Here is a 71,793-nt window from a genome sequence, read left to right on the forward strand (position 1 = left end):
CCAGGACGCTGGGATCATGACCTGAGCCGAAGGCAGACGCTTAACGACTGAGCCACCCAGGCGCCCCTACTGTGAATGTTGTAATGGGAATGCAGACATCTCTTGCAGGTACTGAACTCCTATCTTGTGGATATATAACCGTAAGATGGTTGTTGGACCATATGGTTGGTTCTATTTTCAGTTTTTGGAGGAAACTCCATACTGTTTGCCCCAATGGCTATACCAATATATACTCCCTTTGGCAGAGTACAAGTGTTGTCTTCATGTCCTTACCAACCAAAACTTGTTTCCTTAGGTACTATTGCTGAAAGGCAACTTAGAATTCTCTCACCTTAGTAGAAATTCACATTGCAACAATGTGCTTTAAGAAAGAGGCTCAGTATGGGGCACCTGGGTGGTACAGTCAGTTAAGCATCTGCCTTCTGCTCAGGTCATGATTCCAGGGTCCTGGGATGGAGCCCAACACTGGGCTCCCTGTTCAGTGGGGAGTCTGCTTCTCCCTCTGCCTACTCCCCAACCCCCCACAGCTTGTACTCCCTCCCTCCCTCTCTCCCCCAAATAAAGAGACTCAGTAACACAATATATATGCAACTATTTTTTTTTTAAGATTTTATTTGAGGGACGCCTGGGTGGCTCAGTCGTTAAGCAATTGCCTTCGGCTCAGGTCATGATCCCAGGGTCCTGGGATTGAGCCCCACATGGGGCTCCCTGCTCAGCGGGAAGCCTGCTTCTCTCTCTCCCACGCTTGTGTTCCCTCTCTCGCTCTCTGTCAAATAAAATCTTAAAAAAAAAAAAAAAAGATTTGACAGAGAGCACAAACGGGGGGAGGGGGAGAGGAAATCCTGAAGCCTCTATACTGAAGGAGACCCCGAGGACAGCAACACCAGCGCCTGCTGTACAGCAATGCAAACACATTCTAGAGCCTCTATGATAGGGGTGACCTCAAGAAGGGCCAATTTGCAATTAACAGCCTAAATGGGCCCAAGCAAAATTTGTTAGCACAGAGTATGTTGCCTCCCAAACACCAAAGAACCTAGCAGATGTTGTGTTTGCTGAAAGGGATTACACCTATTTCCTCATAGGGTCAGAGAAGGAGCAGCTGTCTTTCAGAAATTTAACCAAGGGATTAGGGCCTCACAGCCTATGTGGGTCAATGGCCCATCCACTTTATGAGAGCTCCTTTTTCACTGATATGAAGCAAATGTCCTCAGAGAACGATGCCATTAGTAAGGCCCCATCTGTGCTCCTTGGAGCAAGGTGGATGCAGTTCAGATCTTGCCCACAGAGACTGTGGATGGCAAGGCTGCTGAGGCTCCCCGAGGGCAACCAGGTAAAGGTGTCTCGCGTCACTTCAGAGAGGAAGGCCTGATACATTCAAGAATATGGGAAAATAGGCACTAAACTGCCACGGCCCGCGTGCAAGGTCGAACAGGGGTGAGGGTAAGAGAATGAAACATAAAAGTATGGGAACAGGAGGGTTGCCCACGGGGATGCCGCGAGCAACAACTTTATTCTTACTTACACACTTTATATAGGTTCAGGTTACATAACAGTAGGACATAAACAAGTTCCACAGTTTTCTCCCTGCCCTCTCCTGGCTCCGTCCCAAGTTTTTGGTCCAAGGCCAGGTTCCTCAAGGACATAGTTTCTTCCCATGCCTTCAAAGGGCCTGGTGCGCTATTTTTCAGGGCTTATCAATAACACTGTGGTTTCTAAGCCTAAATACAACTCGGGCTAGCCAGTACCACATGTTCTTGTATGGGGGCAGCCAGGTGGCCATGGTTCAAAGGGATCAGGGAGCCTTTGCTCTACCCGATTAACCCCTTTGTTGCTCATGGCTCCCGACATTTCCCCCTTTTATCTTTAAACGCAACATGTGTACATTTGCTTGGGTACTGGCCATGAAAGCAAACAGACAGCGACTCCAAGCACACCATAAGCAGAGTAATAAGGTTACCCCTACAACCAGAGCACACATAATCCAGAAGGAATGTTGGAGGATATTAAAGGGGTTAAACCCCTGTAGCTTTTGTAGAAAGGATTGTGCCATGTCTCTGGGGGTGACTACATGCAGATGGGAGGAGGCTATATTGTTTATTTGTTTTTGCAATTGAAACAGATCTAGGCTTACATTTGTCTCATGTCAGATACCTTGCAAGTGCCTCTGCACCGTTTCCCAGGAGACGTTGTCAGCTTTCAGGGGGGTCACACAAATGGAACCATACCCTCCGTGGCACACAAAGGACAAACGAGTATGTAACAATGAATATTGGGTGCCCAGGTACTCGACGGCCTGTTTTAGACTATCTAGGCGAGCCAAAATTTTTCTATCTATACTTTCTTGTGTAGTGAGGGTCTGGGAGACATTATGAGCCAAGCTATTTACATGAGCGGCAGTATGTATGCCCTGGGACAGTGCCACCGTGGAGACAGTAGCTGATGCTATCAAAGACACCAAGGCAGTGATGCCAGCTATTAGGAGGCCTAGGAAACGTCGCCCCCGGCTAAGTAGGCCCTCCAATTCTTGTGCAAATTGGTAGCCATAATCTCTATACCAGGGCCCCCCCACCTCTACAGGCATCATTAGATAAGGGGGCTGCATGGCTAGGAAAACCTTCTTTGTTGGATTTGGGGCGCTGGGTAAAGGCAAACAGTTGGTGAGATAACACTCCTCACAAGTTATTTTGTAAAGGGTTCTATTGGCCTTAGCCTCGGGTACTACAGATCCGTCCCCCACTACAAACAGGAACGGTAGGGAAAGACATGCCTGAATTTGAAATGTCAATGGGCCCGTGGGGAAGCCAGGGAAAAGGGGTGAATTAGTTTTAACATCTCTCATGGCCGCAACAATTTTCCATAAGTCCGGGTGGCTCATCCTCCCCAGTGATAGCAGTCCCCCGGGAGCAGAATTATTGTGGTCGTATGGCCCATATCCTGAAGGCGGGGGGGAGCGGCGCAAAGGGAGATCCCCATCTTTTGACCAGTCAATTATATAAGTGTCAGGTATGCCATGGGGAGTCACAATCTCTGGGTTGTGATGAACGCAGGTTTTCCAAGAGGGTCCGTAGGTTTTCCACGTTAGGTCAGATTTACAGAGGGGATAGTCAAGGTATGGGGTCTCAAGGGATCTGGAAGCGGGTCCGAAACGGCCAACAGGCAGGGGCCTCCGATGTTGAAGGACAACCTCGTTGATGTCCCAATTCTCCACCATTACATGAGGTGTCAAAGTGTCTCTTCTAGGTGGCTCAGTTCTATACCAAGAGCGGATTCTTCGGGAGACTGATGAAGTGACCACGCATCCATAATGGGGCGCCTCAGGGCCATCGATGGCCTGGAAACAAATGGGGGGGGCAGAAGCCAGGCTGGTCCAGTTAAAAGGCGCCACAGCATGAGTGAGGCCGGAAATCTCAGGCCCATCAAAAATGTCTGTGAAGTTAGTAAACACCTTGGGTGAGGGATCCTTCCAGGTGACTGCCCTCGCGGTAGGAGGGTCCGGGACAAAAGCCCAGTAAGGAGAGGCCTGGGCAGAGTCAAGGGTTAAAAGTGATAGCATGGCAAGGAAAAGGGCAACAGCCGTGACTGGCTGGCCCGACTCACGCACGGTGGCCTCAGCTCGAGCGGTCAGGGCTTTGATGTCTCCGCATGTTATTTTCCTCTGATCCGAGGCGGGGCGTCTCCTCGTCCTCCCGGAGCGGATCTGGAGCCACCTCATTCTGCAAACCATCACGGACAATGCGGACGCATCGAAGCGGGAGCCAGCGTGGCGTCTCCTCATCCTGGGGAAAGATACAAGCGCATCCTCGGCCCTGGCGTAGGACCGGGTCGGGTCCCCTCCACTCCGCGGTGGTGGGGTCACGCCACTTTGCATAGAGGAGGGGAGCCTGCTCAGGCTGCCAAAAACGTTCGGCGGCAGTGCGGCCAACCGAGTCAACATTCAAAAAATTTAAAACAAAGAGTACTAATGAAAGGTGTAAATGAGGTGAATATTTTATTTTCCCCTGTAGTATTTCCCCCTCCTTTAATTTTTTGAGGTACATTTTGAGGGTGGAATGGGCTCTTTTGACAATGGCTTGACCTTGAGAATTATAAGGAATACCTGTTGTATGAGTGATGTGAAAATTTGCACAAAAGGTCTGGAATGCTGAAGAGGTATAGGCTGAACCATTGTCGGTCTTAAGAGCCTTCGGCATGCCCAGAACTGCGAATGCTGCAAAAAGATGATTTTGGACATCTACAAAAGCTTCACCGGAGTGTGCAGTAGCAAAAATATAGTTAGAGAAGGTGTCGATGGAGACATGGATGTATTTAAGGCGGCCAAACGGTAAGTAAGTGGTTACATCCATCTGCCAAAGGTGGTTAGGAAGGAGCCCTCTGGGGTTAATGGCATATGAGAGGGGGTTAAAAAATTGGGGACAGGACTGGCATTCTCGTACAATTTGTCGGGATTCCTCCCGGGAGATGCCTTATTGACGCCGTAAGGCCTGTGCATTCTGATCGAATTTTGCATGGCTGCTTTTTGCTGCCTGAATGGTGTTTGTAGAAAATATATGTGTATTTTCATCAGCTATGCGATTGCCCTCCGCTAGGGGGCCAGGAAGGTTAGAGTGAGCTCTGATGTGTGTTATAAACAGAGGGTGCTGCCTCTGTAATAAGAGGAGCTGGATTGACTTGAATAGATGGAATAATTTTTCATCATTGGACAGTATGTAGGCCTCAGGTAGCTGCGGGACTGTTCTGGCAGCGTATTGACTATCAGTAAATAAGTTGAGGGGTTGAGTGTAGCGCTCTAGAGCGAGTGCAATCGCTTTGAGTTCTGCTCTCTGCACAGAGGAAGTGTCATAATGCAGGTGCTGGGTATTCTTATGTTGTGGTGAGACAGCATGTATGGCAATATTTCCTCTTTTGTCTGCATCTACGAAAACAGTGAGGGCAGAAGGAAGTGGCTGGGGAACAATGATTTTTTGAGCACAAATGGCAGTTTTGGACAGAAATTGCAGGAGTTTATCTGAGGGTAAATGGAAGTTTATTTGGCCTGGATAGGATGCAAAGGCAGTTTGCCATGCTAAATGATGTTGCAGAAGATGTTCATATTGGTTTTTGGTTAGCATTGGCAATATGATATAATTAGGTTCTCTTCCGAACAGTTGGATTGTTCGGGTCCTGCCTTTACATACTAACATGGCAATTAAGTCAGATGTCAAATTTATCACATGAAGCTGATGAAGGGCAAGATGCAGCCATTCTAAAGGGCCATGAGGCTGTCAAATAACGGCCATTGGCAATTGTCCGGGGAGTAAAAGTATTAAGTACAATGGTAAATTGATGTCCACTCTAGTTATCTGAGCATTGGAGATCTGAGAATTGACTAGCTCTAAGGCTTGTTGGGCTGCAGGTGTTAAGGTACGAGGTGAAGATGGATCAGCATCACCTTTTAAGATATCAAACAAGGGGGTCAATTGCTCTGTAGTTAGATTTAAAGCGGGTCTAATCCATGTCTCCCATCAGTTTTTGAAAATCATTCAAGGTCACTAGGGACTGGGTTCGTATTTGAACCTTCTGAGGCTTAATAGTTTGCTTTTCTATTATATGCCCCAGATATTCAAAAGGGGCCGTACGTTGTATTTTGTCAGGGGAGAGGACCAGATTATATTGTTCCAAACATTGTAGGAGATGACGGAAGGCGGCAGTCAACATACGCTCGGTTTCTGCAGCCAAAAGAATATCATCCATGTAGTGGATGCAGTAAACTTGAGGGAAATTTTTCCGTAAGGGTGCAAGAGCCCTGCTCACATACTCTTGGCAAAGAGTTGGGCTGTTCGCCATGCCTTGAGGCAGGACTTTCCATTGATATCTTTCATAGGGGGCTTGTAAATTTGTGGAGGGTACCGAGAAGGCAAACTTCTCACAGTCATCAGCAGCTAGAGGAATGGTAAAGAAGCAATCTTTCAAATCCGCCACCAACAAATGGTAATTTAAAGGGATAGCGGAAGGGGCAGGAAGACCGGGCTGTAATGCCCCCATGGGTTTCATTACAAGATTTACAGCTCTTAGATCCTGTAGCAGGCGCCATTCACCTGATTTTTTCTTTATTACAAAAATGGGTGTGTTCCATGGGCTACAAGATGGTTCCAAATGACCAAGAGAAAGTTGCTCAGTTATGAGTTTTCGGGCGGCCTTTTGTTTCTCCTCAGGTAAGGGCCATTGATCTACCCAAACTGGCCGGGTGGTGGTCCATTCTATCGGTAGGGCATGAGGTCGGATCAATGACCCTGGGAAAAACCCAGGCCCGTTCTATCATATTTGGGGACATAGCAGAGGCTCAACGTTACCTTGAAGCCCCTTGCCAAGCCCTTTTCCTGGTTTGTAGCCCATGTTACACATAATATTTTTCACAACCTGATTTTGGAACACCTGTGGGATATTGGTGGTCTCCAAGGTTAGCCCCATTTCTGAGAGTATATCTCGCCCCCATAAATTGAGATCTATGTCAAGAACAAAAGGTTGGAAAGTTCCCGACAGACCATCATCAGATTTCCAAATAAGATGATTGGAGCTTATCTTGGGTGCTGAGGCCAATCCTACTCCCCTTATAGGGGTGATGGCGTCCTGCAAGGGCCAGGAGGAAGGCCATTGTTTCTGAGTCAATACAGAGACATCGGCCCCCGTGTCTATGAGTCCCTGGAAATTTTTACCATTGACAGACAGAGTTAATAGGGGTTTATCTTTTGTAATCTTTTGTAACCAATAGGCATCAGTTGACCCAAAGCCTTTAGATCCTCGCTTAGCTTTCAATGATGGATTATCTGTGTCCAAACGGGGAAGTAATATCAATTGGGCAATGGGCACACTAGGTTGCAAAGTTATAGTGCCTTGCTGTAAGCTAACCATTATTTTAATTTCCCCAGTGTAATCTTCATCAATGACTCCTGGATATACTATTAAGCCTTTAAGGGTCCAACTAGACCTACTCAATAGTAAGCCCCATGTGTTTGGGGGGAGAGGTCCCCATATTCCTGTACTTATTGGTTGAGGGGGCATGCCAGCTTCTAAATAAACAGAACTATTTGGGGCCAGATCTAATCCTGCACTGGCTGGGGTGCCTCGGTGAAGGGATTCAATCCCAGGGAGGTCGGCCGTGTTGGCTCTGACCTCAGAGATGGGGGGGAGAGCATTGCCGCTATTGTTTGGTGGGGCTGCGGGAAGCCCCGTTGGGAGTTTCCCTGCTGCAGGGGGCGGCCAAAGCGGTCAGTTTTTGATCGACACTCATTGGCCCAGTGCCGTCCCCGCATACACCTGGGACATACAGAAGGTGGCTGTGGCTTATTAGGGGGGTTCCCCGAGGGAAAGTTGAAAAATGGGGCTTGCCTTGAGCCCTTAGGGCATTCATTACGAAAGTGTCCAAGTTCCCCGCATAGAAAGCAGGGCATGCGAGCTTTAGAATTCATTGGGGACTTTCCCTTTTGTTTTTTAAGAAGTTGTGTATGCAGCTGCTGCGGAGGAATTCCTCGAAGGGCTGCTGCTAAGGTCACTCCTTGTACATAACTGGGACCAATGTCTGCACACAGCCGCAAAAAATCCTCAAGGGTGCCCGTGGACTTCCAAGGCCTTATGGCCGCTTGGCATGCTGAATTAGCATTTTCAAAGGCTAGCTGCTTCACTATAATAGTTCCTGCCTCTCCGTCCACAACAATCCTACTCACGGCTTGTAAAAGCCGTGAAACAAAATCTTGATAGCGTTCATCGGGTCCCTGTCTTATTTTAGATAATTCCTCTGTCCTTGAGCCAGTGGTCGGTAACTTTTTCCATGCAGTCAAAACAGCCTCATTGATTTGAACATAAGCAATCTCAGGGAAATGTATTTGGTTACCCACTTCATAATAAGCTCCAGTACCAGCCAACATCTCATATGTGACAGGGATTTGGGTCCTTTTGTTATAGATAGCCAGATTGTTACACTTTTCCTCGAATTCGGCCTTCCACAATAATCTCCCCCATTAAGGCAAGCCCGGGCAACAACCTTCCAATCTCCCGGGCAAAGAGCTTCTCTGGTAAGGTTCTCCATCATAGATAGGGTAAAGGGAGCAGTGGCCCCGTACTGACTACAGGCAGCCTTTAAGTCTTTTAACATTTTAAAATTCAAGGCAGTATATGTCCGTTGGCCTCCCTGTAAGGTTACTGGGTAGGCATTAAACTCTCCCACGTCTTCTCCTGCCTGCTGCGCTGTTAGTAAAGTTCTCTGTAAAGGGCTAATGCCGGACACAGGGGACTTGGCAGCGCTCTGCTGATTGGTCATAATGGGAAAAGCCTGCAGCGTGCTAGTTTGAGTACACTTAGTCACAGAATTGATCCCCTGCCCAGAGGCTGTGACTGCAGGCAGGACCGATTTCAACGATGTGGGCATAGTCAGAATGGGGTCATCATCAAGATAAACATCATCGTCGCCAAATTCATCCCCACCACTCTGAGCCTTAGGGGCTTTCCCCGCCAAGGGCATAGGCGGTGGTGGAGGAGGGAAAGGGTCCTGGGCGGGTAAGTTGACATCATCGCCCAGGATCTCAAAAGAGGACACCCCAGTGGGAGTCAGGGGTACTTTAATAGGATCTTTTTCCTCATCTTCAACCCATGATTTTAAAGATATCAGCTCAATTTTTTGTTGTGGCTCCAGGATTTCACAAATATGAGACCAAAGGCCCATTGTATTGGGCGGCAAGGCACCGGAGCCCCGCAACTTTATTTGATTTTTCATCTCTTGGCCCACCCGTCTCCAATCCTCTGGGTTTGCTGTTCCTTCTAGTGGGAACCAAGGGCACAAATCTTTTATGTTCCTGAAAAATTCCTGCAGTGTGGAGGAAGACACCTTATGCCCTCTCTCTGCCAATAAAATCTGCAGGGTCCGCAGAAAATATGCATGACTAGCGGACTGACTTTGTCCCATAATTTCTTACTCCTGTCGTGCCGGTTAAACGACCGGTTCTCTTACCTGAATGCTTGCGACGTCAGTGTCCAGGATCCTCTTTCATGTGCTCAGGTCCCTGTTCGGGCGCCACTTGCCACGGCCCGCGTGCAAGGTCAAACAGGGGTGAGGGTAAGAGAATGAAACATAAAAGTATGGGAACAGGAGGGTTGCCCACGGGGATGCCGCGAGCAACAACTTTATTCTTACTTACACACTTTATATAGGTTCAGGTTACATAACAGTAGGACATAAACAAGTTCCACAGTTTTCTCCCTGCCCTCTCCTGGCTCCGTCCCAAGTTTTTGGTCCAAGGCCAGGTTCCTCAAGGACATAGTTTCTTCCCATGCCTTCAAAGGGCCTGGTGCGCTATTTTTCAGGGCTTATCAATAACACTGTGGTTTCTAAGCCTAAATACAACTCGGGCTAGCCAGTACCACATGTTCTTGTATGGGGGCAGCCAGGTGGCCATGGTTCAAAGGGATCAGGGAGCCTTTGCTCTACCCGATTAACCCCTTTGTTGCTCATGGCTCCCGACACTAAACAGAACAGACTTGGCCAAATCTGTTGATGTGTACCAGTTGCTGATTGGATGGAGTAACTGACATCATACCAGGGGCTGGGAAGGTTGCCAGGTAGACTGGGGAGACCTTAGGACCTGAGGCCTAGACCCAGCCCATCCAAAAAATGTTGCCAGAGGCTCTTAGTCTCGTCATAAGAATTTAAGCACAGATCCAACAGAGCTAAGAGCACTACAAGCAGGAAAATTATTTAAAATAAAAGTATACTTAGCAGGTGAGCTCAAGGAGAGCTGTGTCCACTGGGGTTTCGGTTTCTATCTTTTATTGACACTTGTTAACAAGGTGGTGGAACATTCATTACTCTGGCGGGCATTTCCTTGAAAGCTGGGTGGTGTCTTCCAGGAATGTGGGTTACACATTTTCTTCCTTATGGTCCGAGGTTTTCTGTCATGGCACCCTTAGGGAAAAGCGTTTAGCATGGTCATGGAGTACAATGAAGGAATAACGTGGTGAACTCTGGCCTAGCCTGTCAGCCATCTTGGGCCTGTCTTCTTTGATCCGGTTTCTTGTGGTTTTGTTTTGCGAGGACAGACCTCGGACTTTCCATAGTGAGGCATCATTCCTTCTTCCTAGGTTTAAGAACAGAGCAAAATAAAGCCATTTAAAGGAGAAGGCTGGGGCTAATCACTCCCTAAATAGATTTCTCACAATGGTTTCCAATACTTCAATGCCTTGACGACTTTACAGTGGGCCATTAATAACTAATTTAATTGGGGGAAGGGGGTAATTTCAGTGGGATACCATTTTGTCAAGCCAATGTGAAAGTAGTGAAGACATTTTACTTGTAATTTAGGAATCATGGATTCAGAACGTCTCTACTCATTATGGGTTATTTTAGGACAATGTGTGATATGATATGAGAAATGTAGGCAACCGATGATTCAAACGAGCAACACTTAAGTAACACTTATTTCTCCCCTATATTTTACTCAACAATTCCTCTTCCATCATGAGTTAAATTGCTTAAATTTAGTGGGATTCCCAGGCTGCCTTGTCATTTGAAGCCTAGTCTATAAAGACTGGAGCATTAGTGCGTTACAGATGTTAATACTAATTCACAACCCATGTTGAAGATGAAAGCCCAGCAGATTTCTTTTGTTATGTAAATTCTTTTAGTCTCTTTGAGTTTCCAATTGGGTCAAATTGTGGACCTTTGTTTCAGTACCACTTTTCTCATGTTCCCTCCCTACTGTCCTTCCCCTGTCTTTTAAGTCACTGGATATACTTTTGGGGGTGGGAGGCTATCCCCTCTACTCTGGTATTCATAAATTCTTTCTTCCTGAGAGCCTCAAATCAGTGCCATTAGGATTAGTGGCCTCCCCCACTCCCCCATGACAAGTGGTTGCTTTATAGAATTTAAGTACCGTGGGCTTAAATCAGTTTCAACTACTCCCATTGGTGGATACTGTCCCCCAGTAACCCGGAGACTCAGGATCTGTGTTACAGTAGAGGCAAGGGTGATAGGCAGTACCAGAGGGACTATAATCCCAGTGAGCCCTCTGGTATTAAGACTGTGGAACTCAGGGGCTCCTGGGTGGCTCAGTCATTAAGCGTCTGCCTTCGGCTCAGGTCATGATCCCGGGGTTCTGGGATGGAGCCCCGCATCGGGCTACCTGCTTGGTGGGAAGCCTGCTGCTCCCTCTCCCACTCCCCCTGCTTGTGTTCCCTCTCTCAATGTGTCTCTGTCAAATAAATGAATAAAATCTTTAAAAAAAAAAAAAGACCATGGACTCAGCCTACGAGCTACTGACTGCCTTTCCCTATCTCTGCTCTCTCTTTCTTTGAAATACCTGCTCTTTAGGGGCACCTAGGTGGTTCAGTGGGTTAAGCATCCAGTTCTTGGTTTTGGCTCAGTTCATGATCTCGGGGTCCTGGGATCGAGCCCTGCGTCAGGTTCTGTGCTCAGCGTGGAGTTGGCTTGAGATTCTCTCTCCCTCCAGCTATGCTCTCATGCACTCTCTCTCTCAAATAAATAAATAAATCCTAAAAAAAAAAAAAAACCCAAACCCTGCTCTTTAGAAGTGACCATGCAATGGATTCACCTCATTCACAAAGTATAATCATCCTTGTGCACCCCAATACCCCACCTAATGCTGGGGCAACCCCAGCCTCATTCACAACTTCACTCTAAATACAGGTAGATTCCAGGACACCTGAGTAACTCAGTCGGTTAAGCGTCTGCCTTCAGCTCAGGTCATGATCCCAGGATTCTGGGATGGAGCCCCGCATCCCCCACATCCCAGCTCCCTGCTCAGCAGGGAGTGAGCTTCTCCATCTCCCTCTCCCTCTCCAGCACCACCCTCCCCCTCATGCTCTCTCTCTCTCTCTCTCTCAAATGGAGGGGAGGAAGGAAGAATTGGGACTGTTTGAAATGCCCTGAGGCTGCCGCAGCACCTCTGGCAACCTAATAGTCTTTAATCTTTAGCAAATGCCCTTCCCTGGGTGATTGATTTGGCCAGCATGATTAATCTTTCTTTGTATATCCATAGATCCTGCGTTAGTTCCTAGAAGGAACAGAGCACTCCAGCAGGGTAGGAAAGAGAAACCAGACCCCCTTGCACAACCCCTCCCTCCCCCGCGCTAAGGAACCAGACCCCCTCCAACCACTGAGACAACATCTGTAGATGGCACTAACGCTTCTGCACCTAATTAAGAAATATTAAGGACTACTGCATTCCCTTTACTGCTTAACTGCCCTAAACGCCTTTAAAAATCCCTGGGCCAGACAGAAACCTCCAAGCCTCCTGAATAAAGCTCAAATTCCTTTCCAATCTCCTCTCTTGGGTACTGGCAGCAGAACGTGGGGTTTCCATAACAGCCCCACTTGTAGGACAAATAGCTGACGATGCTGTGAATCTGAGAAGGGGAAATTGGAGTCTGAGAAACTGGGGCGACATCTGGGAATTTGGGGATTTACTGCCAGCCCTGGGAAGAACCAGACTGGGAGACAGGATCGTGGTTTCAGACCCTGCTCACCAAACATGTGGAAAACGCAGAAGACGGATCCCCCTGAGGAGAAAGGAGGGAACCCCACAGACCACAGAACCTCCCAGTCATGAACCCCGGAGACCAAGTCAGGATTGTCCCGACGACCCTCCCCGTGGTCACGCCGCACGCAGTGGCAGACAGGGCGCCAGGGTCCTGGCTCGCAACCCCAGTCCCCAGGCTGCGCACCGGGGGGGTGGGGAGGGGGTAGAACTGGGGTCCGTAGTCTCCGGAAATGACCGCGGGGGTCCCGCCACAGCCGGGACGGTGGGTTCCAACCTACCCCTCCGCCCTGTCTCTGTATCCTGAGGAAGCACACTCACCATTTCTCCATTTTCTGTGTGCCCCACGTCCTTCCCAGGACTCCCACGACCAGTGCAGAGCCCAGAGCGACAGAGGAAGCTGCTAGCAGAGACACCAAGGAGCGTTAAGGGGCTGGGGACAAGAAGTGACCCCACACGCCCGCCCTAAGCTAGTAGCAACCACTTCAAGAGTTGCACCGCGTGGTCCCACCCCGCTGATGCAGTTCTCCTGCATCCTGATTGGACAGTTCACGAGGCCACACCTCCTCACATCTGAGTGACAGCAGGGCAAGAAAACTGCGGGGTTCCTTCCAATCAGCTTGGGTGGGGGGAGGCTGTGGCCACCTGGCACGTTTGCATTTAAACAGAACTTTTTCTGAATTGGCAGTAATTCCAACAACACCACATTCCAGTACTGTAAGTCTAACCACAATCGTGGGGTGTGTTCACTAAATGATCAGGTTTACTTTATTTAAGGAGGCTCCACGTGGGCCCAACGTGGGGCTTAAACTCACAACTGCGTGAGTCGCACGCTCTACCCACTGAGCCAGCTTGATGCCTCAATGAGCAGGTTTCATTAAATGCACATTTTGCAGTGGGAGGAAATTTACTTTAGATCAGCTTTTACCTGTCCCTAGAGAATTTTGAAATGTAAACGACTGTAATATCCCTAAAGCAATTGAATTCCTTAGGGATATTCCCATTTTCACTGATACAAGAAAAATAATAGATCCTCATGTATATGTGGGAAGCACCTGGAAATTCCCCCCCCTTAATTGAGATTTAAGTGACTAATAAGATTGTCTATATTTAAAGACCACAACATCATGATTTGAGATACTCTGAGAGTGGATCTTGATGTAGGAAAGATGTTAGGGTCCAGAGCCCACAGCCAAGAAAGAATTCCTGAGACGTCTTTGGTGCAAAAAAAGGGAACAGGACCGGTGGACAGAAAGAGCCGCACTGGGGTGTTGAGGAGTCGCACATTACGGACTTTCAAGTTGGGAGGGGGTTAGGGATAGTGTAAGCCTCCAAGGAATTTTGGAAGCAAGGTTTCCAGGACCCTGAGTTGAAGGTGATGAAGGAGCAGAAGGCTAGCCGAACACAAAGCACAGGCTGACACCCCGCCCCTGCTCCACCCTCCTCCTCCCCCCACCTCCTGGCTCGGGTATGTGTGACATTCCTCCAGGAAACTCCCAACTGTCTTAATGTTAATGCCTTACTAGAGGGAAAAACAACCTTCACCTGACAATGGCAAGGCCTCCAGTGTCTTGTAGGTCCTCTTTAGCATGTGAAAGTTCTTTGGAAAACTTCCCCTTTCCCCTACCCCCAACTCCCAAGTCTATAATCAGCCACCCCTCACAACCCCGGGGGCAGCAGCTCTGCCCAAGGGTCCTGTCCCCAAGCTTTAAATAAGACCACCATTTTGCACCAAAGACTTCTCAAGAATTCTTTCTTGGCCTTAGGACCTCACCCCACCAAACCTCACCTACATTCCCAAACTACATCAAGGGGGCTAGCTATTGTTAGGAAAAGGTCACTTATTACTGTCTAATAAACCCTTAGTCACGAGACCCTTCAGATATAATATATTATGGGTCATATGCTTGGGGGTTGAGTGCCAACACGTATCTTGGGGGGTAGAGATGAAGTTTCCAAAGGAATTTCTTTTTTAAGATTTTATTTATTTATTTGAGAGAGAGAATGAGGGAGAGAGAGCACAAGCCAGGAAAGGGGCAGAGGGAGAGGGAGGAGCAGACTATCTGCTGAGCAGGGAGCCCAATGTGGAACTTGATTCCAGGACCCTGGGATCACGACCTGAGCTGAAGGCAGACACTTATCCAACTGGGCCACCCAGGCACCTTCCAAAGGAAATTTTTTTTTTAATTGTATTTATTTATTTGACAGAGACACAGCAAGAGAGGGAACACAAGCAGGGGGAGTGGGAGAGGGAGAAGCAGGCTTCCCGCCGAGCAGGGGAGCCCAATGCGGGGCTGGATCCCAGGACCCTGGGATCGTGACCTGAGCCGAAGGCAGACGCTTACCGAATGAGCCACCCAGGCGCCCCCCAAAGGAATTTTTTTTTTTTTTAAGATTTTATTTATTTGACAGAGAGAGTGAGAGCAGGAACACAAGCAGGGGGAGTGGGAGAGGGAGAAGCAGGCTTCCCGCCGAGCAGAGAGCCCGACGCGGGACTCGATCCCAGGACTCCGGGATCATGACCCAAGCTGAAGGCAGACGCCCAACGACTGAGCCACCCAGGCGCCCCCCCCCCCCAAAGGAATTTTTATGTGTTAAAGTAGACTTACAGGATCCTGAGGGTTGGGCTAAGATTGCCTTTTGCCCTAAGCAAAGTATTAACATCCAGGCAGTTGAGTTCCTAGAGGAATGTCACTCTGCCTGTTTCAAGGACTTGTCAATGGGCTGTAAGTACTGAGGAAATTTAGTAATTTTTCTTTTGCCTTTGTTTCCCCGATCTGATCTTAAGCCCTATCACAAACACAGCTAAAAAGAAACCACAGGCCTCTGATGTAGTTACACAGGTTAAGGCCCCAAGTCAATAAACTAAAACTTTTAACACCCAACTTACATGCAATTTCAACCCCCACCCACCCCATGAAAAAATGCGCAACATCACTCGGCATCAGGGAAATACAAATCAAAACCACAAAGAAACCACTTCACACCAGTCAAAATGGCTAAAATTAACAAGTCAGGAAACAACAAATGTTGGCGAGGATGCAGAGAAAGAGGAACCCTTCTACACTGTTGGTGGGAATGTAAGCTGGTGCAGACACTCTGGAAAACAGTATGGAGGTTCCGCAAGACATTAAAAATAGAGCCTACCCTATGACCCAGCAATTGCACCACTAGGTATTTACCCCAAAGATACAAATGTAGTGATCTGAAGGGGCACCTGCACCCCAATGTTTATAGCAGCAATGTCCACAATAGCCAAACTATGGAAAGATCCCAGATGTCCATCAACAATGAATGGATAAAGAAGATGTGGTATAGGGTGCCTGGGTGGCTCAGTTGGTTAAGCGACTGCCTTCGGCTCAGGTCATGATCCCGGAGTCCCAGGATGGAGTCCCGCATAGGGCTCCCTGCTCGGCAGGGAGTCGCCTTCTCCTTCTGACCATACCCCCTCTTGTGCTCTCTCTCTCTCTCTCTCAAATAAATAGAATAATAAAATCTAAAAAAAAAGTTGTGGTATAGATATGCAATGGAGCCATCAAAAAATATGAAATCTTGCCATTTGCATGACGTGGATGGAACTAGAGGGTATTATGCTAAGCAAAATAAATCAGTTAGAGAAAGACAATAATCATATGATTTCATGCATGTGGAATTTAAGAAATAAAACAGAAGAGCATAGGAGAAGGGAGGGAAAAATAAAACAAGATGAAATCAGAAAGGGAGACAAACCATAAGAGACTTTTTTTTTCTTTTTTCCAAAGGAGACTCTGAATCATACGAAACAAACTGAGGGCTGCTGGAGGGGAGGGAGTGGGGGGATGGGGTAACTGGGTGATGGGCATTAAGGAGGGCACAGGATGTAATGAGCACTGGGTGTTATATACAACTGATGAATCACTGAACTCTACCTCTGAAACTAATAATACACTATATATTAATTCATTGAGTTTAAATTAAAAAAAAAAAAAAAGGAACCCTAACAGGAGGCTCAAAAAATGATCAAAACTATTATTTGGGATGGCTAACAGTGCTGGAGGGGTCCAGGATTTATGAGCACTAAGTCTTAAGTTAGACTTCTTATCTTACAGATTTATTTAAAATAAAGGCATATTTATATTCTTTAACTTTTATACATAAGAAGCCATTCTAAGGGGCACCTGAGTGGCTCAGTCAGTTAAGTTTCCAACTCTTGATTTCAGCTCTGGTCAAGATCCTGCGATCATATCGAGCCCCAGGGACGGGCTCCACACTCAGTGCTGAGTCGGCTCCGGATTCTCTTTCTCCCTCTGCGCCACCCCCCCAATAAATAAATTAAATCTTTTTTAAAAAGCGAGTCTAAATTTAATTCCTTATAACACTAACAGATACAAAAGTGTAAACCAGGGGCGCCTGCGTGGCTCAGTCGGTTAAGTGTCTGCCTTCGGCTCAGGTCATGATCCCAGGGTCCTGGGATTGCCCTGCTCAGCAGAGAGCCTGCTTCTCTCCTTCCCTCTGCCTACCCCTCTGCCTACCCCTCTGCCTACTTGTGCTCTCTCTCTCTCTGTCAAATAAATAAATAAAAAATATCTTTAAAAAAAAGTGTCAACCATACAAAAGGAAAATTCTCAAGTCTCTTCCCCGTCCCCGCCCTCCCCCCCCCCCCCCCCCCGGCCCAGTCCTCAGGTCTCTCTCTCTTTTTTTTTAAGATTTTATTTACTTATTTGACAGAGAGAGACACAGAGAGGGAACACAAGCAGGGGGAGCGGGAGAGGGAGAAGCAGGCTTCCTGCAGAACAGGGAGCCCAATGCGGGGCTTGATCCCAGGACCCTGGGACCATGACCTGAGCCAAAGGCAGACGCTTAACGACTGAGCCACCCAGGCGCCCCCTCAAATCTCTTTCTAACACCACACAGGGCATTGTATTTTGTCCTTCCCCTAAACCACTACTCGAGATATTTTTCTATTTTCAGGAATAAGTAGCATATTCTAATCCTTTAGGGATTTGAGTTTAGCTCCTAAGTAAGCATTGGATTTCCAAAGATTTACATAAGCTTTTGGTAGTTTTCCTCACATCGATTAAAATAGGAATTCAGGGTGCCTGGGTGGCTCAGTTGGTTAAGCAACTGCCTTCAGCTCAGGTCATGATCCTGGAGTCCCGAGATCGAGTCCCGCATCGGGCTCCCTGCTCAGCGGGGAGTCTGCTTCTCCCTCTGACTCTCTTCCCTCTCGTGCTCTCTATCTCTCATTCTCTCTCTCTCAAATAAATAAATAAATAAAATCTTTTAAAAAAAAGGAATTCAATTGTTTTAGCCTGTTGAATGTCAGTGTTCTTTAGGGACACATACAAACAAAAGCTGATCCAAAAACAAAAATGACCTGAGAACTTAAATGAATGCATCTCACATCTCACATAAATTCTATTTGGTTCCACAATTTTCTAGCTTTGCCCACACACCATCTCTCTCAGTCATCTTACAGTTTAGCAGCCCAAGTGCTGAGGGAAACCAGAGCCAAAGGGCTTCACTATTCAATCAATAAAGGAATCCAAAGGAAAGAAACAGTGGACTCAGCACAGATGAGCAGCGTGCTTCCCCCAGGACAGAAGAAAAGCCACATTCAGAAGGTTCCACATTCTAGACTCTCCCGGTGGGGACAGAAGCCCTGGAGTGGGTCAGTCCCTGGTGAGGGAGGGTAGAGACAACTGTACAGCCACGGGAATGAACCCTGGGAGCCCTGCACACCCACCCCGGGGCATAAGAGAACCGCTCCTTTCCTCAGGCTTCCTTTCTCCCAGGTGAGGAAACTCTCAGCAGGATTCACTTCAAGGTTCTGCCCCAAATAACCTTCCCAGTCACTGACCCTAATCCAGAACACAGAACTTGACTTTCCCAGACTTTCTCAATGGAAACAGTTTACACCGAGGTGCACCTACATTATGGAGAACTCCAATTTATGTCTAGAAAATGCCCAAGGGAACAACAGTTACAGCCTCATAGAGGTTGCCATTGCCCCTTCGCCTGAACACACCCACCTTCACATGTGCGTCCCCAGATTTGCTGGCCTCTGTAACTTCTCTCAGCATAAAGAGCTCCTTCCATGCTGGGTATGAGCAGGTAGGACTCCAGCAGAGGGAGGCTCCCCAAGACCAAGTAGGCCTTCAACCACTTCCCTTTTCAAGCTCAAGGGGAAGCCTCATCTTAGAAACACTGACCTCAGGCCTCTGCTTCCTCCTGGAGGTGCTTTGGACCACCACTGATATTTTAAGTGACACAAACTCATTGTTTGAACAATCCAGCAAAATTACTCAAACCTCGTGTTTATATATGGAGGGCAGAAAATTGTAAGGCACTCTGATAGCTCAATATGAAACTCCACAAGTAATTATTGTTTTCAAAAAAAGATTAAGGGCACCTGGGTGACTCAGTCGGTTAAGCGTCTGATTTAGGCTCAGGTCAGGATCTCAGGGTCCTGGGACTGGACCCCATACAGGGCTCCCCGTTCAGCAGGGAGTCTGTCCCTCTCCCTCTGCTCCTCTCCCTGCTTGTGCTCTCTCCCTCTCTCTCAAATAAATAAATAAAATTTTTAAAAACAAACAAAAAATTGAATGAAAAATGTTTATTATTTCCAGGCCAAGAAAGAGTTTTATAAATTCTTAATTATACTTGAACACTTCTGGTCTGCACATCTAAGCCCCGGAAATCCCTTGAACAAACCAAACTAAAAGAACAGATTTGAGAATGTCACTACCCATGCTGTGAGGGAAAAAGGGGAACAAGAATTTTTAATACAAGCAGAGGCACCTGGCTGGTTCAGGCTGGACAGCATGCATCTCTTCATCTTGGGGTTCTGAGTTCAAGCCCCACACTGGGTGTAGAACTTACATGAAATAAACAAATAAGGCCTATTTTTAAAAGACTTTGACAGAGAGGGAGATAGTAACAGAGGGAACACAAGCAGGGGGAGCAGTAAGCAGAGGGAGAGGGAGAAGCAGGCTCCTTGCCCAGCAAGGAGCCCCATGTGAGGCTCGATTCCAGGACCCTGGGATCATGACCTGAGCCAAAGGCAGACACCAAACTACCTGAGCCACCCAGGCGCCCCAAATAAGGCCTATTTTTAAAAAACTAAAAAATAAATGATTAAAATTATATTTTAATCGTTTTTTTAAATTTTTTTTTTTTTAATTTTTGGGGACCCCTGGGTGGATCAGTTGGTTAAGCGTCTGCCTTTGGCTAACGTCATGATCCCAGGGTCCTAGGATGGAGCCCAGCCCTGCACTGGGTTCCTTGCTCGGCAGGGAGTCTGCTTCTCCCTCAGCCTGCCGCCGACCCCGCTCGTGCTCTCTCTCTGACAAATAAATAAATAAAATCTTTTTAAAAAAGAATTTTTAGGGGCGCCTGGGTGGCTTAGTTGGTTAAGCGACTGCCTTAGGCTCGGGTCATGATCCCAGAGTCCCGGGATCAAGTCCCGCATTGGGCTCCCTGCTCAGCGAGGAGCCTGCTTCTCCCTTTGACCCTCCCCTCCTCTCATGTACTCTCTCTCTCTCATTCTCGCTCTCTCAAATAAATAAATAAATCTTTAAAAAAAAAAGAACTTTTATTTTTTTAAAGGTTTATTTGAAAGAGAGAGAGAGAGAGAGAGACAGCACGTGCCGGGGGAGGGGCAGAGGGAGAGATTGCTGAAGCCGCTCCCTACTGAGCCCGGAGCTGGTGGGGGCGCTCCAGCTCACAACCCTGAGATCACGACCTGAGCCAAAACCAAGAGTCGACTCCTTAACCCATTGAACCACCCAGGCGCCTGCACTCAGTAAAGATCCTGGGAGGAAAAGCACAAGAATTTCATAAACATAGTTCCAAGTAGTTATTCTTTGCTTTCTTCGGATGTAAATATCCACAAACAAAAAATAAACCATTTAAAATGAGCTATCCAGGGGCACCTGGGTGGCTCAGTCGCTAAGCGTCTGCCTTCTGCTCGGGTCATGATCCCGGAGTCTCAGGATCGAGCCCCGCATCGGGCTCCCTGCTCAGCCGGGAGCCTGCTTCTCCCTCTCCCACTCCCCCTGCTTGTGTTCCCTCTCTCGCTGTGTCTCTCTCTGTCAAATAAATAAATAAAATCTTTAAAATAAAATAAAATAAAATGAGCCATCCATTCACTGTGGGGAAATGATGAACAATTAAAATACTGGGACTGTTAGAACCACGGAGAACCAACAGTTGGTAATGATGCTGAGAATGAAAGATGGTAATCTGGCAATTCGGCAGGCAGGAGGTAATTGAAGTCCAGGCATTTACTACCAGCCGTAAGGAGGGCTCGGCTAGCAAAACAGGGTTGTGGATTTCAGACCTTGCTTCCCAAACATCTGGAACGTTCAGGAGGAAACAGGCCCCCAGTGGGGACAAAGGAGGGCTTGGGGACCCCACAGACCACAGCGCCTCCCATGCACAAACGAGAACGAGCCATGACGGTCCCCTGACGACCCTCCCCGCGGTCACCGCTCAATCGGAGGAGACGCGGCTGCGGGCGCAGAGCTGCCCTGAGGATCCGGGGCCGAAGTGGGGGTGCGCAGGAACGAGGTCCCCGCAGTCACGCCACGCGACGTAAGGGATTCAGGTCGGAGCGGCGCCACCGGGCCCCGGTCCGCACACTCCAGAGAAGACACCGGGGAGATCAGTCCGACCACCGCGGGATCGCTCCTGCGGCCAGCGACACGTCCTACCCCGTCACCAGACACCACGGGCGCACTCACCATTTGTACATTTCCTGCGCTACCCAGTGGCCTCCCTCCAAGTCCCGCGAACATACACACCAAAGCGGAACAGAAACACCAGGGCAATGTGGCCCCTAAAAGCAGGTGACCCGGGATACACAGAGAAGCTGAAAAGAGCAGGGACCAGCGCCGCAGTTGCACAGCAACGCCCCACCCACCGGCCAGCCGACGCCCCTGATTGGACAGTTCACAAGGCCTCGCCCCCTCATGCCTGAGTGACAGCAGGGCCGGGGGTTCTGTACCTGAGCTTAACCCGGCCAGAAGGCGTCCTGTCTAGGAACACGTGCGTTGTAACTTAGGGCTGCCAGGACACTCCTAGAAGTCTGACCCTTCTTTGCAAACACACTTAAAAGTCACTTCTCTAGGCGCAATAATTAGGCTAGCTCTGAAACCCTGCACCATAGCGTTCATGAGGTTCAAACTAGCAGGAAATGTAAAGCTTGTCTTTTGGAGACTTTTAGCCCGTATCAGCTGTTGTCTCTTCAGACCTCACTAAAATCCACCAGCTATCTCTGCAAAAGCCAGGGCTCAAGGTAAACTAATACAGTTCCGGCCTATGAATAGGAAAGGTCCTACATTCCTTAGCAACTAACCCAGCCTAAGACCCCAACCAGTTTATACCGGCTCTCAGAGCATGGCCAAAACGCCTCCTCCTTGTCCTAAGACAACTTCTTGACCTCAGGAGCGGAATTTTGCCTCTTCCTGGTGTTGTCTCCACCTTAACGTGAAGAGTATTACCTGTATTAGTTCAGTGCGCATGCTCCATCTTTCCTCGTGCATAATCTTAAATTTCCCCACCCTTTTCATCGAAATATATATTATCACACCCCTGATTATTAAACAAACACACACACACACACACACACACACACAAACTTGTTTTCTCCCTCTTCAGGGAGGTGAATTAGTGTTCACGTCTCTTCCTTTGGCTGCAAATCAAGTAATTTTTCCTTGCCGCAAACCTGTTGTCTCAGCAATTAGCTTTCTTGTGCATCCGGGAGACAGCTCCATTTTGATCTTTGATTCTTGACAATTGGACTCTGTCATGATTTTGCCCAAAATGCTCACAAGCACAGTACCAGGGATGCAATAGGTAGGCATCCTTCCAGAACTTCAAAGTCAGAAAAACAAGGCTGGAACCAAAACCAGCACTTAAGAAGAGGTATTTAGAATGGTTAAATTCAGAAGAAAAAAATTTTTTTTCATTTATTTTTGAGAGAGAGTGTACAAGCAGGGGGAGGGGAAGAGGGAGACCCACGTGGGGCTCAATCCCAGGACCCTAGGATCAGGACCCAAGCCAAAGGCAGACACTTAACCGACTGAGCCACCCAGGTGCCCCTAGAAAATGTTTCTGACATGAAAACTCAGATACCATGTGCAAATATAAGCAGGGACTCTTTCTCACCGGCGATCCAATCACTCCCCATGGTCCTGACCCATTCCTTTCTTGTGATTACACCAGTTAATCCCATCTATAATGAGACTTTCCAGAAAACTGGGTTTCATCAAATTAACAATCCCGCTGATGGGTGAGTCTAGGATACTAGGCAGTGGCCTTCATTCTGACAATGATGGAATCACTCTGTGAGAGATCACTACCTCTCAGTTCTCTGAAGTGGTCACCGTTAAGATCATCTGAGTCAAACTGAGCCACCTAAATCCTCCACCAACACTGAGTGTTGGTGCATCCACCTGCACTGAAGCAGTATCTCCACCATGCCCAGGGATTAAAAGCATTCCTGGAGCCATCTATCAGGTGGCAACTGAAGGGCAGAGGTAAAGAACCATAACTGATCTCAATGAAGACAAAAGGAGGGCCAGTTTTCAGCCAGTGCTCTTCCCACAATGGGGACACTGCAGGCAGTAACATCAACAGCCAGTCAGCCAGACAATAGAAGAAGTTTTTATTCTGCCCCAAGAATCAGGAGATGGAGAAGATACTTCCATTTCAGTATGTTTTTCCTTGTCCCTTTCAGATCTATTTGGAAAACAATAGTTTGGGAGCTGGTTCCCAGGAAATCACTGATTTCCTGAAGTTAGGAACACCTCTGGTTTTTGTTCTTTTGTGTTGTTTTTGTTTATCTCCTAACTCATCTCCACCTCATATAAAACATACTAAGAATGTGCATTCACCAGAGAAGATGCAGAAGTCTGGCTCCCCTCTCTCACACCATTGAGCATCAGGAAGATGGTGCTGAAAAAGCTACATTTCATCTCTGCATTTCCCTGCCCTACTTTCATTGGCACCCGTGGGAATTGTACAGTTCCAGTAGTGGCCCCATCTGGACAGAAAATGCTATGTGCTTCCTGCACAAATAGCCATCAATTGTTCTTCTCAGAGTGCCTGGGTGGCTTAGTTGGTTAAGCATCTGACTCTTGAATTGGGCTCATGTCTTAATCTCAGGGTCGTGAGTTCAAGCCAAGTGTTGGGCTTCAGGCTTGGTGTGGAGCCTACTTAAAAACAAAAAATATACGTAATGAATTGTTCTGCTCAGGTAACAACAGGGACAGTCTGGTCCTGTCCTGAGGTCGCAACACAGTGCTCTCAAAGGCCCTTTTTATCACTGTGATTGGCATACTAGACATGTTATCTTGAGGTTGTGTTTGCTAAGAGCAGGTAGTTGTTGACCTCTAATCATGGCAACATGAAGGCCATAATGTACTCAAGAGTGTTGGTGCATCCACCTGCACTGAAGAAAGCCTGTGAAAATTCAAGATCCATTCTACAAAATGGTCTCCTAAGCCAAACAAAAAGCTCCACTTACAGTACTCAGGGAGTTCTTTGTACATATGGAGATATTTTTCCCATGAGGTTGAACTATGCCCCTAATGGAATGAGTTAACCAAGGTTCAAGAAGTTGCTCTCAGCTCTGAATAGAAGACAAGGTAGCAACTGATCCTTCTTGTGGTGGAAAGCATGAACTATCGTTAAATGGAAGAACATCAAGATACAGGTTTGTGTTTTGGGGTGCGTGGCTCAGTTGGTATGTAGCCAACTTCATTTCAGCTCAGGTCATGATCTCAGGGTCCTGGGATCAAGCTCTGGATCAGGCTCTGCGCTCAAGGGGAAGTTGGCTTGAGGATTCTCCCTCCCTCTCTTTTTGCCCCTCCAGGCCCCCCACCTCGCCCCACGCTCTTTCTAGAAAATATTTTATTTGGGGCGCTTGGTTGGCTCAGTCGTTAAGTGTCTGCCTTCGGCTCAGGTCATGATCCCAGGGTTCTGGGATCAAGACCCACATCAGGCTCCCTGCTCACAGGGAAGCCTGCTTCTCCCTCTCCCACTCCCTCTGCTTGTGTTTCCTCTCTCGCTGTCTCTGTCAAAATATAAAATCTTTAAAAAAATAATAATAAATAAAATTAAAAATATCTGAGAGAGAGAGAGAGAACATAAGCAGAGGGAGTAGCAGAGGGAGAAGGAGAAACAGACTCCCCACCAAGCAGGGAGCAGGGACCCTGACACAGGGCTTGATCCAGGACCCTGGGATCATGACCTGAGCCAAAGTTAGACACTTAACCAACTGAGCCACCCAGGCGCCCCTCTCTCTAAAATAAATAAATCTTTAAAAAAAGGGGGGGGCGCGTTTAGTTGTTTTTTTTTTTTTTTTTAATAAGTTGGCTCCTTACCCAACATGGGGCTTGAGCTCATGACTTCGGAATCAAGAGTTGCATACTCTAGTGAACTGAGCCAAGCAGATGCCCCCTAGGTTTACATTTTTTAAAAATTGTTTGTTCATGATCTGATTGAAATGTTAACATGGTGTTTTAGGTGGCAGTAGGAGGAAGAATCAACCAAATTGTTCTGATGGGGAAGGTACAAATTAGTGAAGGTTTCAAAGTATGGGAAAGTACCACCCAAACAAGAAATCAAAATAGTCATCACAGAATATTATTAAAGGCATTACCTCCCAGAGTGTCACAGGCCAGATGCACTCTTACATTTCCAGGGACATCAATTCATCTGTAGTGTAAAATGTCATACACACCACTGAGAGAAGTTTTGCTTCCTAATCCTAAATCTTTAGAGACAATGAGGACAATGACGATGAGAGTAGTAACAGGAATGCTCACATTAATAATAGACACATTAGGGAGGCTTACTAAGTGTAAGGCACTCCACTCAGCACCATAGGTGGATCGGCTCATTGTTCTTCATCTTCACAGACTTCTTAGTAAGGAAGTATTAATACGATCCCATTTGATGAGAGAGGAAACTGCGACATAGGGTGAAGTGATCTGTCTCACATTACAAAGGCCATCAGTAGGGGTGCTCAGATTCAGCACCAGGCTGCCAGACTCAGACCAAGCTTTGCCACTGAACACACTTCACCTGATTGGGAAATTGGGACAAATGGTTCATTGCCTAGGGTGGGCTCCTTTGTGTGACTCAGAAACATCTTTATTCTTCCCCTCTAGCCTTATTCAAATCTGCACTAATGGGGCACCTGGGTAGCACAGTCAGTTAAGTGACCCACTCTTGGTTTCAGCTGAACATTGTGTAACATTGTGTAAATACATACTATACACATTAACATAGATTATTAGACTACAATCGCATCTTGCAAAATATATACAAAATTTGAAGGTCACGGTCTACACCATGTGCAGGATCTATGTGGAGAAAAGTCTAGTGGTTCCTGAGGAAGAGACAGAAGCATCGCCTCCAAGTCAACTTTGGTGCGTGGAAGACTCCTGAATTCAATGACGCACATCTCCCTACAGACAGCCACAAAACTTAAAGAATTTAATTCCAATCAAATTTGCCTCAGAATCTTATTTTCTGCCCCATAATGAAATAATTCTAAATGGTATCTCTGCAAGTAAGTCCAAAGGGTAGTCAGGAAATTAGTGCAAATAAAGAACGAAGTTCAAGTTTCCCCAGATGCACCAAGTACAAAAATAATGAGAAATGATCATTTAATGGTCTGTTGCCACCACACGAACTGACCCGTTGTTTGTCATGGGGCAAGGAGGGGGTTGTGCCACGAGGGGATATTTGGCAATCCCTGGAGACACCTTTGATTGTCATGACTTGGGGAGGTGGTTGTGTTGCTGCAGACGTCTAGGGATCCTCTCTTACACACACACACACAGTGTTCCCTTTGGCAAAGAACATTGTCTGATAAAAAACGTAAGCAGTGTCAATGTTGCAAAGCTGTGAGCTACTCAGATGATCCCTTGAAGGTCTACAAAGATTTAATAAAATATATGATAAATTGTGCTAATATCTAACTCTGCTATCTACTGTATCTAAATAAATTCTATATGGATTAAAGAGTCAAGTGTTAAACGATAAAACAAACATACTGAAAGAGAACACCAGAAAGCATTTCTGTACCCTGAGGCAGTAAATCAGCATCTGCATATTTATTTCCTGAATTTATCCACTCATCACAAGAACCATCGTGCTCACGTATATTTATCTTGTACTTTGTTATATAAAGCAACACACTTTTTTTGTTCGAATTGTTGCAGCTCTGACATTTGGGATCTCTCTCAGTTGGCTCTTGTGTCCCTTTGACACACCATCTCAATTGTGGTTTATTTAAGCGCTTCCCAATTTTATAAGATGCTCCAAGCTCATCTATTGTATCTTACCAGTCACACAATCAGCAATTTCTCCCAAGTAGATAGATCTAGATACACACAGACACACACGCCAAGAAGCACCATGTCTATACCTTAATCTCTCTGGGGAACCACTGTTGTTAATCCCAGGATGCAGGACTTTAGGTATTGCTGCCCACTGTCTACATCCACACACAAGCAGTTCCTCATACAGTTTAACTTATATTAGTGGGAAGAAAATGATCAGGGATATTCTCACCCACTGAGGCCCCTACCTCCAAAGACAACATACACATCACACCTCCCAGCTTCCCTATGTTACCTAGCATTTTTCCTTCAATGCCTTTAATTTTCTACCTAGAAAGCAGAGCTTCCTCATTGAACCAGCTCACTTATCTCACAAAAACATAAGCACCAACAATACAAGAACTTCTTTCTTAAGCACCTGGGTGGCTCAGTTGATTGAACCTCTGACTCTTGATTTCAGCTCAGGTCATGACCACAGGGTCATGAGACTGAGCCCCATGTTGGGCTCCCCACTCAGCAGGGAGTCTGTTTCTCTCCCTCTGCCCCTCCCCTGGCTCACCCACATGCGCGCGCTCTCTAAAATAAATAAATCTTAAAAAAAAAAGGACCCAAAACTTCTTTCATGCCTATATATCCACATCCTAGAGTGCTTTCAATATTTGTGCTAAATTGGCTATTTTTCAGTCCATACTGTCTAGCATATGAGGAATCTTGAAAAATTAGTCCCAGGACCGTAGTACCTGAACAAGAGAGGCTTTATTGGAAAAGAGATCCTGACTTTGTCTCTTGCTTGGTTTGTGTTCTTTGGCAATTTACTTAAACTTATAAGCCTCATTTGACTCACAGAAGAGGTAACAAAAGTCATGTAGTTTGCTAAGAAATGCGTGATTAGTAATACATGCATTTTAGGTGAGGTACTTTATGCAAAGCATCCAATGCACTGCATGAAATTATTTCAGTAACTAGAAAAGGAGAAAAGCAAAATTGTTCCACAGGACTAAGAACTGACCTTTGCACTGCCTACAAGGCCTAGACATACACTGAAAAGAAGAATATCACATCATCAGACAAAACTACTCTCTGACCACGACTGATCAAGAGAAATGCTTTCTGCAAACATGTCTCTATAAATGATAAGGGAGAACATTCCAAACACTAAAAATGACCAACATTCCCTTCTTCTAATGTAAATGGCGCTTCTTACAAATTAGGTTTAGCATCAAGCCATTCCTTCTGCCTTCTAGATAAAAACTACTGTAACTGCCCAAGAAAGAATTAATCTCACTTCCTTAGGGCACCACACACACACACACACACACACACACACACACACACACACACACACACACAGCCCAAACCAAACCAAAACAAAAATCTTGCTTCCTTGAACAGCATTCATCTAACAAACAAAATCCAGTTAAGAATTAATCTCACTTCCTTAGGGCACCACACACACACACACACACACACACACACACACACACACACACACAGCCCAAACCAAACCAAAACAAAAATCTTGCTTCCTTGAACAGCATTCATCTAACAAACAAAATCCAGTTAAGAATTAATCTCACTTCCTTAGGGCACCACACACACACACACACACACACACACACACACACACACACACAGCCCAAACCAAACCAAAACAAAAATCTTGCTTCCTTGAACAGCATTCATCGAACAAACAAAATCCAGTTAAGAAGTCCTTTTGAGTGTACTGTTACTGCTACACCCCACAGTCTTTTCTATTTTGTTGTCACTCTTAAAGCTAGAAATCATTCTTTATCACTCTCTCTGACTATAGATGTGATCCTGGTGGACTTTGGGAAGAGGACACTGGAAAAAAATGATTTAAGTTTTTGGTATTATGAATGAATGAGAAACCAGTCTCATGACAAAAATGAGTATAAAGAATAAAAAATAGGGGCACCTGAGTGGCTCTGTCAGTTGGGCATCTGCCTTCAGCTCAGGTCATGATCCTGGGATCCTGGGATCCAGCCCCATGTGGGGCTCCCTGCTCCGCAGGGAGTCTGCTTCTCCCTCTGCCCCTCCCCCTGCTGTGCACTCCCATGCTGTCAAATAAATAAATAAAAATCTTAAAAAAAAAAAGAATAAAAAATAGGGGTGCCTGGGTGGCTCAGTTAACAGTTTGCCTTCGGCTCAGGTCATGATCCCAGAGTCCTGGGATCAAGTCCCGTATCAGGCTCCTTGCTAAGTGGGGAGCCTGCTTCTCCCTCTGCCTGCCACTCCCCCTGCTTGTGTTCTGACAAATAAATAAAATCTAAAAAATAAAAATAAAAATAAAAAACGATGGGCCCTCCTCATATGCATTTCTAAGTGGATGGACTTAATCTAATTTTTTTTTAGAACTTCAATGGGCACTATGGGAAACTTCTCCCCAAAAATGTCTCTCTCAAAATTAAACATGGCTTACAAAAAAAGAAGAAGCCTATTTTAATTAGTACCTTTGGGCTTCCAGAAAATATCAGGATTCTAAGTTTTCCTCTTAACAAAATACTCCTAAATGAACTTGAGGCAAACAACTGGAAAAAGTCAAAATGTCTTGAGACCTCTTTTACCCTCTTGCATTTTCTGTCTCCAGACATGTGGAAGCCTCTCTAGCTCAGGCTCCCCCTCTGGCACCATTTTCTTCCATTTAATCTGCAGAACATCCTTTTGCTCCGACTCCCCACTCCCACTTCTCCTGAAGCTGTTAAAACCTGCCCCTTTAGTGGCACCTGGGTGGCTCAGTCGGTTAAGCATCTGCCTTCGGCTCAGGTCATAATCCAGGGTCCTGGGATTGAGCCCCGCGTCAGGCTCCCTGCTCAGTGGGGAGCCTGCTTCTCCCTCTCCCTCTGCTTGTGCTCTCTGTCAAATAATAAATAAAATCTTAAAAAAAAAAAAAAAAACTTTAAAGTTAAGCCTTCTGAGGATCCAAATTTCTTATGTTCCCCAGACTAAAGGTGAATTGCAAGCCATAGCTAAACTATTTCCTAAAATGACTGAGGTCCTTGAGACGTTTGCTGAACAGTTTAACATAGTCATTCAACCTTACCAACCTGGTTTCCCAGATTTACATCAGTCCACATGCTTCATGAGGGCCAGGCCAGAGAATGGATAAAACTACTGGAATCGAACCTCCTGAGAAGGATCTAGAGAAACAAACCCCTATTTTAGCAAAATGCTAGAACTCTCACTGGAAATCTCCACTAGGCAAATACAGCAGCTTTTCCTAATCCTGTTGATTAAAACAAAACTGAGGCTTGCACACAAAAATCTGATGAACCTGTTCATGACCATTAGTCAATTCCAAATTCTCTTTTAAAAAAATTCCTGGTCTTGGGGCGCCCGGGTGACTCGGTCAGTTGAGCATCTGACTTTTGTTTTAAGATTTATTTATTAGAGAGAATGAATGGGAGAGGGGCAGAGGGAGAGGGAGAAGCTGACTCCCCACTGAGCAGGAAGCCTGCCGTGGGACTCCATCTCAAACCCTGGGATCATGACCTGAGCCAAAGGGAGCCACTTAACTGACTGAGCCACCCAGGTGCCCCAGCATCTGACTCCTGATTTAGGCTCAGGTCGTTATCTTAGGGTTGTGAGATCGAGCCGTGCATTGGTCCCTGCACTGGACGTGGAGCCTGCTTAAGATTATCTCCCTCTGCCCCTCCCCCACACATGTGCACAAACTCTCTGAAGTCCTGATCCTTTATGTTGAATCCAGGGTAGCACTTAACTCTGTGTTTATCAACCAGGATCTTTCTCCTTTAGTTAAAAGGACCACGATGGAATGGGAAACTATGTCCACCCCAGATCTGACAAATCAGCACACTTACTACCTACTCACCTACAAGGAAGACCGTAAAATTCTCAATGGTCAAGTCTAGCACATGAAGGCCCCTAAACAAAACCAAAACCTTCTAGTTTCTGCGATTATTGCAAAGAGCCCAGTCACAGAAAAAAAGATTGTTACAGATATAACTGCTCCAGGTGCTCCCAGGCCACTAGTCAGTCTTTCCAGTGTGCTCCAAATTCCCTGTGACGGGGCTCTGAGAAGTTATCAAAGCTCTTCCCAATCACTTCTCCTAAGTGATGTGGAAAAATCTCTCTTCAGATCCTGGGACAATGGAGCTACGCTCAGTACTCAAGCCTGCTGCTATTAAGCAGCCCCTGCCTCAGAGTGCTAAAACAATGCCAACAGGGTATCTAATAAACCTCAACAGGCTCCTGTCTCTGAATTCGCTGTTCTCTAGCCCTCTGAGAGATGCACACCCTTTCCTTCTGAGTTCCTTGCTCCCATTTGTATATTGTGCCAAGATTTCTTAAAAAAGTATCACCTGCATTTCTTCCTCCCAGATGGGGAAGTAATTCCAGAACTTGACTATGGTAATCAAAAACAGCTAAACTGGTGAATTAAATGACCTTTTTTTACATATTTTTTTTTCAGATTTTATTTATTTATTTAACAAAGAGAGACACAGCCAAAGAGGGAACAGAAGCAGGGGGAGCGGGAGAGGGAGAAGCAGGCCTCCCGCGGAGCAAGGAGCCTGATGTGGGACTCTATCCCAGGATCCTGGGATCATGACCTGAGCCGAAGGCAGATGCTTAATGACTGAGCCACCCAGGTGCCCAAATTAAATGACCTTTAAACACCTTTTATTTGCTCCCTCTCTGAAGGCACCAGAGCTGAGTCTGGAGACACTGATCACCGGTCCCTATTGGAACTGCTACCATTGTTTTTATGGGCACATCTTCAACTGATACCGGTAGAATCCACTGTACACCTACCACCAAAATCCAGACAGATCCCTCGAAACCTCTCCCCAGAATTAATCAATACCCTATAAATAAAGAAGCCCTTCAAGGCATCAAGCCCAAAACAATCACCAAGGCCCGGGGCCTCATTATCCCCTGCACCAGGTTCCTGTACTACTTCTACTTTACCTGTGAATAAAACCAATGGGCAAAGATGAGGGTTTGTATAAGACCTCCAAGCAGTAACATCGTTATCCCTCAGCCCCCCATTGTTCTCCCATATAGCCCTCCCCACTGAAAGCTAATTTTTCACTAGAATTCATCTATGCAGTGCACTTTTAGTATTCCAGGTGATACAGATAGCCAGTATCTTTTTTACTTTCACTTGAGAACTGAAATATGCCTGGACAGTCATGCCTCAGGTTTCACAGTCTTTCTTAACCTTTCACAACCCTTATAAGCTCATTCGGAGGATATGAACTTTTCTGCAGGCTCTACTTTCTTACAGATGTAGATGATTAGCTGCTCTGCTTCCCTTTCACAGGAGAGACAGCATGCATCCGTCATCAAAACTTTTGGCCTTCAGGGCGCCTGGGTGGCTCAGGTCATGATCCCAGATCAAGACCCGCACTTGCCTCCCTGCTCAGTGAGGAGTCTGCCTCTCCCTCTGCTCTTACCCCCAGCTTGTGCGCACATGTCTCTCTCTCTAAAATAAATAAAACCTTACAAAAACAAACACTTTTGGCCTTCAAGAGACAAAGTCTCCCAAAAAACTTGCAGTTTGCTCATTCAAGTGTGATATTTAGGGCATCTGATATTTTTTCTTTTTTTAGGATTTTATTTATTTGACAGAGACAGTGAGAGCAGAAACACAAACAGGGGGAGTGGGAGAGGGGAGAGGCAGGCTTCCCGCAGAGCAGGGAACCCAATGCGGGGCTCCTGGGATCGCGACCTGAGCCAAAGGCAGACGCTTAACAACTGAGCCACCCAGATGCCCCTAGGGCATCTGATATTTAGGGCAAGAACTACATTTGGATCCAGACAAAATCCCTCATGACTGCTTAATGCTGACAAATTACCTTTTGACTCCCCACGGAAATGTACACCAAACTCCTCTAACTAATGCAGATTTTTTATGGTTTATTGATGGTTCCTATTTAAAAGATGAAAACCACTGTGCTGGGTACGCTATTACAACTCCTTCTGAAGTCCCTGAGGCAGCACCTTTATTTCAGCCAAATAGGTTGCATTAGGTAAGCCCATACACCAATTTATACATTATCCAAGGGCAAAAGCACAAACACTTGTACTGATAGTCAATATGCCCTTGGGGTAGCTCATGACCTCACACTATTATGAAAACAAGGTGTCCTTCCCTCCAATAAATAGCAAAATTAAAAATGTCTCATATGCTCAAAATTTATTAGATGTCACATATTAACCAGATGCTCTGGCTATTATTAACGTTCCCAGGCATTCCAGATTCAATTCCCTGCAGGCCAAAGGAAACCACCTCACTAATATTTCCACCAAAAAAAAAAAAAAAATGCCACTCAAAGAACTCAATAGCCAAACCTCCGTCATACTCCAAAGGGATATTCTCCCAAATGATAATCAGAAAAATTAAAGAGACACCCAAACATTGGCCCCAGGAAATAAAAGATATTAGAAATCTAGTAATTGTTGGTCTGATTAAAAGAACTCTGGTTTGGGCCAAATAACAACTCAATCCTATCAGAACTTCTAAAATCTCCCCTACTGGGGCACCTGGGTGGCTCAGTCGGTTAGGCGTCTGCCTTCAGCTCAGGTCATGATCCCAGGGTCCTGGGACTGAGCCCCCACACGTTGGGCTCCCTGCTCAGCCGGGAGTATGCTTGTCCCTCTCCCTCTACCCTTCCCCCTGCTCGGGCTCTCTCTCTCTCAAATAAATAAATAAAATCTTTAAAAACTAAACAATGTACCCAATAAGGTGATGCTGGCTCAACACTCCAAGATGATCTCCCCGTCTGACCTTGAAAAGATAACAGACTTTAGAGGGGGAATGCCTCAAAAGTTTCCCTCAAATTCAGCTCTCACTCTGACAAATAAATAAAGTCTTAAAAAATTTTTTATTGGGGGCGCCTGGGTGGCTCAGATGGTTAAGCGTCTGCCTTCGGCTCAGGCCATGATCCCAGGGTCCTGGGATCGAGTCCCGCATCAGGCTCCCTGCTCCTTGGGAGCCTGCTTCTCCCTCTGCCTCTCTCTCTCTCTCTAGCTCTCATGAATAAATAAATAAAATCTAAAAAGAAAAAATTATTTATTTATCAGAGAGAGAGAGCGCACACAAGCAGAGGGAGCGGCAGGCAGGAGGAGGAGCAGGCTCCTCGCTGAGCAAGAAGCCTGATGCGGGACTCAATCCCAGGACCCCCTGATCGTGACCTGAGCCAAAGGCAGACACCTAACCGACTGAGCCAGCCAGATGTCCCTGGAAAACCTGATTCTTAATTAGCAAAAAAAGAAATGTAAAAACTAACAAAAGGAAACCTGTTGAAAATGGAATCAGGAACTCAGTAGTGGAAGATCCCAACCCTACCACTCCTCGTTGCACATTCAACAGGAAGAGACATGCCTTGAAATACCACTTTAGTGACTACTTTGTTATCCCAGCAGGAAGAAAGGGTTCCTCCTTACCCAGCAACAGCCCAGCCAATGAGTCCCGACTCAGCCAATGAGAAGCCACTACATTTTGAACTTCCCAGTTTATTCCAACCAATGCTTTGCTCATAACAGCCCCTTCCAAGTCCCCTGCTTTCTTTTATAGGAGAGCATTCCTCTCCTTTGTTCTCTAGAATTGCCTTTAGCATTGTGTAGCTTCCGCGTCCTGAATTGCAGTTCTCTGCTATAAGCCCATTTTTGCTGGTAAAATAATTGGCAGTTTATTCTTAAGGATAACATGTCATTGTTCAACAGCCCTATCCTTAAAATGAAAAAATTATATAAAAATTATACCTACTTGCATGTTAAGAAATGTACTTCAGTTCATCAGTGGATGAAAGAGTCTTCAAAATTGAAACACTAGCATTTTACTGAGGGGGAAAAATTATCCATTAAACTTAGAAACCACTGCTTAATGAGTACCTACAATATTTTCCCACCTCAAGGTTTACTTGCAAAACTAAGTAGCAATCCACAAAACAGAGAATCACTTGGGTAATGAGCCGCTGTAACTTTTTCACAATATATGTAAATCAAACCATCAAGCTACATGTCTTAAGCTTATGCAGTAATAGGTCAACTTTTCTCAATAAAACTGGAGAATAAAGAATAAGCCACTGATGAAGACAATATATGTATAACGTTAGTAACATTTCTTTCATGTTGTGAATCTGGGGGAGTATATACAGTAATTTGCACCAGGCTTACCTATATTACTTACATTGTTTCTTTCCAGTGCAGTTTTCAAATTATTTTGAAAATATTTTTTAATTAAAAAGCTTCCCTTACTTTTCATTATAAGGTATTATACATTCTTACATGGTTTTGTAAAAAGGTGAGGCAAGTGAGTTTTCCTACAATGTTTACATTCAATAGAATTCTCTCCAGTGTGAGTTCTTCTGTAGCTTCCCATGGAAATGCATGGATGGCTTTCCCTGATTCTTTACGTTTATATGGTTTCTCCCCATGTGCACTCTCTTGTGTCCTCAATGAAAGCTTGCACGACTTTCCCTACACTGAGAGTTTCTCTCTGGTATGAATTCCACGTATATGAACATCACAGGGAGTAACGACTTTACCATATTGTTTGTGTTCATAAGGTTTTTCTCCAGTGTGAGTTATTTCCTGTATTCAGAAAGAACTAGAACAACTGAAGAATTTTCCACATTCTTTACATTCACATGGCTACTCTCCATTGTGAGTTCTTTCATGGTTTCGTAAAGAACTAGAACGAGTGAAGGCTTTACTACAATGTTTACACTGATAGGGTTTCTCCCCAGTGTGAGTACGTTCGTGGGTTCGCAATGAACTAGGACAATCGAAGGCCTTCCCACACTCCTTACACTTACAAGGTCCATCTCCAGTGTGCTTGATCATGTGCCTCTGAACGTTTGAGAGAGTAATGAAGGCTTTCCCACACTGCTCACATTCATAGGGTTTCTCTCCGCTATGAGTTCTTTCGTGTTTTTGCATAGAACTAAGATAAATGAAGGCTTTCCCACACTGCTTACATTCATAGGGTTTCTCTCCACTATGAGTTCGTTCATGCTTTTGCATGGAACTGAGATAAGTGAAGGCTTTCCCACACTGCTTACATTCATACGGTTTCTCCCCAGTATGACTTCTTTCATGTTTTTGAAGGGAACAGGGAAAACTGAAGGCTTTACCACATTCCTTACATTCATGAGGTTTTTTCCTACTGTGACTTCTTTCGTGGTTTTGAAGGGACATGGGCGAACTGAAAGCTTTGCCACATTCCTTACATTCGTATGGCTTTTCTCCACTGTGTATCTTTTCATGACATCGAAAGTTACTGGGACAATCAAAGACTTTCCCACACTCCTTACACTTGTAAGGTCCACCTTCGCTGTGCTTCATCACATGTGTTTGAAATATGGTGAGAGGACTCAAGGTATTCTCACATTCATTACATTCGCAGGGTTCCTCTCCGGTGTGACTTCTTTCGTGTTTTCGAAAATACTTTGGACAACTGAAGGACTTGCCACATATTTTACATTCATAAGATTTTTCCCCACTGTGTCTCCTTTCGTGATTTCGAAAGTAGATGGGACAACTGTAGGTTTTACCACAAATTTTACATTCATAGGGCTTCTCACCCCTGTGTCTCTTTTCATGACTTCGAAAGGATCTGGGACAACTGAAGCCTTTGCCACACTGCTTACATTCATAGGGTTTCTCTCCAGTGTGAGTCTTTTCGTGTTTTCGAAAATAATTCGGACAACTGAAGGCTTTCCCACACTTCTTGCATTCATAGGGCTTTTCTCCAGTGTGAGTTCTCTCGTGGATTCGAATGTAACTGGCATAACTGAAGGCTTTCCCGCATTGCTTACATTCATACGGTTTCTCTCCAGTGTGAGTTCTTTCATGAATCCGACAGTAACTGCGACAACTGAGGGCTTTGCCACAGTGCTTACATCTATATGGCTGCTCTCCAGTGTGAGTTCGCTCGTGTTTTTGAAAGTTGTGGCGATATCTGAATGTTTCTCCACATTGTTTGCATTCGTAGGGTTTCTCTCCAGTGTGAATCCTCTCGTGCTTTCGAATGGATTGGCAATGCTTGAAGGCCTTCCCACAGTGCTTGCATTTGTATGGTTTCTCTCCTGTGTGAGTCCTTACATGTACTCGAATGGATTGGCGATGCTTGAAGGCCTTCCCACATTCCTTACATTTGTAAGGCTTCTCTTCACATTCCTGATACTCATATAGTTTGTGGCCAGTGTGAGAGATCAGATGCCTGCTAAAGGATGAATGATGCCTGAACACTTGTCCACAAAAACTGCATTTACGCAGTTTTATTCCAGTAGGAGTTTTCTTTATCTGCTTATGATTTGGATTCTGGCTGAAGGATTCTCCAAACGGACTACCTTCTTTATTTTTACAGGGACTCTCTACCACAGGCCTGCTGTAAAAATGAGAAGCATGTTATTAATGACTTAATAATTTCATATTTATTAAGTTATTTCAATGACATTTTTACCATTTTCAAAAAATGTGTTTTTTGTGCTTTCAGATTGTTTGAAAATGAGTATGTGCTAACCATTCTGCAAGAAGTTGATCACAGCTGTGATCAAAAGGGATAATCATAAATGGGGTTTCTGAATACTTTTTGAACATGTTATTATTTTTCAAACACTGAACATCTATGTCATATCAGAGAAAAAACTTTTGATGAAAAAAAATCCTGGGGCGCCTGGGTGGCTCAGTTGTTAAGCGTCTGCCTTCGGCTAAGGTCATGATCCCGGGGTCCTGGGATCAAGCCCCGCATCAGGCTCCCTGCTCAGCGGGAAGCCTGCTTCTCCCTCTCCCACTCCCCCTGCTTGTGGTCCCTCTCTCGCTGTGTCTCTGCCAAATAAATAAAGTCTAAAAAAAAAAAAAAAAGGAAAAAGGAAAAAAATCCTAAAAATAAATAAACTTAAAAATGGTCTGATTTATTTGTTTTTTTAATATTATGACAAAGATTTTTCTCATGGGACAACTGTTTGTTTTTAATTTTAAGTAGACTACACGCCCAACTTTGGGCTTGAACTCACAACCCTAAGATTAAGAGTCACAAGCTCTACCAACTAAGCCAGCCAGGTGCCCCCAGAGACACTGTTCTTACGTGAGTGGGACTCACCTTAGATCTGTCTGATGATGTTCATATAGACTTTTACTATTACAGTCTTCCCATTTTTCTCCTAAAATGCAGACCAGGAAAAATCATAAATTATAAAAGAATTATTAAAGTTTTTTTGATTTTAGGTCCATGATGAACATGAGGTCACCATGGCTGATTTATTTATCAACATATTCCCTTTCCACATTTCACCTCTCGAAACAGCCCTGATGAGCAAATCACACTGGTTCTCTAATGGACTCGTAAGTAAGAATGTCGTCACCCTTACCTACTGAGGCCAGGTTCCTGAGGGTTTCCTGCATCACATCTCTGTAGAGTTTCTTCTGGGACGGATTCAGAAGAGCCCACTCCTCCAGGGTGAAGTTCACAGTCACATCCTCAAAGGCCACTGAGTCCTGAAACATCCCATGCATGTGTACAGGAGGATGGGTGAGACAGACAGCACTGGAGATCTCTACTCAATTCGTAAGAAATTCACATAGGACTTTGATTTCTCAACATTTATTCTATGACTGGGTCATCAGACTCTTCCTCTCTGGTCACACTCACTTCATGAATTTAACAACATCATGAACACAGGAATTTGCCACATTTTTATTGTGATCACTTCCAGTGTCCATGTCTCTCTACTGTCAGGGAACAGAACCCCTTGGAGAAATGCTATGCAAATAAAAGAAATATTTCCATCTTAAGACTATCAATTTCCTTGTGAGAAAAACTTTCATCTCCTTCTTAAATACAACATCACACAGTACTCCATGAAGCACAGGGTCACAAGTGCATGATGTTTTATAGACCAAAAAAAAAAAGGAAGCCTTTTCTTCTATTCCCATCCCCAAACATGAAAAATCAGTTTTACTTTCCACGCTCTGTCTCATTTCATGGACCAGGGAGATATTCAGAATATACAACTCAGACTAAGGAAAAGGTGTGACAACTTAGACAACCCCCAAATCCATATATTCATGAGCCTCAGAGTTGCCTCCCACCAATTTTTAGGACACAAAGGCACACATTCTGATGATAAGATACCAGAAGAGATTTTGACAGAATCATACCACTGTAACCAGGGCCTTGGTGACCTTGAGGAACATGTTAAGGCATGGAATTTGAGGGGCTTCAATGAATTTCACACTACTACTCATAGTGAATTTGCACATAATGTGAAACAGAGTTCAACAATGCTTTCCTCCAAAAACCCCACCAAATCCCTTTTTTCTGATTTCTGTTGCAAGTGTACCTAACCAGCCACTCTGGAGGCTTTCCTCCCAACTTCACTCATTTCTGAGTTCCTCTGCTGGGAAGGCAGAAGGACAGCCCATCCCAAGCACAGGAATCCCTCAGTGATTAATTCCCCTAAATGCTGGTCCCTGAAAGAGATCATCCAATGATGTCCATGCCTAGGGAACAGAGAAAAGCTCCCACCCAGCAATTCTAATGCTAGAATTGACTTATTCAGTAGAGTGACAGCAAACAAGGAACGCCTCTCTTGTTGTGGGTGCAGGGAGTAATGAGCTGCCTGGATCAGTCCTAGTAACTCTTTCCACAATGGACCTGTAGAGCATGTTCATAAAAAGTACTATTAGCTAGTGTAGAGGAGAGAGTGAACATTAGCAGGCCTGAGATCGCTCACCCTTAAAAATCCTGGATGACAAAGTTCATCCCTTGCTGCTATCTGGGAACTGAATTTTGGGATTGACCCCACCAACCCTACAGATAAGTGTGCCTCCATGTGCCTAAAGCGCTAATGCAAACACTACGGTACATGAAACTCCTATCTTCCTTTTCAGAGTCCGTACATGAAACTCCTATCTGCCTTTTTAGAGTCTGTAATTTGTTACAGGTTTGGCAAACAGTGTTGACATGACCAGCCCCCAACAAACACTCCAGACGCTGAATCTCTACAAAGCTTCCCCTGTAGACAATAATTTACATGTGTACTCACAACTTGTTGTTTGAAGAACTGAGCCCATCCCACGTGATTACATTGACATTTGAAAGCTTGTTACTAATTTACACCAAAGTAGACTAAAGCCAGTTTAATGATCTTTGTTTAATGATCCTCGTAGAAAAATGTAAAAATTGTTGCTTAATGTCCAAGTAGAAGAAAATGTGAACAGATGCCAACTGTTCTTAACAAGCACTCACTGTCACCCAGACTTCACCACTCCCAAACAGTATTTTTTTTGTAAAGATTTTATTTTAGGGTGCCTGGGTGGCTCAGTTGGTTAAGCGACTGCCTTCGGCTCAGGTCATGATCCTGGAGTCCCGGGATCGAGTCCTGCGTCAGGCTCCCTGCTCAGCGAGGAGTCTGCTTCTCCCTCTAACCCTCTCCCCCTCATGTACTCTCATTCTCGCTCTCTCAAATAAATAAATCTTTATTTTTTTTAAGATTTTATTTATTTATTTGAGAGAGCGAGAATGAGAGATAGAGAGCACGAGAGGGAAGAGGGTCAGAGGGAGAAGCAGACTCCCTGATCAGCAGGGAGCCCGATGCGGGACTCGATCCTGGGACTCCAGGATCATGACCTGAGCCGAAGGCAGTCGCTTAACCAACTGAGCCACCCAGGCGCCCTCAAATAAATAGATCTTTAAAAAAAAAGATTTTATTTTATTTATTTGTCAGAGAGAAGAGAGACGAGAGTACAAGCAGGGGAAGCGGCAGGCAGAGGGAAGAGCAGGCTCCCAGATGAGCAAGGAGCCCGATGTGGGACTCGATCCCAGGACCCTGTGGTCATGACCTGAGTCGATGGCAGACACTTAACGGACTGAGCCACCCAGGTGTCCCCCAAGTAGTATTTTTATAAAATTCCATAATCCCCCAGATTCTTCAGCCAACAAAAGCACTCCTCCAAGCCCAATAGATAGAACAAATGTCAAGAAATGGACAGTCCTCTGAAGAACAAGGTGGTAGTCTACCTAACATGTAAACACCGAGGATTTTTAAGCTGTATTATTCCAGACAATACAGTACTAACTAGCAGAGTGATAAGCAGACAGAAAAGAGTAGGAAGTGCCTTCAACAGGCTGGCATTTAATATGAAAAGTAAGTCAGGGACACAGCAGTCACTGAAGGTAAGTGGCAAATATTATGAACACTTCATACACGGGCAGGCATACACTGCTAATCACTTGGAAAAATGTACTGTATTCCCCCCAATATTCCATGGAAAATAGCCAGTTCATTCTAGATTTAAACGTGCAAGATAAAACGAGGAAACTTTTAGAATTCACAGATAGAGATTTTATTGACACAGGAATACTAAGCCATAAAATCAGACAGGCAAATTCTACTCTATTAAAATTAAAATAATTAAAAGACAGGGGCGCCTGGGTGGCTCAGTCGTTAAGCATCTGCCTTCTGCTCAGGTTAATGATCCCAGGGTCCTGGGATTGAGCCCCACATTGGGCTCCCTGCTCACAGGGAAGCCTGCTTCTCCCTCTCCCACTCCCTCTGCTTGTGTTCCTGCTCTCGCCATCTCTTGGTCTGTCAAATAAATAAATAAAATCTTTAAAAAAAAAAAAATTAAGGGGCACCTGGGTGGCTCAGTCGTTAAGCGTCTGCCTTCGGCTCAGGTCATGATCCCAGGATGCTGGGATCGGGCCCCGCATCGGGCTCCCTGCTCTGTGGGAAGGCTGCTCCTCCCTCTCCCACTCCCCCTGCTTGTGTTCCTTCTCTCACTGTGTCTCTCTCTGTCAAATAAATAAATAAAATCTTTAAAAAAAAAATTAAAAGACAAGGAAAAGTATCAACAACAACTGCAATATAAATGGTCAACTGGCAGAGTTAAAATGAACAGATGCATATTCGAAAGGAAAAAAAGTCAAACATACTGAACAGAAGATGAAATACCATAGATTAAAAATGTCCATCACGAGATAATGAGATAATAGGGAAATAAAATGTTTGGTAGAGGGGCACTTGGGTGGCTCAGTCGGTTAAAGGGCTGCCTTCAGCTCAGGTCATGATCTCAGGGTCCTGAAATCGAGCCCCATAATGGCTCCCTGCTCAGTGGGGAGTCTGCTTCTCCCTCTTCCTCTGCTTGTGCACCCTCTCCCTCTGCTCCCCCTGCTTGTGCTCTCTCATGCGCTCTCGCTCTCTCTAATAAATGAATAAAATCTTAAAAAAAAAACAAACAGGTCTTTCCTTTAAAAAAAAAGTCCAGTAGATCCCATTTCAGTGATTAGAAAAAAATTTGTGAATAGAAAAAAAACTCATCAATTTAATAATCCCAAGTGTTGAAGACCATCATGTATTGTAAAACTGTTATTTCATAAATGATGCAAGAATGTTGGAGGGTCAAGTGATTCAATCCACTGCTATTCCCCATAAGTTTGATCTGATCACTATCTACAGCCTAAGAATTTTTCAACAATGTCCACAGAATTTTTTGTGCATTTGCACTAAGAGACTCATACAAGGATGGCATCACCAATATCAAAAGATCTGGAGGATTTATCAATAGAAAAAGAAAGCAAGGAGGACTGCAAAATATGCATCAGGTTACCCATTGTTTTTTTTAAATAATTTTTTGTTATGTTAATCACCATACATTACATCATTAGTTTTTGATGTAGTGTTCCATGATTCATTGTTTGTGCGTAACACCCAGTGCTCCACGCAGTACGTGCCCTCTTTAATACCCATCAACAGGCTAAACCCATCCCTCCACCCCCTCCCCTCTAGAACCCTCAGTTTGTTTTCCAGAGTCTATTGTCTCTAATGGTTCGTCTCCCCCTCCGACTTACTCCCCTTCATTCTTCCCCTATCTTCTTCTTTTTTTTTTCTTAACATATTGCATTATTTGTTTCAGAAGTACAGATCTGTGATTCAACAGTCTTGTACAATTCACAGTGCTCACCATAGCACTTACCCTCCCCAATGTCTATCACCCAGCCACCCCATCCCTCCCACCCCCGACCACTCCAGCATCCCTCAGTTTGTTTCCTGAGATTAAGAATTCCTCATATCAGTGAGGTCATAGGATACATGTCTTTGTCTGATTGACTTATTTCACTCAGCATAACACCCTCCAGTTCCATCCACGTCGTTGCAAATGGCAAGATCTCATTCCTTTTGATGGCTGCATAATATTCCATTGTGTATATATACCACTTCTTCTTTATCCATTCATCTGTCGATGGACATCTTGGCTCTTTCCACAGTTTGGCTATTGTGGACATCAGCAGGTTACCCATTGTATGACTGTTAGGGTCAACTGCAAGGGACCCCAACCCGAGATTTGGTTTAGATTGCACTGACAACACGCACATGCCTACAGGGTATGAAAGCGTTTCTTATTTCCATAATGCAAGCGTCCAGGGAGGACAGGGCAGGCCTCTCAAGCACGTGGGAAATGCCTGGAGAGACCAAGAAAAGCAGCCTGGCCCGGGTTTTTATTGGGGCTTGGGGGTGGGCTAGGATGAGAGTTGGGGTACAGGGACAAGGCAGTGGATTGAATCATTTGCCAAAACCAAAGGAAGGAGCACCCAGGCTGTTTGGTCCCCTTGTACAGATGTGGGGTACAAGGGGAGGAAGGAGAAAGATAAGGGTTGAAAGCTGTCAACAGTCAAACATCAAAAGAGGAATCAGAGACTTCCAGTCTCTGGTTGGACATGTAAGGAGCTTAGAAGCTGACTTTCAGTCCTCAGAAGACAAAAAACAAGAAACTTGAAATTAACAACTCCTCCATCACAGAACTGAGGTACCAGGGTAAAGCACGGTCTCCAAAATTAAAGACAAAAAAGTAGCCATTTAAAAGTATGTCTGGAATATTCTACGCTTAACAAGGCCTGACCTCAAAACAATCTATTTCACAAGACGGTCACTGACTGGAATTTTCCCAGAGCCTATCTGACCTGGGAGGAAGGAAATAGCCAACTTGAATCTCTTCTAGCCTTATCTTCTCCCAAAGGTGAAACACTTCTGAGGATGACAAGGGTTTTTTTCCCCCCTCATGACACCAAATAGGTGGTGTCTGTCCCAATGCCACTTCTCCCAACTCTTGTGTCACCAAACAGGTATGACACGGTTCAATTCAGGGTAGTGCACTTGTATTAAACAAGAGTCCAGCTGATGTAGAGGCAGGTGTGGGAAGAGGGGAAGCATTCTCCACTCCAGTGATTTGTTCTCAATCTCTAGTTGAGCCTATGTACCTGGACTTGACCTTCTGTGGTATAGTGAGAAAGGTATGTCATCTTTGTCCCTAGTTCCTAATAAATACCTCTTGAAGCTTTTGGAATTACTTGAGTGCCTTGTCCCTGTACCCCAACTCTCATCCTAGCCCACCCCCAAACCCCAATAAAAACCCGGGCCACGTTGCTTTCCTTGGTCTCTCCAGGCACTTCCCAAGTGCTTGAGAGGCCTGCCCTGCCCTCCCTGGACGCTTGCATTATAGAAGTAAGAAATACGTTCAATTCTAACACTAACACCCAGAGTTCACGTCCGACTCCACAGGTGACGAGCTCAGTCCCACACACCGGCCCCACTCCAGATGCCAGCCACAGATGGTGTGCTCAGCCACCTACACATTCAGGTTTCCTCCATGGGCCATCACGTCTGGTGATTTACCAAAATGATGTAAGAACTCAGAGAAACCCTTTACGTAACTATAATGACTTCCTATAAAGGATACAACTCAGGAACAGATAAAAGGCAGTGATGCATAGGTCAAAGTTAAGGGGATCATATGGGTGAGGGGAGTGGAGGTGGGGGGGAGCTGGTTGCAGAGGTGCCACCTCCTCTCTGCACACGCCAACCTCCCAGCTCCTAGATGTGTTCATCAACCTGGACACCCTCTAAATCAGGTCTTTAAAGATTTTGATGGAGATTTCATTAAATGGACACAATTTACTAAATCACTGGCCATTGGTGATTAACTCAACTCTACAGCCCCTCTACTCCAGAGGCTGGGAGCTGGGGCTCAAAGTCCCAGGCCCCTAATCAAGGCTTCGTGTTCCTGGTGCCCAATCCCCAGCCTGAAGCTATCCAGGAGTTGGCCAAGAGTTGCCTCCTTATTTAAAAAAAAAAAGTTAAGCGCCTGCCTTCGGCTCAGGTCATGATCCCAGCGTCCTGGGATGGAGCCCCGCATTGGGCTCCCTGCTTGGCAGGAAGCCTGCTTCTCCCTCTCCCACTCCCCCTGCTTGTGTTCCCTCTCTCGCTGTCTCTCTGTCAAATAAATAAATAAAATCTTAAAAAAAAAAAAGACACTATCACCCTTATCACTCAAGTAATTCCAAGAGCTTCAAGAGGTATTTATTAGGAACTAGGGACAAAGATGACATACCTTTCTCACTATACCACAGAAGGTCAAGTCCAGGTACATAGGCTCAACTAGAGATTGAGAACAAATCACTGGAGTGGAGAATGCTTCCCCTCTTCCCACACCTGCCTCTACATCAACTGGACTCTTGTTTAATACAAGTGCACCATCCTGAAAGAACTAGATGTTTTTGGTAACATCAAGAAGAATGCAAGGATGTCCCCCTCTCACCAGTCCTAGTCAACCTTGCACTGGAGTTAGACCCAGAAAGGAAAAAGACAAAATACAAAACAAAAAATAACAGTATGCAGATTGGGAAGCAAGAAATAAAACTTTTTAACTTAAAAAAAAAGAAATAAAACGTTTTTAAGTAAATAAAAATAAAAATGTTTTTGTGGGGTGCCAGGGTGGCTCTGATGGTTAAGCGTCTGCCTTCAGCTGGGGTCATGATCTCCAGGTCCTGGGATCAAGCCCCACATCAGGCTCCCGGCTCAGCAGGGAGTCTGCTTGTCCCTCTCCCTCTGCCTCTCCCCATAAATCTGTTTTAGTGGCAAAAGACAAGACTGTCTATGGAGAAAATTTCCAAGAGTCCCAAGTGACAAGAAAACCCCTTTTCTTTTTTTTTTTTTTTAAGATCATATTTATTTGTCAGAGAGCGCGAGTGAGCGAATGAGCACAAGCAGGGGTAGGGGCAGAGGGAGAGGGAGAAGCAGCCCCCCCCCCCCCCCCCCCCGCTGCTGAGCAAGGAGCCCCATGCGGGACTCAATCCCAGGACCCTAGGATCATAACCTGAGCCAAAGGCAGGCAGACAACCGACTGAGCCACCCAGGCATCCCAAGAAAAACCCTTTAAACTACAGTTGACCCTTGAACAACTCAGGAGTTAGGGTCAGTCAAATATCTGGGTATATCTTTTGATTGCTCAAAAATGTACTACTAACAGCCTACTGTTGACCAGAAGTGTTACTGACAACATAAAGTCGATTAACATGTAATTTTTATGTCATATGTACTATATAATATAATCTTCCACTAAAGTAAGCTACAGTGAACATGAATAAAATCATAAAGAAATATTTATTGAAAAAAAATCTGCCAACAGGTAGGCCCAGCTGGGCCTGATCAGGCCTGGACTTGGGTAGTGGCTCTCAGCTGGCTCTGGGGACCCTGGGGCTGGGCTGGGGCCAGGATGGCCTGGGGCCAAGGTGGCCATGTTCCCCCAGCCTGGTAGGCTCAGCTCAGCAGCTGCCACAGGTCAGGCCCGAGGGTGGCGACAGGAGCCTGGAGGCACAGTACAGCAGCCCCTCCTGCTGGGAGCTGCACCACAGGCCCAGGCCCACCAGCCCTCGTGGCCCCACACCTGAGGGCTCCGGCCTCCAGGAGAACCTGGGCCAGGCGCTGCCACAGGAAGGTTCCCAGTTGGGCCTGGGAGGGGCCCAAGGACTGAAGCTGTCCTACTGTAGCCCCAGAGGCCAATTTGTTTGTATAGGATTCAGTGGGTGTGGGCACTGGGGTGGGCCTTCTGGTACAGTGCTGACCCTGCCTCTGGGCATTCCCCCACTTCAGCCCAGCCTCCTGAAGACTGGCACCAAGCCCTCCACCTGACCACCTGGTCAGTACGCGGGTGACCTGCAGGACTGCCCGGCCCAGCCCCAGGGTCCCCAGGGGCAGCTGAGAGCCTCAGCAGCCCTGCACTGGTACTCAGAAGGCAGCAAGCACCACCTCTGTGCCTGTCACTTTTGATTCAGTCCAGGGGAGACTGGTGTTTGGCAGTTGTAAATAAATGATTGTGGCTTTTGCTATCGCCTTTTTAAAAAGAGTTCAAACCCTGGCTAAGTGACTGCCTTCGGCTCAGGTCATGATCCTGGAGTCCCAGGATCGAGTCCCGAGCAGGGAGCCCGCTTCTCCCTCTGACCTTCTTCCCTCTCGTGCTCTCTCTCTACCATTCTCTCTCTCTTTCAATACATAAATAAAAATCTTTATATAAAAAAAAGGACACCTGGGTGGCTCAGTTGGTTAAAAAGAGTTCAAACCCATGTTCAAGGGTCAACTGCACCAAGAGAGTAAGGAAAGACTGAAGGACAAAATATTAATACATAGAAGTCAATTACTGGGACACCTGGGTGGCTCGGTCAGTTAAGCATCTGCCTTCGGCTCAGCTTCATGATCCTGGGGTCCTGGGACCCAGTTCCATATCAGGCTCCTTGCTCAACGGGGAGCCTGCTTCTCCCTCTCCCACTGCCCCTCCCCCTGCCTGTGCTCTCTGTCAAATAAATAGAATCTTTTTTTTTTTTAGATTTTATTCATTTATTTGACACAGAGAGAGAGACAGCGAGAGAGGGAACACAAGCAGGGGGAGTGGGAGAGGGAGAAGCAGGCTTCCCATGGAGCAGGGAGCCCAACGCGGGACTCCATCCCAAGACCCTCATGACCCAAGCCGAAGGCAGACGCTTAATGGCTGAGCCACCCAGGCGCCCCATAAATAGAACCTTATTAAAAAAATAAAAAATAAAAGTCAATTACTTTCTACAGATCATACAAGTATGCAGAATCGATCTTTTGAGAAAGGACCAAAGGCAATGCAATTCAATAGTAAATGTAGTCTTGGGGCGCCTGGGTGGCTCAGTCATTAAGCATCTGCCTTTGGCTCAGGCCATGATCCCAGGGTCCTGGGGTCAAGCCTGCATCAGCCTCCCTGCTCTGTGGGAAGCCTGCTTCTTCCTCTCCTTCTGCCCCTCCCCCTGCTTGTTTTCCCTCTCTGGCTATCTCTCTGTCAAATAAATAAAACCTTTTTAAAAAAATAGTAAGTGTAGTCTTTACAACAACAAATAGTGCAGGAAGAACTAGATAACCCTAAGCGCACACACACACACACACACACACACACACAATCTATATGAAGATTTCACACCTTTCACAAAAATTAAAGAAAAATGGATCACAGATTTAGTGTAAAATATAAAACTACAAAACTCCTAAAATGTAAGGTAGGAGAAAATCTAGGGCATCTTGGTGATTACCTTTTGGACACGACAGTGAAAGCAAGATTCAAGAAAGAAAAAAAAAATAAATTTGTTTTCATTAAAGTGAAAAACTCCTGCTCAAAGACTGTTAAGATGATGAAAACATGAGCCACGTAACTGGCAGAAAATCTTTGTAAATCACTTACCTAATAAAGGACTGGTATCTAAAACATCCAAAGAACTCTTAAAATTCAACAAAACACAAACAACCCAATTAAAAATGGGAACTAGATCTGACCGTGCACTTCAGCGATGATACAGAAATGGTAAAGAAGTGCAGGAAAACAATCTAAAATCCCCCGTCTTTGGGAAATTGCACAGAAAAGAAAGTTATCACCAGGCTCTTAGTGTTGGTCTGTTTTTTTTGGTTGGTTTGTTTGTTGTAATGCAAGGGCCTGCATTAAGCACTGATTGCTGAGGCATTCGCTTCAAAGATGGCCATTTCAAATAAACACAGTGCCAACCCGCCCCCCTTCACTAGATAAAGAACAGGCCACTGCCCAGCACTGAAGGATCCTTTGTTGTAAACATCTTGATTGATTTCAATAACTATGGGCCACTGGTTTTTTCTCTTCCTGCACTTTAAATTCCCGATCTTGGGTTTGAAATTCACCAAAAAGAAAGCTCATGAAACCCTAGGTGGCCCATCCTCACCCCAATAAAAGCAGATCCCAAGCCCCTTGCGTGCCCCCCGCCCCCTCCCCAGCTAAAGCGAACTCCCTGTGTGACCCCAGGTGTGCTGTGTATTTAACAGGTTCTCTAAGTAACAGCTGTTTTTCTCAAAGTCCCCTGATGGTTAGTGCTGCCAAGTGTCTTGCAATCTAAGAACCACCAGGGCCAGTCCAACCATAGCACTGGGGATTCAAAGGCTGGGACCGGCACAAAATAGCCAGCGCAGTTGGCCGGACTGCATGATTGCCCTCGCAATTCATTAAGAGAAATGCCCTTTTTCCTGCAACTTGCTTACTAAGCACCTAACTCGGGGAGCTTCCGCCATCCGGAAGGGGAGCACCGCTGGCTGGGAGTCTGTCACACCGCTAGTGCTCTGACACGTTGCCTCTGTTGTGCACTGCGTCAGCGGTATCCAACCCAAAAGGTCACAGCTGCCACGCTCCTCAAATCATCTCCCCAGAGCAGCGTTTTGAGTGTGGCCTTCTGTTCTCATGAGACAATTAGACCACTAATTGTAAAGGCCTTAATTGACTATTAATACGCATTAGGGTCCTCCATGCCTCAAGGCCAGGAGAGCTGAGGAGGGTGAACTGAATCACAAGACTATCGTCACATCCCAAGGGGAGGCTCCAGGCTAAAGGCAGGAGGAAGATATTCCCGTCCGTGAGCAGTTCGGAAGAACTCCACCTGTGACCACTGAGTCAGTGGGTCATGCCGACTGTATGTCCTAAGCCCAGAAGAGGGAAACAGCCTTGCAAACAGAAACTAATGGCACCGCCTATGATCTGTGTCACTTCACTCATGGTTGTGGCTCTTCATCCCCTGACTTGATGGGATACAGGCCCAATTCCTGGCATAATGTTGCTAAAATATTAATGGACAAATATAAATGTCATCAACATCTGGTAGGAGCACCTAAGAACTCCTTGATAAATGCAAAAGCCCATGGACATTTCCTGGGTGTTATTCAATGGCTTGCATACCAACATGCCAGCACTCCAGTCTTACGTTCTAGAGGCCTAAGGGCTTTTCTCAAAGACCCTGTGCATATCACACCAGTGGAGGCTGACCTCAAACCAAGAAAAATCTCTTAGGACACCCTGGAGAGGAAAACTGCTAGCTATGAGGACTCACAGTGATATCATCCCAAAGTGTCTAGTAACAACACACCAGATTAAGGTAACAGGAGAAAATCAAGAAGCAGAAACTGAGATCAAAAACTATACTTTAACTAAAATTCAAACCTTTCTTGAAGATTTTAGGAAGGAGAGAGGGGAATTAATTGGCTAATTGCGGGTTTTTGATTACTTGGAACACGCTCTGAATTCTTACCACAGCTGCCAAAATACATCAATTGGCTGGTATATCCAAAGCCCCTAAAATCCATTAAGTTTCTTAAAGATCGATCCAGGCTACATGCTTCTTTCCGCTGAGACACCACAGATCCTAAGCTCCCTCACTCCACCACCCCCCCAACAGGGCAGAACCAAGAAACACGCCTCACAAGGCATCCCCTGCCACCAATGGAATCCCCCGAGAGGATTATCAAGGCCCCTGATGAGGAGAAAGAAAGAAAGGGGAAGGCAAAGGCTCCCAGAGCCACCAATATTCATACCAGAGACCTTCTCCAGACGTGGGTATGTGCTGCCTCGCTCCAGGCCCACAGTGATCACACTAAGGCTCACAGCGAACAGAAAATATTAAGATGAGCCCACCTCCTGCCGGGCAAAACTGGCCCGATCCAACGGGTTTACTAATTCCTCAACCTAAACGCTTCATTTCCAACCCCGAAGAGGCCCCATTTGACCCTGAGTCCAGAGAATTATTCCTGCAGGGCACTCCCCCTAATTATAGGATGGCACTATTACATTTTAATTGGAACTGTCAAAACCACCCAAAAGGCACTAAACTTCTAGGAGAAAGTGTGTATTCTCTCTTTTTTTTTTTTAAGATTTTATTTATTTATTTGACAGAGACAGCGAAAGAGGGAACACAAGCAGGGACAGTGGGAGAGGGAAAAGCAGGCTTCCCAGCTGAGCAGGGAGCCTGAGACAGGGCTCGATCCCAAAACCCAGGGACCATGACCCCAGCCGAAGGCAGACGCTTAAGGACTGAGCCACCCAGGCGCCCCAGAAAGCGTATATTTTCGTTCTCTGTCCCTTTAAGATGTAAATCTTATCTTGCCTTTGAAATGTAAACACCCAGGAGGTAACTAAAACTGCCCAGCGTCATTTGCAGACAGAAGAAACAAAGAGAGAGCGATATGACACTAATTAGGCTTACAAGTTATGTTAAATTACAGGGGAAGCACCTTCAAGTCAGTGATGATAAACTTTCTTAGGTCATAAGGTTCGGGTGAATGTTATTAAAATAAGTGTTGTAGAAATTACATTAAATTCCTAAAAATCTGCCATGTCCTGGTATAATGTGATCACCTGTAATTCTAGTTATTATCCTGGAATGTTGTGTGCCACAGAAATAAACTTTCTTGGCAACTGCATTACAACGAACTCTCATCAGATCTTTAACCATGGCCATTTTTAAGTCTTTTGTCACTTACAGACCGTTGTTTTAGTCTGATGCTTTTGCAAAAGTGTTTCATCCTCAGAGATATCCATGGAAAGGACTCTGACAAGTACTCTTGAATACAATTTTCTGTTAACTTTCAGATCATTGCACTGAACTGGGTAAGAATTTACGGTGCTAAGGAAAAACTGGATCCAGAAATCTGCTAAAGATCAAGAGCAAGAATTAATTACATCAGGCTGGTGGCGCCTGGGTGGCTCAGTCGTTAGGTCTGCCTTGGGCTCAGGTCACAGGGTCCTAGGATCGAGCCCCAAATCAAGCCCTGCATCGGGCTCCCTGCTCAGCAGGAAGCCTGCTTCTCCCTCTCTCACTCCCCTTGCTTGTGTTCCTTCTCTCACTGTGTCTCTGTCAAATAAATAAAATCTTTAAAAAAATTACATCAGGCTGAGTGAACTGATAAGGATAATTATAATTTTTAAAATACTGGGATTTTTGGGGGCGCCTGAGTGGCTCCGTCGTTAAGCCTCTGCCTTCGGCTCAGGTCATGATCCCAGGGTCTTGGGATCGAGTCCCGCATCGGGCTCCCTGCTCCGCGGGAAGCCTGCTTCTCCCTCACCCACTCCCCCTGCTTGTGTTCCCTCTCTCTCTCTGTCCAAAAATAAAGAAAATCTTAAAACATAAAATAAAATACCGGGATTTTTTTTAAATCTTTTGTTTTCTAGATATAAGGAAACCCTTCCTCTTAAGCTAGCTAGCTATGACTTACAGCAATTTGGTAAAGTATACCTTTGGGAACAAAGATGAATCACCTTTTCTCCCTACCTGATCCCTCCAGAATTCAGAAACTTGGGAGTATTTGTACTGTCATTACAATATGGTTAATTTACATAAAATCAGTCTAATCTCCGTGTAAAAAGACACAATTGAAAACACTGATTATGTCATCAAGGCTTTGACTGAAAAGTCATGTTTGCCAGAGACATACACAGACTCAGAAATGACCAGTTTTAAGGATCCAAGGTTGACTTTATGGAGCCAATAAAGCCCCATGGAAAAATCAGGCCTGGTACCTTACAGGGATCCCAGCAGCCTTAGAAGGTGCATAGGGAAGGTCACTTCCTGGCAAGTGCAGGAACTTCGGGGAATTAACCCCAATCAATATGTGTCGCAGGCAAGTCTGAGGGTTAAGTACTAGGCTTGGCTTCCTAGCTGCAAGAGATTTTTCAAAGTCCAATCTGAGCTTCTTTATGAATAGTTCCAACAAAGCGGACTTAAGACATTCTAGGCACATGGGTGGCTCAGGTCATGATCTCGGGGTACTGGGTTCAAGCCCTGTGTGGAGCTCCCCTGCTCAGTGGGAAGTCTGCCTTTCCCTCTGCCCCTCCCCACCCTGCTCACGCGCTCACTGGTGCTCTCTCTCAAATAAATAAAATCTTTAAAAAAAAGACATTCTATGTGGTCAATCACTATTCTTATTGCACTTATGTAAGCATCAGACCAAATTTATTAAAACTAGACTTAATTTGCAAACAAATTAGTTTTACTATGGTTATCTTTGATAGCAATGGGGGTAACTATGCAGAGAAAAGTCATTAATACACCTTTATAGACATTAGATTCTAGTTATGTTCATTGTCTTTGAGGTTTTGTTTTCTACCTATAAACTGAACTGGATGCTAAACTGTTTCCTCCAGTAGCTGGCTACAGCTCTCCAAACTGATGTTTCCAATTTTTCTCCCCTTCTTTTTTTTTAAGATTTTATTTATTTGACAGACACAACGAGAGAGGAAATACAAGCAGGGAGCCCCATGCAGGACTCGATCCCAGGACCCTGAGATCATGACCCGAGCAGAAGGCAGACGCTTAACGACTGAGCCACCCAGGCGCCCTCTCCCATTCTTCTGACTTGGAATCACTGAGAACTAAAACTGCCCTTTTCCCAAATGCATGCAAGCTAATTTGATACAAACTTGAGGGAAACCACTACAACAGCTCATATACGTATGGTCAATCTCCATGCCAGTGATATGTGGGCCACTCAGAAAGATCACAAAACATTCAAACTGTAAAGCAGGAAAATATATCAGATTGCCCCTGCCTGCCCTCACTCCGTCTAAAGATGCTTCAATCCCAACATCTAGAGGCATCTTGACTGGCTGCCTCCAGAACTCAGAAACTGGGATTGTAATCTGCTCCAATCATTAACCAGTTTCTCTTTTGTTTCCACAGAAATACCTCTTCATAAAACCTGCCGCAAATATTTGTACCATTCAGGCTTAACTCTGGCATCCCACCTGCATCACCGCCTCCTGAAATGAGACCCAACCTTTAACTGAACTGATCCATTCTCAGGAGTAAGAAACTAGATCAACGAGCTGTGGAACTAATCTACCAACTCAGGACAAGTTCAAACCTACTTACACCAGATGGCCCGTATGTTAAAATATTCCACGATATTACCCAATTCTTTGAAAGGATTTCCAGGGCCCCAGAGATCATTGACTTAGTTTTATTGTAGGACTCTTCAAGTTTAGGACAATGGTTATAGACTGGACTTCAGACTATTGCCTGTTCAATTATTACATGATTTGCTACTATAATCCTACATAGAGGTGTATTTTCTGGGTTTGGAGAAACCCTACCCCTGACTTTTAGCAGATCAGCTAACCAGGCAGTTAGTTAATGTCCTCCCCATCGACTCTGATATGCATCACAGGATGGATTGTAACGTTAAGGCAGGACAGTTTGGGGGTTTTGTCTTTTTTGTAATGTAAGTGCCTGACCTAAGCTTTGATTGCTGAGGCATTCACTTCAAAGACAGTATCTAGAATAAACACACTGCCAGCCACATGACTAGATAAAGAGCCAAACCACCTCCCTGTTTTAGAGATCTTGGTTGATTTTGATAACTGACCATTCAGGCCACTTGTTTTTTTCTCTTGTGATTTAAATTCCTTTTCTTAAGTTTTAAATTCACAATAATGAGGAGCCAGTAAAACCACAGACCATCCCCTCCCACCCCTACCCCGATAAAATAAGAACAGAGGCCCGTATGCTGTCTCTCTCTACTGGGAACACTGATGTGTAGCTCTGGGAGTGCCGCATAATTTCCAGATCCTCTAGGTTGTACAAAAAAACTTTTTCCAAGTTTCCTGGTGGTTACTGCGGAAGGGAGTCTTACGAGCACAACAGGAACCACAAGGACCAGTCTAACCACAATTGGTACAGACAGGCTGAGACCAGCACAAATTATAGGTAAATGGGGATGCCTGGCTGCCTCGGTTGGTAGAGATGTAACTCCCGATCTTGAGGTTGTGAGTTTGAACCCAACGTTGGGGGCAGAGTTTACTTAAGAAAACAAACACAAACAAACAAACACAGACAAATGGATAAACAATCACTGGTAAATCCACAGGATGACATATTCTTCAGTTATAAATATAAATGCGATTACAAAACCAAAAAACTTAAAATCATATTCCTAAGTGAAAGACGCCAATATGACAAGGCTACACACTATGATTCCAAGCATATGACATTCTGGAAAAGATAAAAGTAAAAAACACTAAAAGATCCTTGGCTGACAGGGAATGAAGGGGGGGAGACACATGAGGTTTTTAGGACAATGAAAATATTCTATATGTTACAGAAATGATGAAAAATGTCTTTTCATGATAGCTGAAGACCTGAGATTATATGAGTTAACCCTAATGTAAACTACTTCAAAGTTGGCTCAACAAATTTAACAAATGCACCAAAGTAATACAAGACATAAAATACACAACAGGGATGCCTGGCTGGCTCAGCTTAAAGAGCATGTGACTCTTGATCCCAGGGTCATGAGTTCAAGCCCACTTTGGGGGTGAGATTACAAACAAAACAAACAAACAAATGTTTTAAATGCTGTTAAAAAAAAGGGGGGGGGAGGGAGAGAGAGACAGTGTCCAGGCAGAGGGGTTATATGGGAAATCTCTGCACTTTCTGATCAAGTTTTCTGTAAACATAACTGCTCTTTAAGAAGTCTACAAGGCAAAAAAAGATGAAGACAGATGCATTAATATTCATCCCTGATGAAAGAAACAGAACATCTTTCATTTCATTAATCTGAATTCATTTCAATAACCCACTATGAAGTTCTTTGAAGCCAGCATCCTGAGACTTAGAAGAGAGGAAAAACTTCTACTCAAAGCCTTGTTCTAGGGATGCCTGGGTGGCTTAGTCCGCTAAGCATGTGACTTTGGCTCAGGTCATGATCCCAGGGTCCTGGGATCGAGTCCCACATCGGGCTCCCTGCTCAGCGGGGAGCCTGCTTCTCCCTCTGCCTGACGCTCCCCCTGCCTCTGCGCTGTCTCTCTCTTCCTCTCTGACAAATAAAATCTTTAAAAAAAAAAAAAAAAAAAAGCCTTGTTCTACAGCCCCGCTTTCCAAATGCTGGGAAGGCATGAAAAGCAGCAACTCTGCCTGAGCTCCAACATGTACAAATGCGGCGCTGTCGTCCCTAAACTCTATGAACTCCCACTGATTTTCACTCAGTACACCCAAGGAGCTCGTGAGGGAGCCTAAGGGTACGGGAAAAGGGCCCCCCCCCCCAGCACCATGGCACCTCATCTTTTTTCACAATGTAGCCTCAGGACATGCACATTCACAAACTAATCTGAAAATGAAAAATGACTTAACACATTAGGATGAACTGAAACGTTCATCTCACATCTTGATGTTCCCTTGACTCAACAGATCACAAATTCTTGGTTTCCCTAATTTTCTAGCTTTCCTCACACCAAAATGGAGTACGTACCTGAGAACTTAAATACATCACCTCCCATTTGAGGTTCTCTTGCCTAAATGGAACACAAATTCTATTTGGCTTCCCTAATTTTCTAGCTTCCTACCCTATCTCTCAATCATTACAGTTGAGGAGCCCAAGTGCTGAGGGAAACCAGAGCCAAAGGGCTGCGCTATTTGATCAGGAAAGGAATCCAGGAAACAAACACTGGACTCAGCACAGATGAGCAGCCTACTTCCCCCAAGATAGAAGGAAAGCCACATTCAGAAGGTTCCACATTCTAGACTCTCCTGGTAGAGACAGAAGCCCTGGAGTGGGAGGGTAGGGGCACCTGAGCAGCCATGGGAATGAACCCTGGGAGCCCTGCACACCCTCCCCAGGGCATAAGGGAACTGCTCCCTTCCTCGCTTCCATTCTCCCAAGTGAGGAAACTCTCAGCAGGATTCAGTTCAAGCTTCTGACCCAAAGAACCTCCCCATTCACTGATCCTAATCCAGAACACAGAACTCCTGACTCCCAAACTTTCTCAACGTACCTAATTCATACTCTGAGCACACCTACACAGCTACAACTTCTGAAAGGCATCACTGCCTCATCACCCCACCCACCCACTGATGCTAGTGCTATCCCAGATTTCCACGAATCGGAATAAAGGGCTCTTTCCATGGTGGGTGTGAGCAGGTAGCACACTTGCTGGGAGAAGGACCCAAGAACAACTGGGCCTTCAAATACTTGCCCTCGTGGGCTTAAGGGGCTCTCAGTTTAAGGGACACCTGGCTGGCTCAGTCTGTAGAGCATGCAACCCTTGATCTTGGCGGTCGTAATTCAAGCCCCAGGTTGGATACGGAGTTTACCTTAAAACAAAACAAAACAAAACAAAACAAAACAGGATCTAGCAAGGGGGTCTTAGAGACACTAATCTCAGGTTTCTGCTTCCCCCTGAAAGTGGGTTGGAAACACTGATATTTTAAATCACATGAACCCACAGTTTGAAGAGTCCAGCAAAATCACTCAAACCCAGTGTTTAAGTGGGAAACAGGGAAGAAAACTGCAAGGCACTCTGCTAGTTCAACAAGAACCCTCACAAGTAATTCTTGCATTCCTGGGGGGGGCAGGTGTTAATTATTATTTCCATGGCAAGTAACTGTTTTATGAACTTAATCATACTTGAACACTTCTGGTCTGCAAATCTAAGCCCTGAAAATCCATTTGAACTCACCCAAAATAAGAGACCTCAGATTATTACTAGCCATCCTGGGAGGAAAAAAGGGAAACAAGAATTTTTAACACATGCAATGTAGTACCAGCATATTTTTCTGAAATTACCTCTTTCTTGCCTCTTTGGAAATACCTCATACTGTGTTTCAAGCTCTATTGAGTACATGAAGTTTTATACATTGAAAAACTAAGACTAAAATAAAGTGAATAAATCTTTTAAAAGTGACTTACTCAGAGAGGGGCAGCGCTGACCTGGAACTGTGCTGACAGGACAGAACACCCGGGAAAGTCTCAAAGAGGTACCGCCACCCAAAGTACTTCCCACAGGATGTCTGTGCCCAGGAAAGATCCTGGGGGGAGAGGCACAAGGATTTCATACAAAGTAGTTCGAGGTGATTATTCTCGGCGTTTCTCTCAAGTAAAATATCCACACAGGGAAAACAAAACAAAACAAAACAAACAAACCAAACAAACAGCTATTCACTGACTGTGGCTAAATAATCAACAACTAAAACACTGGGTCTGTTTGAAAGACACCCATGGGATCAATGGTTGACAATGATGCTGTGAAATGGAAAAGGGAAGCTGGCGTTAGGGAAGGCGGGAAGGAACTGGCAAAGTAGGTATTTATTGCCTGCCCAAGGGAGAGCTGGGCTGGGGGGCAGGGTCAGAGGTCTCAGACCCTTGCTTCCCAAACATCTGGAACGCTCAGGAGGAAACGGGCCCCCCGTGGGGGAAAAGAAGGGACCGGGGAGCCCACAGACCACAGCGCCTCCCACGCACAAACGAGAACGAGTCACGACGGTCCCCTGACGACCCTCCCCGCGGTCACCGCTCAACTGGAGGAGACGCGGCTGCGGGCGCAGAGCTGCCCTGAGGATCCGGGGCCGAAGTCGCCGCGCACAGGACGGAGCAGCCCGGACGCCAGGGTGCCCGCTGCCGGCCCAGCACCCAAGCCGCGCGCCGCAGGGGACCGAGCTCCCAGGGGCGCCACCGACCGACTCGGGTCCGCAGACTCCTGAGATGACCGCGGGGGTCCCGCCAAAGCCAGTTCCGGCCGGTTCCAACCGGCCCCTCAGCGCCCATCTCTGCACCCCACGAGGCACGCTCACCATTTCTAGGTTCCCTGGGTCCCCCGGCGGCCCTCCTTACAACGCGTCGCTCGCTAGAGCTCACAGCGCCAAAGAAACCCTAGCAGAGCAACGTGGCACCTTTAAATACAGGCGACCCGCGATCCCCAGGGAGGCTGAAAAGAGCAGCGACGTCCGGGGTGGTTGCGGAGCGTCGCCCCACCCACCGCCTCGCCGCCGCCGCCGCTGATTGGACAGTTCGCAAGGCCTCGCCCCCTCACGCCTGAGTGACAGCGGGGCCGGAGGTTAGGTGTCTGAGCCTAACGCCGGCCAGAAGGCGCCCTGTCGGGGAACACGCGCTTTCGAACACAGTGCTGCCAGTCCGCTCCTAAAACTCTGATCCTTTTTTGCAAACACAGACACTTAAACGTGACTCTCCAGACGCAATAATGAGTCTGGCTCCATTTTGGTCTTTGTTGAACAGCCGGAGTCTGACATGGCACTTTTGGCAAAAAGGTGCACAGGCAGATACCAGGGATGCATTAGGTGGGCATCCTTCCAAAGCTTCAGTCAGATTCAGAAAAACATCATTGGAACCAAAACCAAACCATCACTTCAGATGAAAAGTGACTTCTGGGTTTACAATGGGTTAACTTTAGAAAATGTTTCTGACAGGGGCGCCTGGGTGGCTCAGTTGGTTAAGTAACTGCCTTCGGCTCAGGTCGTGATCCTGGAGTCCCGGGATCGGGTCCCGCATTGGGCTCCCTGCTCGGCGGGGAGTCTGCTTCTCCCTCTGGCCCTCTCCCCCCTCATGCTCTCTCTCTCTGTCTCATTCTCTCTCTCAAATAAATAAATAAAATCTTTTAAAAAAAAGAAAAAAAAATGTTTCTGACATGAAAAATTTGGATCCCACGGAAAATGTAAGCAGGGACTCTCTCACAGGCGATCCAATCACTCCCCATGGTCCTGATCCATTCCTTTCTTGTGATTACACCAGTTAATCCCATCTATAATGAGACTTCCCAGAAAACTGGGTTTCATCGAAATAACAATCCTACTGATGGGTGAGTCTAGTATACTAGAGAGTAGCCTTCATTCTGACAATGCTGGAATCACTCTGTGAGAGATCAATTCTCTGAGGAAGTGGTCACCGTCTGGGTCAAACCGAGCCACCAAAATCCTCCTAGACTGCAGCAATATCTCCACCATGCCCAGGGATTAAGAAGCATCCCTGGAGCCATCTATCAGGTGGCAACTGAGGGGCAGAGGTAAAGAACCATAACTGATCTCAATGAAGAGAGACAAGGAGGGCCAGTTTTCAGCCAGTGCTCTTCCCACAATGGGGACACTGCAGGCAGTAACATCAACAGCCAGTCAGCCAGACAACAGAAGAAAAGTTCTTATTCAGCTTCAAGAATTGAGAGGAGCACCTGGGTGGCTTAGTCAGTTAAGCTTCTCCCTCTCCCTCTGCCCCTTCCCCCGCTCATGCTGTCTCTCTGTCAAGTAAATAAATAAACTCTTTAAAAAAAAAAAAGAATTGAGGGATGGGAAGATACTTCCTTTTCTTTTCTTTTCTTTTTTTTTCCGGTGTAGTTAACACAGTGTTATATTAGTTTCAGGTGTGCAATATAGTGGTTCAACAATTCCATATACTGCTCAGTGTTCATCAAGGTAAATGTACTCTTTTTTTTAAAGATTTTATTTATTTGTTGGACAGAGAGAGAGAGCACAAGCAGAGGCAGAGGGAGAGGGAGAAGCTGGTTACCCACCGAGCAAGGAGCCCAATGAGGGGCTAGATTCTAGGACCCTGGGATCATGACCTGAGCAGAAGGTAGACACTTAACCAACTGAGCCACCCAGGCGCCCTGGTAAGTGTGATCCTGGTAAGTGAAATCCCCATTACCTATTTCACCTATCCCCACCCATCTCTCCTCTGGTAACTACCTGTTTTTTCTCTATAGCTAAGAGTTTGTTTTTGGTCTGTCTCCTTTTTCTTGTTTGTTCGTTTGTTTCATTTCTTAAATTCCACACATGAATAAAATCATATGGTATTTGTCTTTCTCTGACTGACTTATTTCGCTTAGCCTTATGCTCTCTAGCTCCAGCCATGTTATTCCAAATGGCAAGATTTCATTTTTTTATGGCTGAGTAATGTTCCATTGTACATATATACCACATCTTTTTTTAAAAAGATTTTATTTATTTGAGAGAGGGAGAGAGAGAGAGAGAGTGAGCACACATGCACACAGGCGTGGGGAGGGGCAGAGGGAGAGGACTCCCCACTGAGCAGGGAGCCTGACCCAAACCAGGGCTCATCCCAGGACCCTGAGATTATGACCTGAGCTGAAGGCAGATGCTTACCCAACTGAACCACCCAGGCATCCCCCACATCTTTATCCAGTCACCATCAATGGACACTTGGGCCGCTTCCATAATTTGGCTATTGTAGATAATACTGTTATAAACATCAGGGTGCATATATCCTTTGGAATTAATGTTTTCGTATTCTTTGGGTAAATACCCAGTAGTTCGATTACTGGATCACAGGGTCATTCTATTTTTAATTTTTCAGGAAACCTCCAGAGTGTCTTCCACAGTGGCTGTACCAGTTTGCATTCCCACCAACAGTGCATGAAGATTCCTTTTCCTCCACATCCTTACCAACATGTTTTTTCCTGTGTTTCTGAGTTTCACCATTCTGATAGGTGTGATGTGACATCTCATTGTGGTTTTGATTTGCATTTCCCTGATGATAAATTATATTGAGCAACTTTTCATGTATCTGTTGGCCACCTGTATGTCTTTGGAGAAATGTCTGTTCATGTATTCTGCCCATTTTTAATTGGATTATTTGGTTGTTTGGTGTTGAGTTCTACAAATTCTTTTTTTTTTTTAAGATTATTTATTTATTTATTTATTTGACAGAGAGAGACAGAGCGAGAGAGGGAACACAAGCAGGGGGAGTGGGAGAGGGAGAAGCAGGCTTCCCGAGGAGCAGGGAGCCCGATGCGGGGCTCGATCCCAGGACCCTGGGATCATGACCTGAGCTGAAGGCAGACGCTTAATGACTCAGCCACCCAGGCACCCCAAAAAATTCTTTTAATTTTTTAATTTTTTTTATTTTTTAAAGATTTTATTTATTTATTTGAGAGAGAGAATGAGAGAGAGAGAGAGAGCATGAGATGGGGGAGGATCAGAGGGAGAAGCCGACTCCCCGCCAAGCAGGGAGCCCAATGCGGAACTCGATCCCGGGACTCCAGGATCATGACCTGAGCCGAAGGCAGTCGCTTAACCAACTGAGCCACCCAGGCGCCCCCCCCTTTTTTTTTTAAGATTTTATTTATTTATTTGAGAGAGAGAGAATGAGAGATAGAAAGCACGAGAGGGAAGAGGGTCAGAGGGAGAAGCAGACTCCCCGCTGAGCAGGAAGCCCGATGTGGGACTCGATCCTGGGACTCCAGGATCATGACCTGAGCCGAAGGCAGTCGCCTAACCAACTGAGCCACCCAGGCGCCCAACAAATTCTTTTTTTAAAAAAAGATTTTATTTATTTATTTGAGAGAGAGACAGAGAGAGAGAGAGCATGAGCTGGGGGGAGGAGCAGAGGGAGAGGGAGAAGCAGACTCCCCTTGGAGCAGGGAGCCCATTCTGGGCTGGGATCATGACCTGAGCCAAAGGCAGATGCCTAATCAACTGAGCCACCCAGGTGCCTCTCAACCAAATTGTTCTATCTGGTGGAGAAGGCTTGAATTACCAAAACCGAGTAATCACACCATGTACTTAGTGAAGGTTTGAAAGTATGGGAAAGTACCACTCAAACAAGAAATCAAAATAGTGTCATCACAGAATATTATTAAAGGCATTACCTCTCAGAAGTTTCACAGGCCAGGTGCACTCTTACATTTCCAGGGACATCAATTCATCTGCAGTGTAAAATGTCATAGACACCATTAAGAGAAGTTTTGCTTCCTAATCCTAAATCTTTATAGAGACAATGAGGACAATGACGATGAGAGTAGTAACAGGAATGCTCACATTAATAATAGACACATTAGGGAAGCTTACTAAGTGTAAGGCACTCCACTCAGCACCATAGGTGGATCGGCTCATTGTTCTTCATCTTCACAGACTTCTTAGTAAGGAAGTATTAATACAATCCCATTTGATGAGAGAGGAAACTGCGACATCGGGTGAAGTGACCTGTCTCACATTACAAAGGCCATCAGTAGGGGTGCTCAGATTCAGCACCAGGCTGCCAGACTCAGACCAAGCTTTGCCACTGAACACACTTCACCTGATTGGGAAATTGGGACAAATGGTTCATTGCCTAGAGTGGGCTCCTTTGTGTGACTCAGAAACATCTTTATTCTTCCCCTCTAGCCTTATTCAAATCCCCACTATGGAATCGATTTCACTGGCCCCTGGTTGAAATCTGAGGAGGGTGCCACAGTAGTGTTAATCACTTTGGTTCTCACCTCTTGTGGTCACTTTCAGACACACTGAGTACCAGGCCAGCCTAGGACTCATTCAAGATGTTTGGGGGCACAACATGATGAAGAACACGGTGTGTGAGCAGTCTCCCATTGAAAGGAGGAACCAAACCAAAATCCAAAGATGTTTATCCACACTCCAATTACTTATCATAGTTTTCATTTCTAACTTCATGTCAGAAAACACAATGACCAATATGAAGAATAGGATGGAAGAAGCCAATATTATTATTGGAGGTGATGGTATTGTTTACTTAGCAAACTATAGATAAAATAACTGGAAAACTACTACTGCTGAGGGAGTCATTTTGTATAAATACATACCATACACATAACATAGATTATTGGACTAAAAACACATGTTGAAAAATATATATAAAATGTGGAGGTCGCAGTCTTATACCATGTGCAGGTTCTATGTGGAGAGAAGTTTAGTGTTTCCTAATGAAGCAACAGAAGCATCACCTCCACGGTAATATAATCGACTTCAGTGCGTGGAAGACTCCCGAACTCAATGATGCAGATCTCCCTACAGACAGCCACAAAATTAAAGAAATTTCCAATCAAATTTGCCTCAGGATCTTATTTTCTGCCCCATAATGAAAAAATTCTAAATGATATCTCTGCACATAAGTCCAAAGTATAGTCAGCAAATTAGTGTAAATAAAGAACAAAGTTCAAGTTTCCCCAGATGCACCAAGTACAAAAATATGAGAAACGATCATTTAATGGTCTGTTGCTACCACAGGAACTGACTGGTTGTTTGTCTTGGGGCAAGGAGGGGGTTGTGCCACTCGGGAATATTTGGCAATACCTGGAGACACCTCTGATTGTCGTGACTTGGGGAGGTGGTTGTGCTGCTGAAGACGTCCTAGGGATCCTCTAACACCCGTGTTCCCTTTGACAAAGAACATTGTCTGATAAAAAAGGTCAGCAGTGTCAATGTTGAGAAACTGGACTAGTCAGATGAACTCTTGAAGGTCATAGACAGAAGGATGTAGCAAAATATATGATAAATTGTGCCAGTCTATAACTTTCCTATCTGCTATATCCAAATAAATTTCATATGGATTAAAGAGTCAAATGTTCAGAAAGATAAAACAAAAAAAAAAAACTAAAAAAAAAAAAATCAGAAAGTATCTTTGGGGTGCCTGGGTGGTTCAGTTGTTAAGTGTCTGCCTTCGGCTCAGGTCATGCCAGGATTGAGCCCCACTCAGCCCTGCTCAGCAGGGAGTCTGCTTCTCCCTCTGCCCTTCACCCTGCTTGTGGGTTCTCTCTTTCTCTCTCAAATAAATAAATAAAATCTTTAAAATAATTTAAAAAAGTATTTTTGTATGGTTTGGCAGTGAAAGTCATGGCCTACAAAGGAAAAAAATGTAGATAAAAGATAAATACATTTGAAAAACTGAAAAATGTAACTATATTATTGATAATAATAAATGATATAGAAACACCACCTGGGAAAATGTTTTCAATAATATAGGGGGAAAGGTAATATTATTAAACATTTAGATTGTTTTTATAAATCAAAAAATATAAATTTTTCAATAAAGGCATTCAAATGTCATTTGCAAATCTTATAAAATTATAAACTATAGGGGTGCCTGGGTGGCTCAGTTGGTTAAGCAACTGCCTTCGGCTCAGGTCATGATCCTGGAGTCCCGGGATCGAGTCCCGTGTCGGGCTCCCTGCTCAGCAGGGAGTCTGCTTCTCCCTCTGACCCTCCCCCCTCTCATGTGCTCTCTCTTTCTCTCTCTCTCAAATAAATAAATAAAATCTTTAAAAAAATTATAAACTATAAATGCCTAATAAAGTTATGAAAACAGATTAGCTCATTAGGCCTAAGATATATAGTGGAAATGGATGTACATATTGAGCAAAATATATATGTTGGTTTCCTAATACTTTACTGAGGCATATTCTGGTGGGAAATGCAAGTGGGTGCTTCTTGATCTGTTCCCCAATAATGATAGTAACCCAGAAGTAACACTTTATCCATGGAGGAATTTCAGAGATAAGTTTTTATCATCAAAGACCTGAGAGGTACAGGGGCTTTTGGTTTTTTTTCCAACTACTTTCCTCTTTAATTTGCATGTTTGTTTGTTACAAAACAATAGAGAGTGAGTTTAGAACATCACAAACTTAAATAGGTGGGGATGTTAATCACAGCTGTTTCCCATAGTGGTACATTCCTGGGAGATATGAACAAGGTTTGTGGCACCTGGTATGCAGCTTATGCCCTTCGCCTCTCTCTGCCAGGGTTGTTCATCAGATATGATTTTCCATTTCTTGGCAGTCACCGCAGCATATGTTCATTGTCTTGTCAACAATGCTTATCAATGCTAGGTCAATAGTGCTTATCTCTGTCAAAAAGGATACAGATACATGCACATCAGATGTTGGGGTATAATGCTACGAATGTTCATGGCCCATGTATGTTTGTGCATTTTCTAGGGTTTCAGTTATCTGAGAACACGTTGAAGTACCACCTGTAATGTGAGTAAAGTTATTGCCCTCCATTAAGATTGTTACTAAAGTCAATGGAAATGTTTAGATTTAGAGACATTTGAGCTTGCTACTCAGACTCATTTACTGGGTGACACCTAAAATTACCAGTTTTGAGTGGTGCTCAGAACAGAAAAAGTTCTGCATTATGTCCACATTGTAGAGCAACTGCCTTTCAGCTTGGGTCTTATTACACAGAACTGATGCTGTATGGTGCTTATGGGAACCCCAAAGAGAAGAATCACAGTGTTGAACCCCTAAAACTTTGCAGTGTGGTCATACCTTCTCCTGAAAACTTTTCTCCATTTGTAAAACAGCCTTGACTTCCCTCTGAGTCCTAGTAGAAACAATTTGTGACCACCATCGATCAGAAAAAGAAAAAAACCTTTAATGCCCATCACTTACTGGGTGTCATCTAAGCCATTGAGCTATAAAACTGCATAAGAATAGCAGCATGACATTTAAAATGGGGGGAAATATATAAGACTGGGCCTGAGCATTTTGGGGAACACAAGCACTTTTTAAAAATAATTTTTTTATTGAGGTATAATTGACATAGAACATTATATTAGTGTTGAGGAGGAAAAATTGTCCTTCTATCTTTCAAGATTCTTTCAGCTGGTCTAAGAATGAAATTGATATGAAACTGATTAAGAGAAAAAAAGTCTTACGTTTTGTAATAAAATCAAGTCCTAAAGAAATGACCAAGGCAGAAAGTTGTTTTTTTTTTTTTTTTAAGATTCCATTTATTTATTCATGAGAGACAGAGAGAGAGAAGTAGAGGCAGAGGGAGAAGCAGGCTCCCCGTGGAGCAGGGAGCCCAATGCGGGACTCGATCCTAGAACCCTGGGATCATGACCTGAGCCGAAGGCAGATGCTTAACCGACTGAGCCACCCAGGCATCCCAAGGCAGAAAGTTTTTACACGTTTTAGACAAAAGACAATTAAGTCTGTGAGGAATTGACAAGACAAAGAACACTTATGTTCCAGAGCTTCAATTAGTAAGGAATTCTAAACAGAATCTGGGGTAGTAAATTAGCAAGTAACAAGGTTTGTTTATGCAGCCTTCTTGGCTTCAAATGCCCTATCTCTGGTGATAAGGATGTCTCTTTACCTCCTAGTGCAGGGAGGGTATCTTTCACATGGAGGATTTACGTCCTGCTTTCTGGAGACAAAGCTGGGGTCAGGCCGCTGCTGTTTTTCTGCAGTGACTTCCTGCCCTTAGCCCCAACATTAATTTGAGGCATACAACATAATTATTTGTTATTAGTGTATATTGTGGAATGATCACCACAGTTAGTGTAGTTAACATCCCTCACCACACAGTTATTTTTTCTTGTGATGAGTACTTTGAAGATTGACTTTTAGCAACTTTAAAACATGCAGTACAGGGGAGCCTTCCTGGCTCAACTGGTAGAGCATGCAACTCTTGATTCCGGGGTTGTGAGTCCGAGCCCCATGTTGGGTGTAGAGATTACTTAAAAATAAAATCTTATGGGTGCCTGGGTGGCTCAGTTGGTTAAGTGTCTGCCTTCGGCTCAGGTCATGATCTCGGGATCCTGGAATCGAGCCCCACATCGGGCTCCCTGCTCAGTGGCGAGTCTGCTTCTCACGCTCCCTCTGTGATCTCTCTCACTCTCACTCTCTCTCAAATAAATAAATAAAAATCTTTTATTTTTTAAGAAAGATTTTATTTATTTATTTATTTAACCGAGAGATGTTCCGTGGTGTTTCTAAAAGATTTTTAAATCCCAGGACCCGGGATCAAGACCTGAGCCGAAGGTAGATGCCTAACAACTGAGCCACCCAGGCGCCCCAATAAAAATCTTTTAAAAAGACCACGGTCCTAGGTCTTTAAAATAAACAAACAAGTAAATAAAATCTTTAAATAAATAAAATATGCGCTACACTATTATTAACTATAGACACTACGTTGTACATCATATCCCCATAACTTATTTATTCTATAACTAGAAGTTTGTACCTTTCTACCCCGCTTAACCATTTCCCCTTCCCCACAACCCCCTGGCCACCACCAGTGTTTTTTCTGTAGCTATGAGCTCAATTTTTGTTGCATTGGTTTATTTTCGAGTTTTTTTGGATTCTATATATAAGTGAGATCATATGGTATTTGACTTCCTCTGTCTGTCTTTCACTAATATTTGTGCCAGTCTCAGCTTATTGATAGTAATGCTATTGGTTATAAATGTCTGGGGCTCTCACCTGGGCCCAGGTGAGCTTCCCACAGACATTCCCCTTTCCAAACCAAGGTTACGACTGGACTGAATCCTGTGGTTCTTATTATAATTGCAAGATACCCTTCATCAACATTGATTTGGAAACTTTGAAAAAATAAAGGTTTATTACTTACAAGTCCTGGAAATTACACAGCACACCTGGGGCCACACAGCAAAGTCACCAGGAGAAAGAGAGAAAGCAAACCAGGGATTCTGCTTTCAATGAGGGTGGGAGTCTAGGGTTTCTCTGGTTCATTGGTTATTGATGAATTGAAAATAAAAGAGCAGGAATTTAAAGCTCAGGAAGACAAAAGGCAAGTGCCCCAATGGGTTGGTTACTGAAATCAACCAAGATCTCTAAAACAAAGGAGCCACCGTGGGGGGAGATGGCCTCGTTTTTTTTACCTGGTCACGTGATCGGCAATGTGTTTTCTTTGAAATATCGTCTTTGAAGTGAATGCCTTGGCGATCAAAACCTAAATCACGTACTTGCATTTGAAAAAAAACAAAAACAAAAAACAAAAACCTGTCCGGGTTTACACTACAACCCACTCTGTGACGCACGGGTATTGGAGTCAATGGTGAGGACATTACCTGATGTAGCTGATACGCTAAAAATCAGGGTTAGGACATGTTGTAACCCAGAAAGTACGCATCTCAATAGGATATGGGGCCACTGGCTGGCTCAGTTGATGGAACAAGTGACTCCTGATCTCGGAGTTGTGAGTTCGAGCCCCATGCTGGGTGTAGAGATTACTTAAAAATAAAAAATCTTAAAAAAAAAAACTTAAAAAATAGGATTATAGTAGCAAATCCTGGGATATTGATATACACAATAGTCTGAAGTCCAGTCCCTAGTCATTGTTCCAAACCTGAAAGTTCCCACAACAAAACTAAGTCAGAGGAATTGGGGGCCCCAGGAGTCTGCTCAGATTTCAATATTGTGGGATATTTTAACATCTTAGGCCACCTGGAGAATGTAGGTTGTTTTTTTTTTTTTTTAAGATTTTATTTATTTATTTGACAGATAGAGACACAGTGAGAGAGGGAACACAAGCAGGGGGAGTGGGAGAGGGAGAAGCAGGCTTCCCACTGAGCAGGGAGCCCGACGCGGGACTCGATCCTAGGACCCTGGGATCATGACCTGAGCTGAAGGCAGACGCTCAACGACTGAGCCACCCAGGCGCCCTGGAGAATGTAGGTTTGAACCCGTCATGAGTTGGTAGATTGCTCCAAAACTCATTGATCCAGTCCCTTGGTCCTGAGAATGGATCAGATCAGTTCAAAGTCGTGTCTCATTTCCTGAGGCAGTGATGCGGGTGGGCCCCCAAGGTTAGACCTATACAGTGCAAGTAGTTGCATCAGGTTGTTAAGAGGTACTTTTATGGAGCCAAAAGAAAAAAAAAAGGTTAACGATTAATTTACTAACATAGCTCACAGAACTCAGAGAAACATTGCACTAAGTTTTATTATAAGAAGATAAAACTCAGGAATAGCCAGATGGAAGAGATGCAAGAGACAAGGTATGGGGAAAGGGACCTGAAGTTACAGGCCTTACATTCTCCTCAAATCTCCACGTGTTCACCAACCCGAAAGCTCTCCAAACCCTGCCCTTTTGAGTTTTTATGAAGTCTTCATTACACAGGGCCAATTGATTAAATCATTGGCCTTTGGCTATTGATTCAACCTCCAGGCCCTCTCCCCCTCCCTGGAGGTTGGGCTGGGACAGAAAATTACAACCCTCTACTCGCCTGATTGTTTCCCCTGGCAACCAGCCCCCATTCTTAGGTAACCTAAGGGCTTTTCTCAAAAGTCCCCTCATTAACGTAACAAGAGACATCTTTATTGCTTTTGGCCCCGGAAATTCAAATTCCAAGGGATTTTAGGAGCTCCGTGCCAGGAACCAAAGACCAAATATGTATTTCTTTTTATAAATCCCAAGTATGTATTCTCAACATGACTCATCTGGGTTTATGTTGACCTTTAACACGGGGCCGAGGTTGTGTTCTCAAGTTTTGCCATTATAAGGTTTACTCTTGTGCCCATTCCATACTGTATTCTTTGCAAAGTATCCATTATGCAGAGACCACACACTTCAGGAGTGGGAGTTATGCCTCATGTCCTTCAGGAGGAGTATCTCCCTACAATATTTGGAATTTTTCTGTATGGGATATTCACTCATCTCCTGCACTTATGTTTCTAGCCACTCATTCAATAAACTGCATGGATCAAGGATATTTGTTTTATACTTTGGATTAGAACTCAATATGACGGGGCGCCTGGGTGGCTCAGTTGGTTAAGCGACTGCCATGGGCTCAGGTCATGATCCTGGAGTCCCTGGATCGAGTCCCGCATCGGGCTCCCTGCTCGGCGGGGAGTCTGCTTCTCCCTCTGACCCTCCCCCATCTCATGTGCTTTCTCTCTCATTCTCTCTCTCAAATAAAATAAATAAAAAAAAAAATCTTTAAAAAAATTTAAAAAATTAAAAAAAAAAAAAGAACTCAATATGACGGGACGCCTGGGTGGTTCAGTCAGTTAAGCGTCTGCCCTTCATGATCCCAGGGTCCTGGGATCAAGTCCCGCATCAGGCTCCCCGCTGAGCCAGGACCACCCCTTCTCCCTCTGCCTGCCACTCCCCCTGCTTGTGCCCCGCCCCCTGACAAATAAATAAAAATTTTTAAAAAGAACCCAATATGACATTCTTTTCTTGCTCAAATTATTCCAGCTCTGGCCTTTAGGAGCTCTCTCAGTTGGCTTCCAATTTTATAAGATGCTCCAGGCTCACCTGCTGTATTTCCTTCCCAGTCTACAGTCAGCAATTTCTCTAAAATGTCATGGTTCTGATGTAGGAAAAGATGTTAGGGTTCGAAGCCGACAGCCAAGAAAGAATTCTTGAGATGTCTTTAGTGCAAAGAGGTGGTTTTATTCAAGCCCGGGGACAGGACCCGTGGGCAGAAAGAGCGGCACTGGGGTCATGAGGAGTGGCCCATTATATACTTTCAAGTTGGGAGGGGGTTAAGGATAGCGTAAGTCTCTAAGGAATTTTGGAGGCAAGGTTTCCAGGACCTTGAGGGGGCTAGCTCTTGTTGGGAAAAGGTCATTTATTAACGCCTAATAAAACCTTAGTCAGGAGACCCTTCAGATGTATATCGGTGGGCCACTTGCTTGGGGGAATGACTGCCAACACGTACCTTGAGGGGTTTAGAGATAAAGGAAATTTCTAAAGGAATTTTTATATGTTAGAGTAGACTTACAGGATCCTGGTGTTTGGGCTAAGGTTGCCTTTTGCCCTTAGCAAAGTATTAACACCCAGGCAGTTGAGTCCCTAGAGGAATGTCACTCTGCCTGTTTCAAGGATTTGTCAATGGGCTGTAGGTAGTAAGGCAATTTAATAATTTCTCTTCTGCCTTTGTTTCCCACCTCAGTTCCTTTTTTGTTCCTTTTTTATTGTGTTCAATACACATAACAGGGCGCCTGGGTGGCTCAGTTGGTTAAGCAACTGCCTTCGGCTCAGGTCATGATCCTGGAGTCCCGGGATCGAGTCCCGCATCGGGCTCCCTGCTCAGCAGGGAGTCTGCTTCTCCCTCTGAACCTCTTCCCTCTCATGCTCTCTATCTCTCATTCTCTCTCTCTCAAATAAATAAAGAAAATCTTTAAAAAAAATACACGTAACATTTACCATCTTAGCCATTTTTAAGTGCAGAGTCAGTGATCAGATCCATCCGCATTGTTGTGAGGCCATCAACGCCGTCTGGCCCCATAATTATTGTCATCTTTAAATCTGATATTCCATACCTATTAAACCCTAACTCCCCTTTCTTCCCCATGCCCCAGTCCTGGCAACCACTATTATACTTTTGTTTCTGTGATTTTGACTAATATAAGTACCTCATATAAATAGAATTATACAGGGGCACCTGGGTGGCTCAGTCAAGTGTCTGCCCTCCGCTCAGATCGTGATCCCAGGGTCCTGGGATCAAGTCCCACATCGGCTCCTTGCTCAGCGGGGAGCCTGCTTCTCCCTCTGCCTGCCGCTCCCCCCTGCTTGTGCTCTCTCTCTCA

General features: G+C 45.1%; 2 protein-coding genes across 5 annotated transcripts; both read right to left on the reverse strand.

Annotated features, from left to right (window-relative positions):
• Nucleotides 1–1,436: 1,436 nt before the first annotated feature.
• Nucleotides 1,437–9,485, reverse strand: LOC118357181 (endogenous retrovirus group K member 13-1 Env polyprotein-like). 4 transcript variants are annotated; one of them, XM_035728480.1, is made up of 3 exons: nt 8,981–9,485; nt 3,602–3,776; nt 1,437–3,331 (listed from the first exon to the last, which is right to left on the reverse strand). In XM_035728480.1, exons 2-3 carry the CDS (start codon nt 3,773–3,775, stop codon nt 2,144–2,146), a joined length of 1,362 nt encoding a protein of 453 aa, XP_035584373.1. In that variant the 5' UTR covers nt 3,776; nt 8,981–9,485; the 3' UTR covers nt 1,437–2,143. The 4 variants fall into 4 exon arrangements, with proteins under 4 accessions (XP_035584373.1, XP_035584374.1, XP_035584365.1 ...); XM_035728481.1 differs by having other exon boundaries at nt 1,438–3,331; nt 3,602–3,713; XM_035728472.1 differs by having other exon boundaries at nt 1,439–3,776.
• A 24,819-nt stretch (nt 9,486–34,304) lies between these two features.
• LOC113918617 (zinc finger protein 709-like) lies at nt 34,305–58,660 on the reverse strand. Its single transcript, XM_027587211.2, has 4 exons — nt 58,542–58,660; nt 38,215–38,341; nt 37,947–38,007; nt 34,305–37,232 (listed from the first exon to the last, which is right to left on the reverse strand). Exons 1-4 carry the CDS (start codon nt 58,542–58,544, stop codon nt 35,495–35,497), a joined length of 1,929 nt encoding a protein of 642 aa, XP_027443012.2. The 5' UTR covers nt 58,545–58,660; the 3' UTR covers nt 34,305–35,494.
• Between the last annotated feature and the right edge of the window lie 13,133 nt (nt 58,661–71,793).

Source organism: Zalophus californianus, chromosome 1, assembly GCF_009762305.2.
Source record: "Zalophus californianus isolate mZalCal1 chromosome 1, mZalCal1.pri.v2, whole genome shotgun sequence".
NCBI classification, from domain to species: domain Eukaryota; kingdom Metazoa; phylum Chordata; class Mammalia; order Carnivora; family Otariidae; genus Zalophus; species Zalophus californianus.

Excerpts from the sequence above, each read along its gene's own strand:
- LOC113918617 (XM_027587211.2), bottom strand. Across the intron at positions 38,008-38,214 it reads CAGGAACCTGGCCTCAGTAG|GAGAAAAATGGGAAGACTGT; the intron begins GTAAGGGTGACG and ends TCTGCATTTTAG. Across the intron at positions 37,233-37,946 it reads CATCATCAGACAGATCTAAG|CAGGCCTGTGGTAGAGAGTC; the intron begins GTGAGTCCCACT and ends TCATTTTTACAG.
- LOC118357181 (XM_035728472.1), bottom strand. The coding sequence starts at position 3,775 with ATGAGGAGACGCCACGCTGGCTCCCGCTTCGATGCGTCCGCATTGTCC.